The sequence below is a fragment of the Ranitomeya variabilis genome, chromosome 5 (assembly GCF_051348905.1).
Source record: "Ranitomeya variabilis isolate aRanVar5 chromosome 5, aRanVar5.hap1, whole genome shotgun sequence".
NCBI lineage: Eukaryota > Metazoa > Chordata > Amphibia > Anura > Dendrobatidae > Ranitomeya > Ranitomeya variabilis.
The window spans coordinates 677,648,314-677,720,402 of record NC_135236.1 but is presented as its reverse complement, the minus strand read 5'-3'; the positions used below and the strand labels follow the sequence as shown (position 1 = coordinate 677,720,402).

At 46.0% G+C, this 72,089-nt stretch overlaps 2 protein-coding genes across 4 annotated transcripts; both read right to left on the bottom strand.

Moving 5' to 3' along the window:
• Positions 1-11,667: 11,667 nt before the first annotated feature.
• LOC143777042 (E3 ubiquitin-protein ligase TRIM21-like) lies at positions 11,668-18,824 on the bottom strand. Its single transcript, XM_077266958.1, has 2 exons — positions 17,653-18,824; positions 11,668-12,403 (listed from the first exon to the last, which is right to left on the bottom strand). The coding sequence occupies exons 1-2, from the start codon at positions 18,586-18,588 to the stop codon at positions 12,305-12,307; spliced, it is 1,035 nt and encodes a 344-aa protein (XP_077123073.1). The 5' UTR covers positions 18,589-18,824; the 3' UTR covers positions 11,668-12,304.
• An 18,750-nt stretch (positions 18,825-37,574) lies between these two features.
• On the bottom strand, positions 37,575-65,117 carry OVCH1 (ovochymase 1). Of its 3 annotated transcripts, none has more exons than XM_077266947.1 (34): positions 64,915-65,117; positions 64,645-64,713; positions 63,352-63,458; positions 63,087-63,184; positions 62,330-62,502; positions 62,049-62,144; positions 61,627-61,778; positions 61,147-61,339; positions 59,335-59,425; positions 59,000-59,124; positions 58,501-58,641; positions 58,297-58,427; positions 57,948-58,041; positions 54,458-54,586; positions 53,929-54,018; positions 53,606-53,783; positions 52,384-52,456; positions 52,100-52,295; positions 50,628-50,773; positions 50,387-50,543; positions 50,230-50,310; positions 49,833-50,060; positions 49,481-49,621; positions 49,255-49,387; positions 48,735-48,874; positions 48,388-48,522; positions 48,055-48,090; positions 46,986-47,210; positions 46,410-46,586; positions 46,073-46,301; positions 44,368-44,531; positions 43,786-43,881; positions 39,336-39,469; positions 37,575-37,780 (listed from the first exon to the last, which is right to left on the bottom strand). In XM_077266947.1, exons 1-34 carry the CDS (start codon positions 64,958-64,960, stop codon positions 37,622-37,624), a joined length of 4,563 nt encoding a protein of 1,520 aa, XP_077123062.1. In that variant the 5' UTR covers positions 64,961-65,117; the 3' UTR covers positions 37,575-37,621. The 3 variants fall into 3 exon arrangements, with proteins under 3 accessions (XP_077123062.1, XP_077123063.1, XP_077123064.1); XM_077266948.1 differs by having other exon boundaries at positions 47,007-47,210; XM_077266949.1 differs by lacking the exons at positions 57,948-58,041; positions 58,297-58,427; positions 58,501-58,641; positions 59,000-59,124; positions 59,335-59,425 and having other exon boundaries at positions 64,915-65,110.
• Between the last annotated feature and the right edge of the window lie 6,972 nt (positions 65,118-72,089).

The window sequence follows — 72,089 nt, the reverse complement described above, 5'->3', positions numbered from 1 at the left end:
GTACATACTCACCCTCTGATGTCTGTCACGTCCCCCGGCGTCTGCGCTGCTGCTCAGAGCTTCCTGCACTGAATGTGTCAGTGCCGGCCGTAAAGCAAAGCACAGCGGTGACGTCACCGCTCTGCTTTAGGGTCGGCGCTTACACAATGCAGGGAAGCGGACGCCGGGGGACGCGACAGACACCGGAATGTAAGTATGTAGTGTTTGGTTTTTTTTACATTTACACTGGTAACCAGGGTAAACATCGGGTTACTAAGCGCGGCCCTGCGCTTAGTAACCCGATGTTTACCCTGGTTACCCGGGGACTTCGTCATCGTTGGTCGCTGAAGAGCTGTCTGTGTGACAGCTCTCCAGCGACCACACAACGATGAAACAGTGACGCTGCAGCGATCGGCAGCGTTGTCTATATCGCTGCAGCGTCGCTTAATGTTACGGTACCTTTAGACACGTAAATCTTGAGCTGTTTCCTTTGACGACTCGTGTCATGTGAGAAATGTATTTATTTTACGCTCTTACATACTGTATGCTGATTCAGCAGACAGGGTAAGGAACTGGGTGGCATGATGTCCCACAGAGCTATTCCCTTGTCCAGATTGCAGTATGGAATTGTCAAGGTGAAAATGTATTTTCTTATATACCTTTTATACTTTTATATATCTTTATACTCTTTTTGTACTGTTATACTCTTATACTGTGAAACAATAAGTTTTCCCCTGCTAATGCAAATGTAATTGTATTTAAAGATGGCCGCCAGAGCTTAGTTTCGTTTTAGGTTTTAGTGTCCGAAGCCTAAGATTCATTTCCTCAGAAACGAAACTAAAGGAATGAGCAGAAGAGGAGGAATTCACCAGGAGACGTTCGACGAATCAGAGAGACTAAGCACTAGATGTATGCTGCTTAAACCCCACCCATTGCATTCCCTTTTTAGTACTATGTATTGGAAAATAAAGCACAGTTGCTGCTCGGCTACCCACTGAGCTGAACGCCAGAGCATCAGCAAAGATTGAATCAGCTACGTGTCTGAATCATTTCTTTTTCGGTACCAGATGTTCTGCGCTCACATTACAATTTGGAATGACTGGTGAATGAGGATTAATTGTCGTTACGACCCCGACAATTGGCGCCCAACGTGGGGCCGTGGCCAGCGATCCGAGACTCTCTGGACCCATGCCTGGATGTCTGTGGATGATACCCGTAGTGGCTGACCTCGAGGACTGATCACCCTCTTCACACGGTAAGTGGTGATCATATACACTGTATATGTCACACTTGCTAGTGTCTCAGCCGTTATTGGTTTGTCTGTGGTCTCTTTTTGGGTCTGGAGAGTGACCGGTCGAGTGGTGAGATCGAATGTGATCCTGTGCCACGCTCTGAACCAGCAACTGAGAGACTCGCATCCTGTGCGACCTCTGTACACCACACCTCCTTTACCGGTCATTGTACTCCATTCAATCATCCTACCCGTGACTATTGTCTAGTAGTGAAGTGGAGTGAAAAATTGTGCAAGTTGTAGATTGTGGGGCAGCTTAGAGGAAGGGATAGGAGACGCAGCCTCTGTGATATTGTACCAGCTAGGTAATTAAGACGTCCCGAGCAGGGACCACCTGTATTTCTGTGGAGGGCTCTCACTAGGAGACCGCCTCCCGACTGTTTAGAATATCGTAGCAGGATAGTCTGTTAATCGTTGGTGTTCAAGTTAGGGACAGAAAATCTTTTTCTAATACGTTGAGCGAGTTTCTGTATTGTGGGACACCACCGTTGATATCGCTGCTAGTGGTTTTACTGCAGGAAATCACAGTATTCTGTGAGTCATGTTGCGTCTCTTAAAGCAGAAGAAGTCAGTGCCCCACAAGTTAGATGAGGATGCTGTGGAAGTCAGGGCAATAGTTCAGTCACGGGAGGGCAAGAAGGCAGTCAAGAATGTTGAGAGATTGTATAAGCATGTAGGATTGCCCTCGTCAGGGAGACTACAGCCGGCTATGTGGAATAATCTCATAGAGAACAAACGAGGCATGTTGAAAGATAAAGGATTGTTAGAACAAGCACAAGCTCATCTGCGAGTTGCGCGAGGCTTGAAGAATGAAGGATGGAAAGAAGTCGATGGGGAGGGTGGATCAGATAATGTAGAGCCCGTGTTTGGTTATAAAATGCCTGTGAACTGTGATCTTACAGATTGTAAAATGGCCGCCGTGCCACTGATGATGAAAATGTAGTCTCAGCCAGCGCCCTGTAATGGCGGCAGAAAGAGATCTCCAGAAGTGTAGGTGTGTCCTGTTTCTGTTGTGCAGAATCCAACCTGGGTGGAGACCTGCCTTGTGTGTGTGTACGGACCGTCTTTGGGGCTCCGCCCAGACCACGGAGGATTATAGGAAAGTTTTGTAGAAATTAGGTCTGAAAACTGCTGTAATTTGTGACTGTAGAAGATACGGACCTTTGTATCAGTGCTGTGTACTGTAGGGGAGGGGCTGAGCAGATCGCTGCGAGCTTCTATTTTCTCCTTATCTGCGCTACGTGCTGGAGTAAGGGGGGCTAAGGGCTGGGTTTTTGTGCTCTCCCTTCAGCGCTGTGGAATGCAGTGATTTTTTCTTATCTCCGCGTTACTAGATGGGAGGGGCTGTGTGTGCCCCTGCGCGCCCTGTTTGCAATTTTTCCCCTCGGCGCTGTGGGCTACGGGGGAGGGGGGGGGCCATGTATTGCATTCTAAGTTTTCTCTGTCCTTGGTTTAATACACACTGAGAGATTTGTATTTAAAGCAATAAGTAATGTATGAAATTGGAAGTGAAATAGACCTGTGTCTAGTCTTCGATGAAAACTTGTAAGTAATTGAAAGATTGGTAAAAGGCACCAATATATCCTGGACTGCCGAGAAGTTCTATGGGCGTCTTATGGTAGTGTTTAAAGATCTGGGATTCCCATTGTAATAAAAAGCCCATTCATACCTTTTTGTAGTAGACCCGATATTGGGATTTCCACTCCGGATGATGCATTGCAAATAGTAAAAGGTTTTCAAAAGAATTTAGTCCAACAGGAAAGGAAGGGTTAAATCAGCAGCGCTTCTTACTGTCTATGTAACGGACTCTAGTTTCTGCCTCCTCCCTTCGTACACGTGAGTCCAGCTTCACATTCCAATACGCCTTTAACCCCGTATGGGAATTTCATTATCTCCCCAGCCCCGTCATGCAAATTCTCAGATCAAGAGCTTGTTTTAATTAGAGTAGATGACAGACCCAATAAATATACTCTTATAAAACCTATCCCTGTGGGACCCTTCCCTGAAGTTACTGCTCAGTTCGTAATCTCTCCCTCATGTCCGGTAAATTTACTGGGGGCAGATTTATTATCACAGTTCCGCTCCAGAATACAATTCCAAGATGATGGTCCTGATAGACCCAGATTCTCCCCCAATAATGCCTGTAGAACCAGTAAAAGTGTTTCTCAAACCTGGTGCCCCTTTTTCTAAAGTCTATCAATACCCTTTGAAATATGATCAGGAGCAGTGTCTCAAGGGGCAAATACAAATGTTATTCGATAATGGTGCCCTGATACCCTGTGTTTCCCCATGTAACACACCCTTGTTTCCCGTTAAGAAAAAGACCCCACCCAGCCAATCCCCTGTGTACTGGCTGGTACAAGATCTACAGGCATTTAATGCAGTTACTGTTCCAGAAACTCCGGTGGTGCCTAAGCCACATACTCTTTTGTCCCAGATATCTCAGGATGCTGCTTGGTTCATGGTTATCGATCTTGCCAATGTCTTTTTCAGCATTCCATTACACCCAGATTGCCAGTTCTGTTTGCATTCATTTATCAGGGATGACAATTGACGTGGACAGTTATGCCAAAGGGGGGCCAGTTATAGCCCAAGAGTGTCAGGCCTACCTTGCCGCTCATGGCCCCTTGCATCCAGGAGACGCTATGTCTACCCAGGGAGGGAATTTGCCCTGTGATATGGTGCTACACACTGCAGGCCCTAGATACTGATTACAAGACACCCGAGCACTGCCGTACAGTATTGCAGACAGAGCTCACCTGCAGGACATGCTACAGGTGTGCTGATTCAGCTTCATGGAGACAAACAGAGACCTGTTGCTTATTATAGTGGCCGCCTGGATACGGTGGCAAGAGGAAGCCCCTTCTGTGTTCGGGCCGTGTTGTCTGTCCAGCTGTTGCTACACAAGTTTTCAGAGATTGTTTTGGATCACCCACTGATGGTCCACACTCCACACGATGTATATAGTATCCTTAACCAAGTATAATCTAGCCACATGTCCATGACCAGACAGCTGCGACTTCGGTGTGCTATTCTCATGCCTACTAATGTGACTTCGAAAAGGTGCACTGTCCTGAACCCCGCTACTCTTCTCCTAGTTCCCCTGGATCCAAAGGGGGGAGGAGGTGACATGAGCAAGGACACACTCTTTTTCTTTTTCTTTCTAGAATGGATCCAGAGGAACAAGATTAGGTTTCCAAACCCCATGATTGTCTAGAATTGATGTCTCAGGAAACGGCTGGTCTCTAGTGTGCCTATTCTAATGCTGATTTTGAGCTTTTTGTAGATGGATCCCGTCACCAAGATGACCGAGGATGCTACTGTACCAGATATGCTGTGGTCTCAGAACATGAGATAATCAAGGCAGAGTCAATGCCAGCTCATATGTCTGCACAAGAAGCAGAAGCTCAAGGCGCTTACAGAAGCGTGCAAACTAGCAGAAGGTAAGACTGTAAACATCTACACTGATTCCAGGTATGCTTTTGGCATTATACACGGTTATGGGCCTATCTGGAGAGCCAGGGCTTTCCTGACAGCAAATGGCCACCCCTTTAAACATGCTGAGGCAGTCCAGCAACTTATGAATGCACTACAGTTTCCCACCCAAACAGGCATCATAAAGGTAAAGGCACATACTAAAGGCACTGATGGACGGACAAAAGGGTAACGCACTGGCAGACCAGGCTGCGAAGAAAGCAGCAAGCACTCCTGTGGCCTCTCAAGTACATCACCTAGACACCCCACCATCTCCACTTGTGTTGAAAGACATCTTAGCCCGGTTACAAGAACAGGCAAGTAAGGAGGAGAAAAATAGGTGGCAAAAGATAGGGGCTTGCTCTGATACCGTTACCGGACTATGGGGGAGGGGTGAAAAGGTCTGCCTACCACAGGTACTGTACCCAATGATGGCACAGGTTCTGCACGGGAATGTGCACTACTCGAAGACGGCCATGTGTGACACCCTACAGAAACAATGGATTGCCCCCGGGTTTTCCACCTGCGCAGAAAGGCAGGTACAGAGCTGCATGATATGTGCCACACATAATCAGAGTAGGACAGTGAAAACCCCATCCAAACACACTCCCCGGCCCTTTAACCAATTCCAGAGACTGCAGATTGATTAAATTCAGTTACCCAGGGTAGGGACGTATGAGTATGTGTTGGTCTGCATTGATTTATTTTCAGGTTGGCCAGAAGCCTACCCAGTTGCCAAAGCTACGGCTAAGACAACGGTGAAGAAACTGATGGCTGAGATCATATGCAGGTATGGAATTCCTGAAGTCATTGAAAGCGATCAGGGTTCCCATTTTACTGGAGAGATCATGTCAGAGGTAATGGCAGCACTGGGGGTAAGTCAAGCATTGCATAGTCCATACCATCCGCAGAGCAGTGGAAGAGTGGAGAGACTAAATGGAAGTCTTAAGCTTAAAATCCAAAAGGCAATGGTAGAGACTGGTAAACCATGGACAGAATGCCTTCCTCTAGCTTTGTTTCCAGTAAGATATACCCCAAACAGGAAGACAGGACTGTCACCGTATGAGATTCTGTTTGGCAGGAGCCCCAATCTTGAATGTTTCTTTCCACAACAGTTGTAGCCCAAGTACCAGGACTTGACTAGCTATGTGCAGGCCTTACATGGACACCTTGCCAAAGTGCATTTAACCGTCTTCAGTTCTCTTCCAGACCCAGACAAGGTTCCTGGACACCATCCCTTTGTGCCAGGAGACCTGGTGTATGTGAAAAAGTTTGTGCGTAGAGATTGTCTCCAGCCGAGATTTGAAGGACTTCACACGGTGATCCTGGTTACCCCCACTGCAGTAAAACTTGAAGGAAAGAGCACCTGGATCCATGCCTCACACTGTAAAAGAGACTGTTGTTTTTGATCCTGGAACTGAGGGCCATCCTCGCCCCTACCTCTTCGGCCCCTATTCTAGATAAGAATTCTGGTCCCACTATTCTCTGGGTAAACCGGACAGCCCCGGCAAATATCTGGCGATTTGATTTCTGTGATGTAGTCAAGTGCCTTGAGACTGAACGGGTGGTAAAGGGGATCATCCAGTTTTATATGTGTGTTACCAGAAATGACAACAATAACTGTTATTATTGGTCAGATGCTGCTTGGAATACGGGAGATGATTGGGGATATAAACCTAGCGAAGCCATGTTCCCTAAGGATAGAACGGGTAGGAGTCTTCGTGAGAAAATGCATCTAACAGCCCTTCTGCAACCACTTAGGGGCTGTAAATGGGGTAAAAGTTGTCACCCCCTCCTCCTGAATCTTGAAAACGCCCAATCTGCTGATCTGCAGACATTTGTATTGGGAAGAAATTATAATTATGTATTTAGTGCCGGACCCCATGCGTATTTAGGCCATATACAGCTCCAGGATATTAGCTCTAGACCAACCAAGGCCCCTGTTACCAGTATACCTAAAACAGGCCCAAGTGAGCGTTTGCAAAGTGTAGTTAATGAAGTGATACCCATTCCAGGTCTCAGGTGGCAAGAGGTTTTCTCCATAGAAACACAAACAGCCCCAAGGAAAAACCTATGGTTAGAGTGGGTAAGATACAATGTAAAAGTCCAGAACATCTCTGTAGGATGTATTGCTTGTGCTGCTGCGAATACGCACCTCTACACACATGCATTGCTTTTCCCTGATGACAACATCACTGCCTGTGTTATGAATCTGTTGAAAGGTTTGAAGCCTACTGATTGCCCAGACTATGTCCCACTAATTCATGAGAAACCCAAACTAAAGGTTCCAGGAGAAGTAACCGTATTAGCTGACAATTACACCTGCTACAATTCCTATAACACTACAGGTACACCAGTAGGGATCTTCGAGACAGGTTTCTGCAGGGAGAACAGTTCTTTAGCTACTGACTTGCTAATCAAACATACACATTATATGTACGACATTTATTGGTTATGTGGGGATGGTAAGCTCCGTCCTAGGTTGCCTAATGCCTGGATAGGCCAATGCACCCTTGTTAAACTAGCCATGCAGTTCAAGATTTTACCCTGGGATCCAAAGATACCTGATGAACCTACCAGAAAGAGGAGAAGTCTCAATCAGCTCCACATGAGTTATGAAGAAGATCCAATAGTATATATCGATGCCATTGGAGTGCCAAGGGGGGTGCCTGACCAGTTTAAAGCCCAGAACCAGATTTATGCCGGCATTGCTTCTATAATCCCACAGATGCAGATTAATAAAAATGTTGAATGGATCAAATATATATATTACAATTAACAAAGATTTGTTAATTATAGCTGTGATGCCTTTCAGGATATAGTTGAGGACTTGGGCCCTAACACTTGTATGACCCGTGCTGCAACCCGACCTAAGAGAATTACACTGAATCCTGTCCAGACAAGATCACATGCAGTGACATAAGAAGCTGACACAGGATTGTGGTTGGTGGATAGTGGGGATATTAACTTTTAGGAGTAGGCTGACAGTAATCCTTTTGGGAAGGAGCTGTAGACCAGCATGTCATGTCGCCCCCACCACCAGAGAACCAACCACATCAGGTAGGGTAAGACAGATACAGGAGTATTATCCCTGGAGGCCCTCTGACTAGCTAGCTACGCAAAAACAATTGGCTGACCCTGAGAACCAACCTTTCTCATTCTACAAACAAATAATGACAATATGATGGACGTATAAATCCACCTAGGCAGGCCTAGGGAGTTGGTGAGCACAAAAATAGGTGACGTGCTAAGACGTAAATTAAGATTTTCTACAGATGTGACAAAAGGAGAGAGTGTAGAGCTATACTTTGGACGGTTACAGCTGAAATAGGAAGACATGGAGTACAGTCCCATAAACCAACTTGATGTTAGAGTATTGGTAAATACATTCATTGACGGTATGACCAAAGACATACGAGACGAATTATAGACAGCCAGACCTGAATGGCGAAATGTAGATCCAAAAGATCTCCTGAAGGTTGCCAAAAGAAGTTGAACAAATTAGGACAATAAGACGATGTGTCATGTATGCTGGAGTAGACACATCTTTCTTCTCCAGTTGGTTAGGTGGGATCAAGGGATTCCTTCAATAAGTTTGTTTAGTACTGATTGCCCTCCTCATAATTGGATCGATAATTCTCTGTTGTGTTATTCCCTTGTACAAAAAGGTTATTGCCAAAGCAACTCCGATTGGCACCTTCCTTAATCAAGAAGTAGACCCACCAGAGTACAATGGTACTGATCCAGGGGAAATCCCTAAGTATATTCCTCTCAAGAGAGTAGACAAAATCCCCCATTCTCAGATGATGCTAAGAGATTTAGTCTAGGGACAGTGGGAGAACTCCATGTGAGGTTAGTGAAGGGTTCAGCTGCCTGGAGGCCTCTCGCAAGGGGAGAGTTTCTGAGGTGTCTGGATGAAGAAATCCACCTCCCCTTTTCCCATCACATGGACAGTCTCGAAGGATCCTTCTTTAAGGGAAAAACTTAGTGTTTAGGGGGGATTGTCAAGGTGAAAATGTATTTTCTTATATACCTTTTATACTTTTATATATCTTTATACTCTTTTTGTACTGTTATACTCTTATACTGTGAAACAATAAGTTTTCCCCTGCTAATGCAAATGTAATTGTATTTAAAGATGGCCGCCAGAGCTTAGTTTCGTTTTAGGTTTTAGTGTCCGAAGCCTAAGATTCATTTCCTCAGAAACGAAACTAAAGGAATGAGCAGAAGAGGAGGAATTCACCAGGAGACGTTCAACGAATCAGAGAGACTAAGCACTAGATGTATGCTGCTTAAACCCCACCCATTGCATTCCCTTTTTAGTACTATGTATTGGAAAATAAAGCACAGTTGCTGCTCGGCTACCCACTGAGCTGAACGCCAGAGCATCAGCAAAGATTGAATCAGCTACGTGTCTGAATCATTTCTTTTTCGGTACCAGATGTTCTGCGCTCACATTACAATTTGGAATGACTGGTGAATGAGGATTAATTGTCGTTACGACCCCGACAGAATCAGCTGTTGAGTGGTCATAACCTGGTTTTTCCATCACTCTACAGAAGGCAGACTGAACAATGGTAGAGAATGCATACTAAGATCATCCCATTTCCATACTGGTGCAGCCCATGTCCAATCATCTCCAGATAAAGAAAAATATATGCCACCTTGAACTGGACAAGAAAAAAATTGTTGGAGGCTGCTAAAAGTGTACAATGCATTGGCTCACAAAGCCCCGGCAGGCCTTAGGATCTCCATGAAAGTTGTCAGGAGTTGGAATTAGGCTGTGGCAGTTGTCAAGGAGCAGAAGATTGAGGTGGAGTGTTCATGAGGACTAAAATGTCACACATGGCCTGAAAAACCTCCAATTTGCTCATAGCGAATTACATAACCAGTTCAGATAAATAATTTCTATCCAATGGCAATGGTTTTAATGCAAATGAACACATGCAATCCATGGCCTGAGTAGTGGTTAGGACTAGACAACGGGCTATGTTGAACGACAAGCAAGCAGGAAACATCGAAAGCCAAAGGACCAGGAGTGTAGATAAACACAGGAGAGCAGATAAAAGGTTAAACAGCAAGTCTGAACCATGATGTACTGTAGGTTCAAGTTGAAGAATCCACACAAGTTTGCAGAGATGATTGCAATGTAATGTGAACTGTCTCTCAATAACAGTTCATAACGACTACAGCAGATGGGCTAATCAGCAGATCCCAGAACAAGGGATTCAGGTTGTCAAAACTACAGTATTTTGCAGAAAGCGCAGCTGAAGGAACTGAATGGTGACAAACTCCAAGACAAGTGTCAGTGGGCACAGCAGGCAATTTATGAATGCTGACTTGGAACATGGTAAAGGGTGGCAGCCACAGGGAAAGGCAGCAGAGCCTGGTCGGTCATGGAGGCGAGGTGGATAGAGACAGGATGCATAGTAGGTTATTCTCAGAATATTAAGTTATCTCCTGTCCATAGCATAACAAATAACCTACCGTTCGTTTCAGGTACAACCTCATGACCAGGAGGTCAGGGCTCTGGAACCCAGGAATTGGGTTCTGTGGAGCCCGCTCTTTAATAGAGCAGAGGTGACCATGTTTGACCTTCATTACATTCATTATCTATGGGATTGCTGCAAATTGTTGAGCAGCTATGAATAGATGATAACATAATATTTTGGACCAGGAATGATGCTACAGGTTTTTTTTGTATCATCTTTTATTTTATGTTATCACATACATTAACAATAATTTAAATTAATCATCGGCAGTCATAAAATTTCATGTATTCATTGATCACAGCAAACTATAATAAAAGCACCAACAATATATCATGACCTGGTGCAGCACAGAATGTAAAAGTAAGTGTCCCGGGTGAGTCAGAGGCTGCAGACAGTCGCGCTGCATCTGGCTGCAGAAGGTCTCAGCTGTTGGCCTTACAGACTGGTGGTCACCTCACCCGGCCTTAAGGCCATGTGCACACGTTGCGGATTTCTTGCAGAAATTTCCTGAAGAAAACCGGAAATTTTCTGCAAGAAATCCGCAATTTTTTTTTTGCGTTTTTTTTCCGTTTTTTTCGCGTTTTTTTAGCATTCTGCAAGCGTAATTAGCTTGCAGAATGCTAAAGTTTTCCAAGCGATCTGTAGCATCGCTTGGAAAACTGACTGACAAGTTGGTCACACTTGTCAAACATACTGTTTGACAAGTGTGACCAACTTTTTACTATAGATGCAGCTTATGCAGCATCTATAGTAAAAGATAGAATGTTTAAAAATAATAAAAAAAATAAAAAAATGCTTATACTCACCCAGACATCTCATAAGCGGCGTCCGTTCGTCTTCCTATAGCTGGTCTGTGCGCACAGGGCCTTCCGTGACGTCACGGTCACGTGAGCGGTCACATGACCGCTCACGACCAATCACAGGACAGTGACGTCATCGGCAAGGTCCTTCGCCGCACACCAGCTACAGGAACCGAACGGCAGCGTGCAGCGGTGAGGCGGGAACACTGCGCGGGACATCGAGGGTGAGTATAGGACTATTTTTTATTTTATTTCTTATTTTTTGACCACTTATATGGTGCCCAGTGCGTGGAGGAGAGTCTCCTCTCCTCCACCCTGGGTACCAACCGCACATAATCTGCTTACTTCCCGCATGGTGTGCACAGCCCCGTGCGGGAAGTAAGCAGATCAATGGACTCCTAGGTGTGCGGAATCCCTGCAATTCCGCATTTTTAATGAACATGTTGCTTTTTTTTCCGCTATGCGATTTTTTCGCGGAAAAAATCGCAACATTTGCACAAAAAATGCGGAATACCTTGTAAATAATAGGAGGCATATGTTAGCGTTTTTTTCGCGTTTTTATCACGTTTTTATAGCGAAAAAACGCGAAAAAAACGCTAAAAATCCTGAACGTGTGCACATGGCCTAATGGTGTCACCTGGATCTGGGTGTTTATAACTCCCAACTTCCTGTTATTGTTATTTTCTATTTGCACTTCCCTGTTGAGGCTTGGAGCTGTAGCAGTTGGCTAGCATCCTCTTTGGAGTTTGAAGGATGACGGTGTTTCTCTCTGAGTCTATTCAAGCTAAGTTTCCCCTTGTTTTGTGTATCCTAGCTGTGTTTATTGTTAGCGGGGTTCAACCAGCGTTAACCCCTTCCTTTCCTAAGCAGGGCTTACTGATATGGTCTGACAGGGACTAGTTATTCTGCTCGGCGATACGTGAGGAACCTATTTAGGGTCTCTTAGGGCAGACAGGGTGATGTTAGATCTGCCTAGGGGTCTGCACTCCCTGCTTCCCTAGTGTTGGGCCCCCTTTCCCTTATCCCTTTGCGTTGGATTTAGTCTGTATTACACTGTGCATGACTGTAAGGGTTTGTACAGAGTTTTGATGATGTGGTCACATATGATCAGCTATCTAGTGGAAACCCCTTCAGGAAACGCTCTGTAGTTTATTTGGGAAGGTTGTAGCAGTCTTTTCTTTTTTTCTTCTATTTTTACTTTAGGTGTTGTCTGAAGCGGTTTTAAAAAGTTTCTTCAGCATTTCTGCAGAATTTGCTTCATGAAGTCTTTATTTTTTCCAACATTTTACATAGTTACAGAGGTTGAATGGGCATTCAAAATCTTGAAGGTCGAGAATACAGAAATAGCATTTCAGGATTATAACGATCTAAGTAAGGGTACCGTCACACAGTGCAATTTTGATCGCTACGACGGCACGATTTGTGACGTTCTAGCGATATCGTTACGATCTCGCAGTGTCTGACTCGCAGCAGCGATCAGGGACCCTGCTGAGAATCGTACGTCGTAGCAGATCGTTTGAAACTTTCTTTCATCGCTGGATCTCCCGCTGTCATCGCTGGATCGTTGTGTGTGACAGCGATCCAGCGATGCGTTTGCTGGTAACCAGGGTAAACATCGGGTTACTAAGCGCAGGACCGCGCTTAGTGACCCGATGTTTACCGTGGTTACCAGCGTAAAAGTAAAAAAAAACAAACCGTACATACTCACCATCTGATGTCCGTCAGGTCCCTTGCCGTCTGCTTCCTGCTCTGACTGAGCGCCGCCGTACAGTGAGAGCAGAGCGCAGCAGTGACGTCACCGCTGTGATCTGCTCTCACTTTCCGGCCGGCAGACAGTCAGAGTGGGAAGCAGACGGCAAGGGACCTGACGGACATCAGATGGTGAGTATGTACGGTTTGTTTTTTTTTACTTTTACGCTGGTAACCACAGTAAACATCGGGTTACTAAGCGCGGCCCTGCGCTTAGTAACCCGATGTTTACCCTGGTTACCCGGGGACTTCGGCATCGCTCCAGCGCCGTGATTGCAAAGTGTGACCGCAGTCTACGACGCTGGAGCGATAATCATACGACGCTGCGACGTCACGAATCGTGCTGTCGTAGCGATCAAAATTGCACTGTGTGACGGTACCCTAACAAATAAGTAACTATCTAAGTAAAAAAATAAATCAAGCTGGAAGGTTATCTAGAGAAAAACAAATCACCAATGACATTAAAATGATTCCCCAAAATGTTTAAAAAATACACCAATGCCAAAAAGAAAAAAAAATGCTATTGGCCCTTTAAAAGATGATAATAAAATAATTATAGAGGACAAAGAAAAGGCTGAGATATTATACAGGCACTTTCATCCATGTTCACCAATGAACTATCTGTTCCAGGGATCATTCAACAAGGCAAAAATCAAAAGCTTACAACCTGATATAATTTGTTTACCACAAGAAGAAGTACATCTATGTCTGAGCAAATTAAACATTGATAAATCCCTCAGACCAGATGGTATTCATCCACAGATACTGAGGGAGCTGAGCTCAGTAATTGACAGGCCGCTGTATCTTATATTCTTAGACTGTCTTGTAACAGGGGTGGTGCCACGGGATTGGAGGAGGCTCACGTGGTACCAATATTTAAGAAAGGTAAGATGGTGGATACAGACAACTACTGTCCGATAAGCCTGACATCAGGAGTGTGACATATATGAGGGCGTTATAAGAGATGACCGCAGAGATATATTGCAGATAATAATATAATAACTGACAACCAGCATGGATTTCTGAAGGATAAGTTGTGTCTGACAACATGTTGGGTTTCTATGAGGAGGTGAGTTATAAGTCTGGATGTTGGTAATGCGGCTGATGTGATTTATCTGGACTTTATAAAGGCATCTCATCCTGAACCACATAACAGCCTTATACTGAAGCTACAGAAGCCGAGACTGGGGGAAACTATGTGCAGATGGGTAAGGAATTGGCTAAATGACAAGAAGCAAAGAACTGTCATAAATGGTACATTCTCCAAATGGGATATAGTCAGCAATGGGAACCGCAGGGATTTGTACTGGGAGTAGTGGGGACCGCAGGGATTTGTACTGGGAGCAGTGGGCACCACAGGGATTTGTACTGGGAGCAGTGGGGACTGCAGGGATCTGTACTGGGAGCAGTGGGGACTAGTGATGAGCGAGTATACTCGTTACATCAGATTTCCCAAGCACGCTCGGGTGGTCGAGTATTTTGGCGTGCTCGGAGATTTAGTTTTTGTCGACGCAGCTGAATGATTTGCGGCTGCTAGACAGCTTAAATACATATGGGGATTACCTGTTTGTTAAGCAACCCCCACATGTATTCAAGCTGTCTAACAGCTGCAAATCATGCAGCTGCGTCGACAAAAACTAAATCTCCGAGCACATCCAAAATACTCGGAGACCACCCGAGCATGCTTGGGAAATCTCGAGTAACGAGTATACTCGCTCATCACTAGTGGAGACCGCAGGGATCTGTACTGGGAGCAGTAGGGACTACAGGAATCTGTACTGGGAGCAGTGGGCATTGCAGGAATATGTCCTGGGAGCAGTGGGGACCGCAGGGATCTGTGCTAGGACCGATTCTTTTTAACCTCTTTATTAATGACTTTGTGGATGGGATTTAGAGTAAAGTGTCAGTCTTTGCCGATGACACCAAACTATTCAGGATACTAAAATCTGACCTTGACATTACAATATTGCAAAACGATCTGGATAAGACGTCTGATGGGCAAACACTTGGCAAATGAGATTTAATGTAGATAAATGTAGAGTAATCACTGAGGACAGAGTAATCCTATCGCTGCATATACATTAGATGGGAGAATGCCTGGGACTACAGAACAGGAGAAGGACGGGGAATTCTGCGAGCAGCAGCACTCAATGTAATCAGCAGCCGCAAAAGCAAGCAAGATTTTAGGGTGCATAAAAAGAGAGAGAAAATCCTGTGATCCCAACGTATTATTACCCCTCTATAAATCACTTGTGAGGCCACATCTGAAAAAAAGGCACAAGTCCATCAAGCTCTCCCTTTCTCTACCACTTCTACATTTTCTATCGCTAGATTAATAATAACCTACAATGGTCCTTATAGAAATTCTGTTACAGTGTCGGCCATTACAACCTCTTGTGGTCGGCATTCCACAGTCTGACTGCTCTAACTGTAAAGATCCCTTTCTTATTAAGCTGCCGGAATCGCCTTTATTCCACCCGTAGTGAATGTGTCCTAGCCCTTTGGAAGGAATAAATCTTCTGCCTGTCCTTTGTATTAACCACACATGTATACATGTATATGAGGTCTCCTCTGAGACGCCTTTTTTCTAAGCCCAACTTTTCCAACCTCTCATCATGCGAGAGGCCTCATCCCATGTCTAGTTTAGTTGCCACCTCTGAACTAATTTTTCAATACTCTTTCTATAATGTGGAGCCCATTACTGGGTGCCATGTTCTAGGCGTGGCCTTACGAATGATTTATAGAGCAATAATAATACATTGGGATCACAAGATTTTCTCTCTCTCTTTTTTTTTCTTTTTATACGTCTTTGGATTTGACTGTGCCTAGTTCGCAATGTTTTTCATGAGGAGACTCTTGATATGCACTTTCTTTTCTACCACCAAACTTCGAGAGAAAGAAAATCCATAAAAAACTGAACAAATAAACAGCAAGTAGTTTTACAATGGAAATGAAATGGAAGATTTTTTTCAAGCATTTCTGACTGATTTTTCAGGCATCTCCGAGAGCGATCTCACTCCAGAAGACTCTTGAAAAATTCCACCGATTGTGAACGAGACCTTAACTACTACTTGGTAACTGTAAATCTACAACTTTGTTATGATTGCCTAGGCCTTCTGAGCCACGAGTATGAAGATTAATCATTGTATAAGGAACATTCCGCAACTTTCTACTAGGTTTTGAGTTCTATTAATGATCACAGAAAAGGAGAAGTCCATCAAAAAAATAGAAAATGAGCACAACCTTCCTAATAGCCGAATTTGTACCGTGTTAGCCAGTAGATAGAAAAATATTTAGAATTGAGAGTCCTCAGTGGTTGATACCTTTTAATGGCTAACTGAAAAGATGGTCACAAATTGCAAGCTTTTGAGACTACTCAGGTCTCTTCTTCAGGCAAAAACTAATGCAAAATCTGAATAATCACATACTTATACACAACACAGCACAGAGAGAAAGAAGGCAATAGATAAGACAAGTGACGTGAAGCAGAATTATCATCATGTGAGAGGGCTAGACATAGATATTGGAACAGTTCATAGATAAGGAATTCCTTTTTCTTATTCTTCAGGTTTTGCATTAAGGTACCTTCACACGAAACGACTTTGTAACGATATCGCTAGCGATCCGTGACGTTGCAGCGTCCTCGCTAGCGATATCGTTTCGTTTGACACGCAGCAGCGATCAGGATCCTGCTGTGATGTCGCTGGTCGCTGAATAAAGTCCAGAACTTTATTTGGTCGTCCGATCGCCGTGTATCGTTGTGTTTGAAAGCAAAAGCAACGATACCAGCGATGTTTTACACTGGTAACCAGGGTAAACATCGGGTTACCAAGCGCAGGGCCGCGCTTAGTAACCCGATGTTTACCCTGGTTACCAGCGTAAAAGTAAAAAAAACAAACACTACATACTCACCTGCGCGTCCCCCAGCGTCTGCTTCCTGACACTTACTGAGCGCCGGCCCTAAAGTGAAAGTGAAAGCACAGCGGTGACGTCACCGCTGTGCTGTTAGGGCCGGAGCTCAGTCAGTGTCAGGAAGCAGACGCTGGGGGACGCGCAGGTGAGTATGTAGTGTTTGTTTTTTTTACTTTTACGCTGGTAACCAGGGTAAACATCGGGTTACTAAGCGCGGCCCTGCGCTTAGCAACCCGATGTTTACCCTGGTTACCCGGGGACCTCGGCATCGTTGGTCGCTGGAGAGCGGTCTGTGTGACAGCTCCCCAGCGATCAAACAGCGACGCTGCAGCGATCGGCATCGTTGTCGCCATCGCTGCAGCGTCGCTTCGTGTGAAGGTACCTTTAGTCTTTGCCTGATGAAGAGACCTGTGTAATCTCGAAAGCTTGCAATTTGTTACCATCTTCAGTTAGCCATTAAAAGGTATCAACCACTGAGGACTCTCACGTCTAAATACTCTGCTCCCTATAAAGTCTCCGGTCCCTGAGCAGCTTTGTTTCATAATAATGGTTCCTCGTAAGTCCCACTCTCAAATAACTTAATATAACCTCCCCACATACATAATACAGCATGAAGGGGCTCGGTGAAGGCGGCAGTGAAGGTGTGTAAGTGTCTGATGGGGTCACACAGCTCATAAAAGGACAACTGCCCGGCCTCATAATCCAGATATATCCGGAATCTTTCATTGGAGATCTGGTGAGGTAATCTGATCTCTTCACTGTCATGTATCACTAAACATTGATTATTATAAACCTGCCCGCCATATAAACCCCAGGACTTATCATACCCAATGTATGACTGAGGCCCCCTCCTGTCTATACTGGGGTAACACATCCCCAACCTCCACCTCGGTGATGCACCGATCTCCACATCCCAGTAATGTCGTCCTGAGGTAAATCTCCTCCCGCCCATCACCTGAGGATGGTCCTGGAATCTCTCTGCTGTTTCTGGACGATTCTGGTTCATTTCTGTCCAGGTCGCAGTTTTCAGGTCGTCTGATATAAGAAGATTATTATCAGCCGTGTTTACATCCAGTAATATGTCTGCAGGATCCTGAACATAGAAGGTCACATTTATATCTCTTATCATAGCAGATAAAGTGTGTGATAAGTATGAGATTGGCTCCACAATTTGATCATCACCATCCCTTTTGTCTTCATCACCTCCATCATGTCCTCTTGTGTCCTCATCACCTTCCTCCTCCTCAGGATCACACAAGTCTCCGGTGTCTGGTTCCTGTAAGACAGTCAGTGGCTCCGTCATGTTACACAGCTCCTCAATGTGCCTCATCTTCCTGGACAGCTCGTCCTTCTTTATTTCCAGCTTTTGGATCATATGTGACATTAACACTTCTTCTTTCTGCCAGGTAATATCATTCAGGATCCTCTTCTCCAGGTCGTCCACCCGTCTCCTAATGTCTATGAACAGGGCAGTGACTCTCTCAACTTTTCCAGATGCTTTTTCATTAGCTTTTCTCCTGCTCTCCTCTAGTCTCCAAACTCTATCCTCAGTCTCTTCCTTCTTTGTGATCAACTTCATGAAAAAATGTCTCAATTTTTCCTTCTTCTTTTTAGAGGCTTCTTCTAGAGACTCCAACTTATGTCCTCGGTGTTTTCCAATCAGATAGCAGGACACACAGATACAAGCAGCGTCCTCAGTGCAGAAATATTCCAGGATCTTCTTATGGACAGAACATTTACTATTCTTCAGAGAAGTCTTGGGCTCAGTGAGGACGTGTTCTGCTGCTTTGCTGTGAACTCTCAGGTGATTATCACACAGAGAAGCCTCACACAGGAGACAGGATTTAACAGCAGACACAGGAGCGTGAATACAGTAAGTGCAGCGGATCATCTTGACCTCCTCGTGATGTAGTGGAGGATTTCCTGTCTACTCAACAACGTTAGTCAGTGCAGGTCGCTCCTGAAACTTTGCTCTACATTTAGAACAGGAAGAAACTACAGAATAATCCTGCATATTCAGGATCTGATCCATACCGACCCGGCGGAGGTTGTGTCCACATCTCAGGTTTACAGGATCCGTATACAGGGTCAGACAGATGGAACATTTTAGCTCCTCTCCTAGACCAGCAGGCGCCTTCAATGACGGCAGAAGGAAGAAAGAAACGAAAGTAGAAGTTGTAAGGCTAAACTTGTCACTGACGTCTGTTTGCTCTTAGCCTTTAAATACAATAGACTGAGCAAAAAATCTACTATCAGGACAAATAAAAGGCAGAATATTACAGGGATATCATGAGAGACTTCACTCTCACAGTTCTAAGATGAAAAGCAAACATTTATGTATCAACAAGAAAACAGTTTTTGACAATATTATTATTTATTATTATTGCGCCATTTATTGCATGGTGCTTTACATGTGAAAGAGGTAAACATAATAAAAAAACAAGCACAATAATCATGGACAACACAAGTCAGTGACTGGTACAGGAGAAGAGAGGACCCTGCCGACGAGGGGTCATAATCTACAAGGGTTGGGTGAGGATACAGTAGGTGAGGGTAGAGCTGGTCGTGCAGTGGTATGGTGGAACACAGGTTACTGCGAGTCGAAGGCTTGTTGGAATAGGTAGGTCTTCAGGTTCCTTTTGAAGGTTTCCACGGTGGACAAGAGTCTGATATGTTGGGGTAGAGAGTTCCAGAGGAAGGGGGAAGAAATCGTGTATGCGATTGTGGAAATTGAAGGTAAGAGGAGAGTAGAGAAGGGGATCTTGTGAGGATCGGAGGTTGTGTGCAGGTAACTACCGGGAGACGATGTCACAGATGTATGGAGGACACAGGTTGTGGATGGCTTTGTATGTCATGGTTAGGGTTTTGTACTGCAGTCTCTGGGCAATCGGGGGCCAGTGCAGGGATTGACAGAGGGGAGAGGCTGGGGAACAGTGGGGGACAGGTGGATTAGTCAAACTGCAGAGTTCAGGATAGATTGGAGTGGTGCAAGAGTGTTAGAGGGGAGGCCACAGAGCAGTGCAGAGAAGAATTTACCCTTATATCCCGTTTTTTTTTTACTTTGGTTGGTCACAAGGAGACCGGTGGATCTGCAGCAGCTTACATTTCTATGAGCCTGTGTTAGGGCCCCTTCACACTGGTCGATTCTGCTACGATTACGACGCATTTGCGTCATATTCGACATCGCAGTACGAGCTCGTAGCCAGCGGTCACACTCTACGATGTTAACGCTTTTTCTGACGTAGTTGCGATGTGAACGTCACGCGTCGCAATCGTACGCTACCCTTCACACCACCATAGTCCTACGACTCCGAGCGTGACGTATTACCAGCATGGGCGTGCTAAAACGTCACGCCCAATCAGGAGACAGGTATGCGGAAGCCCAACCCACGTAGTCGCATTACGAGCTCGTATGACCGCCGTCACATACTACGATTTCGACCGCCACAGCGAGACATTTACGACGAAAGAAAGTTCTGCTCTTTCTTTCACATCGTACGATGCTGGGCTGCGTCGCAAATCGTAACGCCATGTCACACTTTGCAACCTCGGAACGAGGACGGATAAACGTCACAAATCGAACGCTCGTTCAGACTTTGATTGCACAGTGTGAAGGGGCCCTAAGGGCTGGATCTGGTGAGTAAATTTGAATAGACTTTATCTCCTTATACCCAGATAAGACCCTATTGAGCTTTTATTTTCTTCCAGCCAATTACTAATATGTAAATGTGACACCCCAGGAGTCCGGTTGACACAATGGCATTGTCTTCCTAATGGGGGAGGTGATGTCATGCCTGGAGGTAAGGAGGGATTCACTTGGCAGGAAATGCAAACATGCAACACCTTCCTAAATCCAGACCAGCAGGGGATCTCTAAACCCGGTTTCAGGGTAGCTTCCCTATACGATCTGGTCTGGAGATGGGGTTAGAGAGTTGAGTGTAAGACACTAAAGGGAAATGAAGGACGTGAGGAGAGAGTCTAAGGTCTGGAGCTGCGATTGGGCTCACCCCAAGATAAAGCGCAAAGAGACTGGACACCGGAGTCCGTGGTGGTCTCTTACAGACAGCTCTCCTGCCGTGCCTTACTCTCTCCTGCAGACAGCTCTCCTGTCGTGCCTTACTCTCTCCTGCCTGAGAGGATTGCATACCCAGCCACCGAATACGGAGGGCATGAGATTCCAAGTCTCCTGACCCCAACTGACACCCGGAGGCTACAACACAACAGGTCAGGAGCCTGGAGCTGCCAGTGAGAAGGCAGTGCCCATGAAAGGCTCAGGCCGTTAGCCATATGGGTTGGGAGTACAAATGGAGCGCCCCCACACCGCCGCAGGGCCGAGGGGTACCCGGAGCCGGGCCTCTAGGTCTCAGTCCTGGGGTTGTCACGGTGGCTAGACCCGGTCCGTGGCCCTGTCTGTCAGTGGGGGACGTCCGGTGCAATAAGTGATGTTGTAGCGGTGCAGTTGTGGGGTGCAGGTCGCGGTAAATAACGAGGACACCAGGTTGCAGTCTCTTTACCTCTTTACTGAAGCTCTCTGGGTCCTCAGTCCGGAATACGGCTCACCAGGCTGCGCAAGTCCGGCCGGTCCAATGGCACTTCCAGAGCTCTCCTTGCAGGTGGAAATCGGTGCCTTCCTTCTAGCGCTATGTGTTGCAGTCCTTCCCTGCTGTGCTTACGGAAAGTACCCCACAACTGTTGTGTCTGTTTCTCGTGTTCCCTCACAACAACTTAATTCGCAATGATCTTCCTCGTCCCTCCAGATACTATGGTAGGAACGCACCCGTATGACGGGGAGGCTCGGAGATCTTCCGGGACTCTATCTGCGCCCCTCTCCTGTTGGTACCCCCCTTTGCCTTCCTAGGTGATGCGTGAGACAGTCCGCCTCAAGCTAACTGCCCTGCCGTAGGTCGGAGGTATGGCTTGAAACTCTTTACCTCCTCGGCGTTCCGGCCACCGGTAGTGCGCCTCAGTAAGGTGCTGCCTCTTTCAGCACAACCCTCACTGGTATCTCCTTTCGCTTGATTTCGTTTTTCACTCAGCACAATCTATCTCGCTTCTTAGTCCTTCCTTGGGCACCGCCGCTATGCTGAGCAGGCACGGTCCCTTTACGTTCTTTCCATGCCAAGCCTCTGCCAGGATCCCACCCCTGGCAGAGACCCTACAGTCTCTCCCTTCACAACACCCTCTGCCACCAGGTGTTGCTCCGTTCAATCCCGTCAGCGTTCTCTCTAACTTCCTGCCTGACCCCCAGTTTACCCACTATGGTGGGGAGTGGCCTAATGAATAGCACCCTTAGCTCCCCCCGGAGGCCCAGCTGTGAAATGTATTGGTGACTGTGATACCTGCTCAGAGAACTCCTTCCGTGCCATCGAACGCAGCATGGCCCCCCTTAGTGGCTGAACCGTGCTACTGCAACGACCAGGACTCTGGGGCGCTGCACTCCCCCCTGGTTAAACACAGTACTCCGGGACTGGGAAGAAAAAACAACAATACAGGTTAGCAAAAAGACATACAATTTTGTTGAGTGCAATAACAATAAGTATACTTAAGTAGGCTTCCCTTTATGGGAGGTGAGGACACTTGTAACGTTACAAACATAATTAACCTTATAATTTACAGAGTATAAATAACTTCTGTTACCCAACCGGGTATTCTATTTAGTGCAATTTTTGAAATAATAACTTAACATTGCCTTTAAGAAACTCACACTCTTAGTCTATCAAAGGCCTTCCTATAATCACATTATAAGGCATTTCAACTTTACATTCTCCTTCTTGTGAACCTGCAGGACCGCCTGTCCCTACGGCACCAGACCTACTGCCTCTCCTTTCTTCTACAGGACCGCCCTGTTCAGCCAGGGCCTACTGCCTTTCGCTACTATACACAGTATAGACATAACATTCCTTTCGGTTGAAGAACTCTGAGCCAGCTCTACTCGGCCCCTTTAAGGACTCACTCTCTAACCCCTACGGGTTCACTCTCTGTCCTTAGCAATAAAGTAACTTTTCAATGGGGACGCAGGGTTTACCTTCTATCCTCACCCTCATTATTACTTCTCTTACTTTCAACTATGCAGACCTCTACTTCTACCCCTACGGGCTCTCTGCATCTTTCCTGTCTTCAAAACATTATTCAAATTTCACATTTTAACAAATTCAACACATATAACTCGGCATGTAAAACAGTTACATTTTCTTTTCAAGGCATCATTACCACATTACTGTTCTGTAACAGTATCGCTTTCAAGTACAATTCTTCACATCCCCTTTAAGAGGGGACCAGGTCTCTCTGAGGTAGCTCGTCTTCTCAGCCTACCAGTCTCATGCAAAGTTCCGGTCCGGTATCTTCACAAAGTGTCTTTAACTAGGACCAGTAGGAACGGTTTCTTCGCAAAGTGTCTTTTGACTAAAACCAGCAGGGAGCACCTTTAAGAAAGTGCAAACTATTTACAAGGGAAAGTTTGAATCATGCGCAGTTCATGATTTCTGCAGTTCTCTTTTTTTAAAACTGTATAAACTTCAGGAAAACAACAGTGACCCCGGATCAACAAAGGGGTCACCTTTAACCCTAGACGGGTTTAGCAGCAAACAGGAACAGTTAAAGGAATGAACAGTTAACTATTTACATTTTTCATTAGTAACATCACTTTTACCGTCGGGATGCAGCAGGGGGTCTTCTTTCTGGCCTCACCAATCCCACAGATCGTTCTGATGAGCCAGGGCGTCGCTCCGGTCCTAGCAGGGCCGGAATCCCTCGCTGGGAGATCCTGGCTGTCGGCAACTGTATGCGTTCCCCCGGGGCACGATGATGTCGATCCTCTGGTGGTTCCGCGGGACCGGGCTCTGCAGTTTTCTTCGCCGGGGTATCGTCTTCCGGTACCCCTGCAGCAGCCTGGAAAGCAACACACCGCTGCACGCCGCGGGCTATCCACCCTGTTTCACCCGCGGCCCTCCTCCACCGTGTGTAGGTGACAGCATCACCTGGCTCCAAGTTACAGTCGAATCTCCCGCTGCTCGGCTCCACCTCTGTCCTTTCCACGCGAACTTGTAGTGGCTCCCCGATCTCTTGGATTATCCCCTGTCCATGCTGGGAGTTAAAGGCCACCACCACACCCCAGTGTGACGGTGGGATCTCGGGGGGGCTTATCAGGTCCATCGGCTCGGCGGGCTGGGACCGGCTCCGCCAGGCTGCCGTCAGACGCCGGTAATGTTCCGCATCCGGAATTATTTTTAAGCCCGGCGTCGGTGGTGCATCCTCGGACGCGGCCAGGTGAGCAGAAGCAGGGGACACTGGGGACAGGCGGATTTCTGTGGGTTGCCCCATCCGCGCCAGCACACGGGCGTCATGCTTCAGGCGGCGTGCCAGCTGCCGGGTCTCGGCTGCAGCCGCACACTCCGCGGACATCGGCGGGGGGGGTCGTCCCATCGGTGGCCTCGTTGAAGTCGAGCCCCGCAGTGTGGGCGCCCCTGAGGTTACCTCAGGCTGTATATCTTCAGGCCGCGCCGGATCAGTTCCGCCTGGTGCTCTGGATGCCGCCATCTTTTTTCCTTCTTCTAGGTCGTTTTCCCGCGGTCTCTTTCGCGGGCGGCCCCGTCCCCATGGTCTCCACCCTCCGGCCAGAATCAAGAGGCGGACCTCGGCGGTTGACGGGCACGTCCTCAAGACACAAAAATACTTAGACTGGGCGGCCATTATTCTTCGCGCTCTCCAGCTTGTCTACGCCCACTCCACGCCCTTCTTCTCTTCCTGCGCTCTCCTCAGCGCCGCAATGGCGGCGGATTTTGGCGGCAACTGGCACAGCACACAGTCTTGCAATAAAGTTCAGTCCACACACAATAAATCACAGCCTCTAGGCACACATGACCTGATTCTTCAGGCTTAAGTAGATCCTGTTCGTGACGCCAAGTTGGAGCGCCCCCACACCGCCGCAGGGCCGAGGGGTACCCGGAGCTGGGCCTCTAGGTCTCAGTCCTGGGGTTGTCACGGTGGCTAGACCCGGTCCGTGGCCCTGTCTGTCAGTGGGGGACGTCCGGTGCAATAAGTGATGTTGTAGCGGTGCAGTTGTGGGGTGCAGGTCGCGGTAAATAACGAGGACACCAGGTTGCAGTCTCTTTACCTCTTTACTGAAGCTCTCTGGGTCCTCAGTCCGGAATACGGCTCACCAGGCTGCGCAAGTCCGGCCGGTCCAATGGCACTACCAGAGCTCTCCTTGCAGGTGGAAATCGGTGCCTTCCTTCTAGCGCTATGTGTTGCAGTCCTTCCCTGCTGTGCTTACGGAAAGTACCCCACAACTGTTGTGTCTGTTTCTCGTGTTCCCTCACAACAACTTAATTCGCAATGATCTTCCTCGTCCCTCCAGATACTATGGTAGGAACGCACCCGTATGACGGGGAGGCTCGGAGATCTTCCGGGACTCTATCTGCGCCCCTCTCCTGTTGATACCCCCCTTTGCCTTCCTAGGTGATGCGTGAGACAGTCCGCCTCAAGCTAACTGCCCTGCCGTAGGTCTGAGGTATGGCTTGAAACTCTTTACCTCCTCGGCGTTCCGGCCACCGGTAGTGCGCCTCAGTAAGGTGCTGCCTCTTTCAGCACAACCCTCACTGGTATCTCCTTTCGCTTGATTTCGTTTCTCACTCAGCACAATCTATCTCGCTTCTTAGTCCTTCCTTGGGCACCGCCGCTATGCTGAGCAGGCACGGTCCCTTTACGTTCTTTCCATGCCAAGCCTCTGCCAGGATCCCACCCCTGGCAGAGACCCTACAGTCTCTCCCTTCACAACACCCTCTGCCACCAGGTGTTGCTCCGTTCAATCCCGTCAGCGTTCTCTCTAACTTCCTGCCTGACCCCCAGTTTACCCACTATGGTGGGGAGTGGCCTAATGAATAGCACCCTTAGCTCCCCCCGGAGGCCCAGCTGTGAAATGTATTGGTGACTGTGATACCTGCTCAGAGAACTCCTTCCGTGCCATCGAACGCAGCATGGCCCCCCTTAGTGGCTGAACCGTGCTACTGCAACGACCAGGACTCTGGGGCGCTGCACAAACACTGAGCGGACTTGTGCAGAGCTTCTGGCAGCAAGGGTCAGAGTACAAAACACAGAAGAAGGCCTCCAAATCCCACCTGGTTAGGCGGATCTCAAGTTGCTTTCAGGCTGCCTGGACCCCATCATCACTGGTTACGTGCACCCTGGACTGTACCTGTATTTCATCAGTAAAAGGTAAAGGAAACTGCTACTCGTGTTCCTCAATCATTACCTGCGCCCTCAGTCCTGCACCCCATCGTTTACCATCCCTTACCAACCAATCCAGGTAGCCCTGGGGCCACGCTCCACCTATGGGGAGCAGAACCATCCAAGCTGCATTACCATCAGCCCCAGCGGTCCCTTTAAGCAGCGTCAGCCAACCTGGCCGACCACCAGAGGTGGCATCACAAATTATCCGTTAAAATACTTTATTTTCCACCTTCATTCACATTGCCTTTAAACTGGTCACTCAGGGCCACGGACCGGGTCACTGCCGTCGTGACTTCCCCTTTAAGAACTGTGCCGACCTGGTACCAAGTACCCCACAGTCCTAGCGGGCGCTCCATATACCTGTACTATGTAATTATAGAATCGTAAAGTATCAAAAGTGGCTGCCCCCCATGGGTGTTACACTTAAGGAAAGTGAAAGACTCTAATAAGTGGTCTGAAGCACGAAGGAAGGGTGGGAGATTGATTTTACGTTTCCAAGTGTTTGGAAAAAGAATTTTACCTTCTTAAATGAAACATTCTGTGTAAGAGTCACACAGTCAGCTCCCCGTGCCTTCCTCTCTCGCATAGACAGCTCTCCCTCATGCCTTAGGTTACTTTCACACTAGCGTTATCAGGTGTACGTCGCAATGCGTCGTTTTGGAGAAAAAACGCATCCTGCAAAGTTGCCTGCAGGATGCGTTTTTTTCTCCATACACTTGCATTAGCAACGCATTGCGACGGATTGCATCGTGTTTTGGCGGACCGTCGGCACAAAAAACATTACATGTAGCGTTTTTTTGTGCGTCGCGTCCGCCATTTTCGACCACGCATGCGAAACTCCGCCCCCTCCTCCCCGGACATTACAATGGGGCAGCGGATGCGTTGAAAAACTGCATCCGCTGCCCCCGTTGTGCATTTATTTCATAGCATGTGTCGGTACGTCGGGCCGACGCATGGCGACGGCCCCATACCTACACTAGTGTGAAAGTAGCCTTAGTGTCCCGCTGACCTCTTCCCTCCATTCCTTACTCTCCCCCGCAGACAGCTTTCCTGCTGTCCCTTACTCTCTCCTGCAGACCGCTCCCATCCATGCCTTACTCTCCCCTACAGACAGCTCACCCACCGTGCCTTACTCTCCCCTGCAGACAGCTCACCCACCGTGCCTTACCCTGTCCTGCAGACAGCTCTCCTGCCATTCCTTACTCTCTCCTGCAGACAGCTCTCCCGCCATGCCTTACTCTCCTGCCGTGCTTTGCTCTCTCCTGCAGACAGTTCTCCTGCCGTGCTTTGCTCTCTCCTGCAGACAGCTCTCCTGCCGTGCCTTACTCTCTCCTGCTGTTGTGAATTTGGATTCTGGGCTCCCCCGGTGGCTACTGGGGGAATTGAACTGGTGTCTTCATCTTCTCTGTTCACCTGTTCCCATCAAGTTGTGGGAGTCGCTATATAACCTTGCTTCTCTGTTAGTTGCTTGCCGGTCAACAATGTTATCAGAAGCCTCTCTGTGCTTGTTCCTGCTCCTAGACAACTACTAGATAAGTTGGACTCTTGTCCATGTTTGTTTTTGCATTTTTGTTCCAGTTCACAGCTGTAGTTTCGTTACTGTGTCTGGAAAGCTCTTGTGAACAGGAATTGCCACTCTGGTGTTATGAGTTAATGCCAGAGTTTTAAAGTAATTTCTGGATGGTGTTTTGATAGGGTTTTCAGCTGACCATGAAAGTGTCCTTTCTGTCTTCTGCTATGTAGTAAGTGGACCTCAAATTTGCTAAACCTATTTTCATACTACGTTTGTTATTTCATCTTAACTCACCGCCAATACATGTGGGGGGCCTCTGTCTCCTTTCGGGGTATTTCTCTAGAGGTGAGCTAGGACTAATATTTTCCTCTGCTAGCTTTATTTAGTCCTCCGGCTGGTGCTGGGCATCTAGAATCAACGTAGGCATGCTACCCGGCCACTGCTAGTTGTGCGTTAGGTTTAGTTCATGGTCAGCTCAGTTTCCATCTTCCAAGAGCTAGTTCCTATATATGCTGATGCTATGTTCTCTTGCCATTGAGATCATGACAGTTTGACCGGCCCACAAAGTGTTAATTGTTTGGGCTGAAGCAGGAGATAGAGAAGTGTTTAAGGGAAATTTTTTTTTTTTTATTTTTTTTTCCCTTCAGAGTTTTGCTGCCTAGCCCTTAATTGCTGTCTAGCTGCTTCTTACCTCCTCTTAACCCTTGAATGGCTCTGTGTCCACCTGTTTGTAATGGATTTTCAGAGTGTAACTGCAGGTTTGAATAATCTCGCCACGAAAGTACAAAAATTGCAAGATTTTGTTTGTCATGCACCTGTATCTGAGCCGAGAATTCCTTTGCCGGAATTTTTCTCGGGGAATAGATCCGGGTTTCAGAATTTTCGAAATAATTGCAAATTATTTTTGTCCCTGAAATCTCGCTCTGCTGGAGACCCTGCACAGCAGGTCAGGATTGTGATTTCCTTGCTCCGGGGCGACCCTCAAGACTGGGCTTTTTCATTGACACCAGGGGATCCTGCGTTGCTCAATGTGGATGCGTTTTTTCTGGCCTTGGGGTTGCTTTATGACGAACCTCATTTGGAGCTTCAGGCAGAAAAAACTTTGATGTCCCTATCTCAGGGGCAAGATGAAGCGGAAATTTACTGCCAAAGATTCCGTAAATGGTCTGTGCTTACTCAGTGGAATGAGTGCGCCCTGGCGGCGACTTTCAGAGAGGGTCTCTCTGATGCCATTAAGGATGTTATGGTGGGGTTCCCTGTGCCTGCGGGTCTGAATGAGTCCATGACAATGGCTATTCAGATCGATAGGCGTCTGCGGGAGCGCAAACCAGTGCACCATCTGGCGGTTTCCACTGAGAGGTCGCCAGAGAGTATGCAGTGTGATAGAATTCTGTCCCGAAGCGAGCGGCAGAATTTTAGACGGAAAAATGGGTTGTGTTTCTATTGTGGTGATTCTACTCATGTTATATCAGCATGCTCTAAGCGCACTAAAAAGCTTGATAAATCTGTTTACATTTGCACCTTACCGTCTAAGTTTATTCTATCTGTGACCCTGATTTGCTCTTTGTCATCTATTACCACGGACGCCTATGTCGACTCTGGCGCCGCTTTGAGTCTTATGGATTGGTCCTTTGCCAAACGCTGTGGGTATGATTTAGAGCCTTTGGAGACTCCTATTCCTCTGAAGGGGATTGACTCCACCCCATTGGCTAATAATAAACCACAATACTGGACACAAGTAACTATGCGTATTAATCCGGATCACCAGGAGATTATTCGCTTTCTGGTGCTGTATAATCTACATGATGATTTGGTGCTAGGATTGCCTTGGCTGCAATCTCACAACCCAGTCCTCGACTGGAGAGCTATGTCTGTGTTGAGCTGGGGATGTAAGGGGGCTCATGGGGATGTACCTGTGGTTTCCATTTCATCATCTATTCCCTCTGAAATTCCTGAGTTCCTGTCTGACTATCGTGACGTCTTTGAAGAATCCAAGCTTGGTTCGTTACCTCCGCACCGAGAGTGCGATTGTGCCATAGATTTAATCCCGGGTAGTAAATACCCAAAGGGTCGTTTATTTAATCTGTCTGTGCCTGAACATGCTGCTATGCGAGAATATATAAAGGAGTCCTTGGAAAAGGGACATATTCGTCCATCGTCATCTCCCTTAGGAGCCGGTTTTTTCTTTGTGTCAAAAAAAGACGGCTCTTTGAGACCATGTATTGATTATCGGCTTTTGAATAAAATCACTGTTAAATATCAATACCCATTGCCGTTGCTGACGGATTTGTTTGCTCGCATAAAGGGGGCCAAGTGGTTCTCTAAGATTGACCTTCGGGGGGCGTATAATTTGGTGCGAATCAGGCAGGGGGATGAGTGGAAAACCGCATTTAATACGCCCGAGGGCCACTTTGAGTATTTAGTGATGCCTTTTGGTCTTTCAAATGCTCCGTCAGTTTTCCAGTCCTTTATGCATGATATTTTTCGCGATTATTTGGATAAATTTATGATTGTGTATCTGGATGATATTCTGATTTTTTCGGATGACTGGGACTCTCATGTCCAGCAAGTCAGGAGGGTTTTTCAGGTTTTGCGGTCTAATTCTTTGTGTGTGAAGGGTTCTAAGTGTGTTTTTGGGGTACAGAGGATTTCCTTTTTGGGATATATTTTTTCCCCCTCTTCCATTGAAATGGATCCTGTCAAGGTTCAAGCCATTTGTGATTGGACGCAGCCCTCTTCTCTTAAGAGTCTTCAGAAATTTTTGGGCTTTGCTAACTTTTATCGTCGATTTATTGCTGGTTTTTCGGATATTGCTAAGCCATTGACCGATTTGACTAAGAAGGGTGCTGATGTTGCTGATTGGTCCCCTGATGCTGTGGAGGCCTTTCGGGAGCTTAAGCGCCGTTTTTCCTCTGCCCCTGTGTTGCGTCAGCCTGATGTTGCTCTACCTTTTCAGGTTGAGGTCGACGCTTCTGAGATCGGAGCTGGGGCAGTGTTGTCGCAGAAAAGTTCTGACTGCTCCGTGATGAGGCCTTGTGCCTTCTTTTCCCGTAAATTTTCGCCCGCTGAGCGGAATTATGATGTTGGGAATCGGGAGCTTTTGGCCATGAAGTGGGCTTTTGAGGAGTGGCGCCATTGGCTTGAGGGGGCCAGACATCAGGTGGTGGTATTGACTGACCACAAAAATTTGATTTATCTTGAGACCGCCAGGCGCCTGAATCCTAGACAGGCGCGCTGGTCATTATTTTTCTCTCGGTTTAATTTTGTGGTGTCATACCTACCGGGTTCTAAGAATGTTAAGGCGGATGCCCTTTCTAGGAGTTTTGAGCCTGACTCACCTGGTAACTCTGAGCCCACAGGTATCCTTAAGGATGGAGTGGTATTGTCAGCCGTTTCTCCAGACCTGCGGCGGGCCTTGCAGGAGTTTCAGGCGGATAGACCTGATCGTTGCCCACCTGATAAACTGTTTGTTCCTGATGATTGGACCAGTAGAGTCATCTCTGAGGTTCATTCTTCTGCGTTGGCAGGTCATCCTGGCATTTTTGGTACCAGGGATTTGGTGGCAAGGTCCTTCTGGTGGCCTTCCCTGTCACGAGATGTGCGAGGCTTTGTGCAGTCTTGTGACGTTTGTGCTCGGGCCAAGCCTTGTTGTTCTCGGGCTAGTGGATTATTGTTGCCCTTGCCTATTCCTAAGAGGCCTTGGACGCACATCTCGATGGATTTTATTTCAGATCTGCCGGTTTCTCAGAAGATGTCTGTCATCTGGGTGGTGTGTGACCGTTTTTCTAAGATGGTCCATTTGGTTCCTCTGCCCAAGTTGCCTTCTTCTTCCGAGTTGGTTCCTCTGTTTTTTCAAAATGTTGTTCGTTTGCATGGTATTCCTGAGAATATCATTTCTGACAGAGGGACCCAATTCGTGTCTAGATTTTGGCGGGCATTCTGTGCTAGGATGGGCATAGATTTATCTTTTTCGTCCGCTTTCCATCCTCAGACGAATGGCCAGACCGAGCGGACTAATCAGACCCTGGAGACATATCTGAGGTGTTTTGTGTCTGCTGACCAGGATGATTGGGTTGCTTTTTTGCCATTGGCGGAGTTCGCTCTCAATAATCGGGCCAGCTCTGCCACTTTGGTGTCCCCGTTTTTCTGTAATTCGGGGTTTCATCCTCGATTTTCCTCTGGTCAGGTGGAATCTTCGGATTGTCCTGGAGTGGATGCTGTGGTGGAGAGATTGCATCAGATCTGGGGGCAGGTGGTGGACAATTTGAGGTTGTCCCAGGAGAAGACTCAGCTTTTTGCCAACCGCCACCGTCGTGTTGGTCCTCGGCTTTGTGTTGGGGATTTGGTGTGGTTGTCTTCTCGTTTTGTCCCTATGAGGGTCTCTTCTCCTAAGTTTAAGCCTCGGTTCATCGGCCCGTATAAGATATTGGAGATCCTTAACCCTGTTTCCTTCCGTTTGGACCTCCCTGCATCCTTTTCTATTCATAACGTTTTTCATCGGTCATTATTGCGCAGGTATGAGGTACCGGTTGTGCCTTCCGTTGAGCCTCCTGCTCCGGTGTTGGTTGAGGGTGAGTTGGAGTACGTTGTGGAGAAAATCTTAGACTCCCGTGTTTCCAGACGGAGACTCCAGTATCTGGTCAAGTGGAAGGGATACGGCCAGGAGGATAATTCTTGGGTGAATGCATCTGATGTTCATGCCTCTGATCTGGTTCGTGCCTTTCATAGGGCCCATCCTGATCGCCCTGGTGGTTCTGGTGAGGGTTCGGTGCCCCCTCCTTGAGGGGGGGGTACTGTTGTGAATTTGGATTCTGGGCTCCCCCGGTGGCTACTGGGGGAATTGAACTGGTGTCTTCATCTTCTCTGTTCACCTGTTCCCATCAAGTTGTGGGAGTCGCTATATAACCTTGCTTCTCTGTTAGTTGCTTGCCGGTCAACAATGTTATCAGAAGCCTCTCTGTGCTTGTTCCTGCTCCTAGACAACTACTAGATAAGTTGGACTCTTGTCCATGTTTGTTTTTGCATTTTTGTTCCAGTTCACAGCTGTAGTTTCGTTACTGTGTCTGGAAAGCTCTTGTGAACAGGAATTGCCACTCTGGTGTTATGAGTTAATGCCAGAGTTTTAAAGTAATTTCTGGATGGTGTTTTGATAGGGTTTTCAGCTGACCATGAAAGTGTCCTTTCTGTCTTCTGCTATGTAGTAAGTGGACCTCAAATTTGCTAAACCTATTTTCATACTACGTTTGTTATTTCATCTTAACTCACCGCCAATACATGTGGGGGGCCTCTGTCTCCTTTCGGGGTATTTCTCTAGAGGTGAGCTAGGACTAATATTTTCCTCTGCTAGCTTTATTTAGTCCTCCGGCTGGTGCTGGGCATCTAGAATCAACGTAGGCATGCTACCCGGCCACTGCTAGTTGTGCGTTAGGTTTAGTTCATGGTCAGCTCAGTTTCCATCTTCCAAGAGCTAGTTCCTATATATGCTGATGCTATGTTCTCTTGCCATTGAGATCATGACACCTGCAGACTGCTCTGCCGCCGTGCCTTACTCTCTCCTGCAGACAGCTCTCATGCCGTGCCTTACTCTCTCCTGCAGACAGCTCTCCCGCCATGCCTTACTCTCTGCTCTCCCGCTGTGCCTTACTCTCTCCTGCAAACAGCTCTCCTGCCGAGCCTTACTCTCGCCGTGCCTTACTCTCTCCTGCAGACAGCTCTCATGCCGTGCCTTACTCTCTCCTGCAGACAGCTCTCCTGTCGTGCCTTACTCTCTCCTGCAGACAGCTCATGCTCTGCCTTACTCTCTCCTGCAGACAGCTCTCCCGCCATGCCTTACTCTCTGCTCTCCCGCCGTGCTTAACTCTCTCCTGCAAACAGCTCTCCTGCCGAGCCTTACTCTCTCGCCGTGCCTTACTCTCTCCTGCAGACAGCTCTCATGCCGTGCCTTACTCTCTCCTGCAGACAGCTCTCCCGTCGTGCCTTACTCTCTCCTGCAAACAGTTCTCCTGCCGAGCCTTACTCTCTTGCCGTGCCTTACTCTCTCCTGCAGACAGCTCTCCCGCCGTGCTTTGCTCTCTCCTGCAGACAGCTCTCCCGCCGTGCCTTGCTCTCTCCTGCAGACAACTCTCCCGCCGTGCCTTACTCTCTCCTGCAGACAGCTCTCCCACAGACCACTCCTCATGCTCCCTTCTCTTACACAGCGTTGTCTGCATGCCCACTACAAATTCACATACTGTTACACACAGTTCCCTCGTCTCATAGACTGCTTCTTTGTACTCCTCTATCTCACACCAACTGGTCATATTATTCCTCGGCCCACATAGAGGAAATAAACCTTGTGAAGGACTATCACACAAACTGCTCCCTCTCTTCCCCTCATTACCGTCCACTAGTGTTATATTGTAACATAATGACATAGTTACATAGTTATTAAGGTTTAAGGAAGACTTTACGTCCATCTAGTCCAACCCATAGCCTAACCTAACATGCCCTAACATGTTGATCCAGGGGAAGGCAAAAAACCCCATGTGGTAAGAGTAACTCCACCATGGGGAAAAAAATTCCTTCCCGACTCCACATACGGCAATCAGACTAGTTCCCTGGATCAACGCCCTATCAAGGAATCTAGTGTATATACCCTGTAACATTATACTTTTCCAGAAAGGTATCCAGTCCCCTCTTAAATTTAAGTAATGACTCACTCATTACAACATCATACGGCAGAGAGTTCCATAGTCTCACTGCTCTTACAGTAAAGAATCCGCGTCTGTTATTATGCTTAAACCTTTTTTCCTCCAGACGTAGAGGATGCCCCCTTGTCCCTGTCTCAGGTCTATGATTAAAAAGATCAGCAGAAAGGTCTTTGTACTGTCCCCTCATATATTTATACATTAACATAAGATCACCCCTTAGTCTTCGTTTTTCCAAACTAAATAGCCCCAAGTGTAATAACCTATCTTGGTATTGCAGACCCCCCAGTCCTCTAATAACCTTGGTCGCTCTTCTCTGCACCCGCTCCAGTTCAGCTATGTCTTTCTTATACACCGGAGACCAGAACTGTGCACAGTATTCTAAGTGTGGTCGCACTAGTGACTTGTATAGAGGTAAAATTATGTTCTCCTCATGAGCATCTATGCCTCTTTTAATACATCCCATTATTTTATTTGCCTTTGTAGCAGCTGCCTGACACTGGCCACTGAATATGAGTTTGTCATCCACCCATATACCCAGGTCTTTTTCATTGACAGTTTTACCCAGAGTTTTAGAATTAAGCACATAGTTATACATCTTATTACTTCTACCCAAGTGCATGACCTTACATTTATCCCCATTAAAGCTCATTTGCCATTTATCAGCCCAAGCTTCTAGTTTACATAAATCATCCTGTAATATAAAATTGTCCTCCTCTGTATTGATTACCCTGCAGAGTTTAGTGTCATCTGCAAATATTGAAATTCTACTCTGAATGCCCCCTACAAGGTCATTAATAAATATGTTACAAAGAAGAGGGCCCAATACTGACCCCTGTGGTACCCCACTGCTAACCGCGACCCAGTCCGAGTGTGCTCCATTAATAACCACCCTTTGTTTCCTATCCCTGAGCCAGCTCTCAACCCACTTACACATATTTTCCCCTATCCCCATTATTCTCATTTTATGTATCAACCTATTGTGTGGCACCGTATCAAAAGCTTTTGAAAAGTCCATATGCACTACATCCACTGGGTTCCCTTGGTCCAGTCCGGAACTTACCTCTTCATAGAAGCTGATCAGATTAGTCTGACAGGACCGGTCCCTAGTAAACCCGTGCTGATACTGGGTCATGAGGTTATTCCTCTTCAGATACTCCAGCATAGCATCCCTTAGAATGCCCTCCAGGATTTTACCCACAGTAGAGGTTAAGCTTACTGGCCTATAATTTCCGAGTTCAGTTTTTGTCCCCTTTTTGAATATTGGCACCACATTAGCTATACGCCAGTCCTGTGGTACAGACCCTGTTATTATGGACTCTTTAAAGATTAAAAATAATGGTCTATCAATGACTGTACTTAGTTCCTGCAGTACTCGGGGGTGGATCCCATCCGGGCCCGGAGATTTGTCAATTTTAGTGATTTTTAGACGCCGCCGTACTTCCTGCTGGGTTAAGCAGGTGACACTTAATGGGGGATTTTTGTTATCACGGATCATTTTGTCTGCCATGGGATTTTCTTTTGTAAATACTGATGAAAAAAAGTCATTTAGCATATTGGCTTTTTCCTCATCCTCATCCACCATTTCACCCAGACTATTTTTAAGGGGGCCAACACTGTCATTTTTTAGTTTCTTACTATTTATATAGTTAAAGAATATTTTGGGATTATTTTTACTCTCTCTGGCAATGAGTCTCTCTGTCTCAATCTTTGCTGCCTTGATTTGCTTTTTACAGAATTTATTTAATTTTCTGTATTTATTTAATGCCTCATCACTACCTACTTCCTTTAATTCTCTAAATGCTTTCTTTTTGTCCCTTATTGCGCCCCTTACAGCTCTATTTAGCCATATTGGTTTCCTCCTATTTCTAGTATGTTTATTCCCACACGGTATATACTGTGCACAGGTCCTATCCAGGAGGCTAATAAATGTCTCCCATTTTCTTTGTGTATTTTTATGTCTCAGGATATCGTCCCAGTTAATTGCACCAAGATTCTCTCTCATCAGTTGGAAATTTGCCCTCCTGAAGTTTAGTGTCCTTGTCACCCCTCTACTACACATCTTATTAAAGGAGACATGAAAACTTATTATTTTGTGATCACTATTCCCCAGTGACCCCCAACCCTTATATTTGATATGCGGTAGCTGCCTCTTCTTCCTGCAGTTCGTAGTCCTACACGTTACACGTTGGTCTCCTCCTTTCTGATCACATGCGTCCATGCTGCTCTAGATTTTATGTTACCATGCAGAGTTGGGCACAGTGTGGCCCACGTGTCACACCTGGCCCTCTGGCTGGCCCACGGACCAAGACAACTGATGGGCTAAAAACATTAACCCACAGGTTGCAACGTGCCTTCTGACACCTGTCCACATCCCAAAGTGACAGTTGTCCATAGTCTCAGGATGCAGACAGCTGTAAATACATTGGTGGAGGAGTGGGCCGCTGGTGCCTTCCTCCACCAATCAGCAAGTGAGACAGAAGACGCGGTAAAATTACATCATCATGTCCGCTGTTTCACACACTGATTGTGTAGAGTCAGTGCAGCGGAGACCAGAGCAGAGCGCCGGGGGAATGGGAGCCGGATGGAGTATGATTTTTTTTTTCTTCACATGTATATGGCATATTTGCATGTGTATAGCAGGCTATATGGGGGATCAAACTGCATAGGGGGGCTATGTGGGGGCTCAAACTGTATAAAGCAGGCTATGTGAGGGCTTATGCTGTATATATGGAGGCTATGTGAGGGCTCAAACTATGTGCAGGAGGGTATGTGGGGGTTCACACTGTGTACAGGAAGCTATGTGGGGGTTCACGCTAGATATAGGGGCAATGAGGGGGCTCATACTGTATAAAGGGGGCTGCATCTTCTTAATATTAAATGATATAATTATTAATATAAAACATTAGGTATAATAAATATGTTAATATTAATATTAAGTAGAACTAATTTAAGTCTATTGGTTCAGCCTCCACAACCAGTCATGGTCTCATGAACCCCCTCAGGAAAACTAGTTGCCCACCCCTGCCATAATGCATACAGCAGACTGGTGGCTAATAGAAGCTAGGAACATACACAGTAGTTGTCGGGGTAAACTAGTGAAATATTTTTTGTATCCTGCTGCACTGTCCCTCTCTATACAGCAGAGATTGTATCGTCTGCACCTCGCTTTTTCGGGGTTGAGTCCATCTGCACCATATTTGCCAGGCTCACAGTCCAGGAGGGCGCTGCTTCACAGTCTCATCAGATGCTCGTTGGTCACCATGTTTAGTCTGCTATGGACCGAAAACAAAACTAACTGCAGTGACCAGTGCCAGGCAGCTGCGGCAAAAGCAAGTAAGGTCATGGGAGATGTACATGCTCAGAACAGAGATTTTACCAGTAGATTAATCACTAAATGAAACTACCACGTGGCTGTTAAGAGTCGTTCGGTATAAAAAAATAAATGCATGACCGAGAAATTATAGTTCTGTTTATTACATCTTGTTTTTCCTTCATTAATCTCCGATGTGTTTCTCTATCCAGGCTCTGTACTTAGATACTGAGGAATATACAGCAGGAGCGTTGGGGTCACAAGTGTCGCTTCCCCAGCTGACTACTCCAACCAACTTGTACTTGTTTTCTGACCGGCAGATCAGTGGACCCCCGGAATCCCCCTGCAAAAAGAAGAAGTGTCAGTCCCAGCCAACTGCTGCAAAGAAGCAAAACTACTCTATGCAAGTCTAAGGTACACATGGGGCTGTCCTATCTTGGACCTTTATAGCATATCCACCGTATAGGCCATAAAGATCCACGTCCCACTGTTGTGATCTGCATTTGTCTCAAGAATAAAGCCCTATTACACATGGCCAGGAATGGGAAACCGGACGCACGTGCCCGTCTTGCTCTATTCTCTTGCTTGGGAATTGCACTTTTCATAACTTCGATAAAAATGTAGTGAGAGAGCTGCAGGATGGGGGACATTATAAATGGATGGAGCCCAGGATGGGGGACATTATTACAGGAAAGTGCTGGATCAGGGACATTATTACATGATGGGGGACATTGTTACATGAAAGGGCAAGCACTTATGTCTTCACAGGATCAGGAACGCTACAAGGGTCCATACATCTGACGAAGATGTAGGTAGGGGCCCAGGTCCAAATTTTGCATTGGGGCCCATTGGACTCTAGTTATACCACTTGAGAGCTGCATATATGAGGCCACGTATCCATTCCTGACAGTGCATCCTGTTATGACCCCAGTGGACAGGGTCTCAGAGGAACGTGTAAGTCTGCGAGATTCAAAAATCCAGCTCATAGGGCTGTGGTAACTGGGTTGACCAAATAGCTACTCCTAACGCCAACACTAGAAGTAGCCGGGGATCATGCCTACGGTGATCGCTAGATGACTCGCGCCAGCCGGAGAATCTAACTACCCCTAGGAGAAGAAAACAAAGACCTCTCTTGCCTCCAGAGAAAGGGACCCCAAAGCAAAATACAAGCCCCCCACAAATAATAACGGTGAGGTAAGAGGAAATGACAAACACAGAAATGAACCAGGTTCAGCAAAGAGAGGCCAGCTTACTAATAGCAGAATATAGCAAGATAACTTATCTGGTCAACAAAAACCCTATAAAAATCCACGCTGGAGATTCAAGAACCCCCGAACCGTCTAACGGTCTGGGGGGAGAACACCAGCCCCCTAGAGCTTCCAGCAAAGGTCAGGATACAGATTGGAACAAGCTGGACAAAAATACCAAACAAAACAAAAGCAAAAAGCAAGGAAGAAGACTTAGCTTGAAATACAGGAACCAGGATCATAGGACAAGAGCACAACAGATTAGCTCTGATTTCAACGATGCCAGGCATTGAACTGAAGGTCCAGGGAGCTTATATAGCAACGCCCCTGAACTAACGGCCCAGGTGAGGATATAGGAAAAGACAAGCTCCAGAGTCAAATCACTAATGACCACTAGAGGGAGCAAAAAGCAAAATCACAACAGCATCCCCGGTGGTCTAGTGCAGCTGAGGGATTTATATCTCTACGTCTGGTGGCCAAAGGTAGTGATTTCATTAATGCTAGCATCCCTGGTGGGTGATCAAGGTGCAACCCTCCAACCTTCACAATCGAATGTTCACCTAAGGGCGGCATATTTGGGAGTCAGCAAGTAATTACCATGCTTTTTTATTATATCTAAAATCTAGGAGTTAGATAAGAAAGCTTACACACCACACACGCAGAAGCCCCCGCTGCCCCCGCACACAGGTTTCTTTCCGTTACATCTGGGCCCCAGTAGCTCTTACAGTCTTCTGTGGACATGAGCTTGACATTTGCTTGTCGAAGTAATTTAGGATAAAAGATACCTAAAAGAGAAAAAGTTTTTAATATCTCAATGCGGTGTCCTCGGAGTTGAAAATAATCTAGTGACACACTGATTTACACACAGAGGTATGATCTTTAAAAAGTTTCCAGTGGATCACTTATGGAGGAAATTAGGATCAGACGTGTTGCATCAGAAGTGTCTGATATAGGCTTGACCTTATCTCCCTATTAAAAGATATGCGCACACTCAGCTCAGTCGAGCATGCCTACAAGGTCAAGATCTGAAGTTCGGACCCAATTCCCAACAACCCATCTTTGGTGCACTTTAGTCTCAAGCTACTGCAAACTGACAAGACCACCAGCTAATATGAACAGCTCACAGTCTGCTCACATGGTAAAACACAATATAATCAATACAGCTATTATAATCCAGAATTTGACAATATGTTATATTTAGTGATGAGTGAATATACTCTTTGCTCGGGGGGTCTCTGAGTATTTATGACTGCTCGGAGATTTAGTTTTTGTTGACTCAGCTGCTTGATTTACATGTGGGGGTTGCCTGTTTGCTAGGGAATCCCCACATGTACTCAGGCTGGCTAATAGCCGTAAATCATGCACTTGCAGTGATGAAAAACTAAATCTCTGAGCAGTTATAAATACTCGGAGACCACCAGAGCGTGCTCGGGAAAACTCGAGCAACGAGTATATTCGCTCATCACTAGTTATATTCCTTATCTGCCCGCATTATCCACCACTTGTGGAATATCCAGCATAGATCCAATCTTCATAGGTGATTTGAATTTAAAAATGTACTTGTAACAAAATTTGCAAACATTTTTTTTTACATTAAATTCACTTGTGAATACCGGATCTTTGCTGAATTTTCCATATCATAGGCAAACTTGTGAGGTATGCCTCTTGACTCTGAGCTTCCAAAAGTAATGTGGACATCAAGCACTGCAGCCTGTATGCAGACTTAGCGTTTCTCTCTACCATTATGCCATCAGGCTTTTTACAATAAGAAGCTGTTCCTTTCCCACAAATACTGACAAGTTGAAGCTTACACAACAGGAACCACATGCGTACAACACTACGTACACTCAATTTCACCAAGAACATAACCTTATATCCACTTCTCAAATCTTCCTCTTGTTGGTGTGACGGGGAGTAGCAGCATCACAAAAAGTGCATCTCTACTGACAATCCCACACATTTTGGGACTTCCCGATCCACAGCAGTCTCATCCAACCAGTTGACGAACCCCCAACTCTTAGCCAGTCAATGTACTGAAGAATTGCGGTGCCTCAGACCACTGTAGCCCATCAGAAAGGGTCCATATATGAGGGTTTAACCCAGAGATGTACTTACTTGAACTGCTATTAGCATAGTATGTAAAATTGTGACAGATTAGCAATTAATATAGGAATACGATCAGTTATTTATGTAACGGCCTTTAGCTCAATTTATGGCGATTTGATTGATGAATTGTAGGAAGATCAATCTCATGCAAGCCTAGATAGGTCCACCAGGGTCTTCTCCGCCGTTGTCTTGATTGTATCAAGCCATTAGGTTGCTGGTCTTCCTCTTTGCCTTGTTCCTTCTATTCTTCCGATCATGAGGTCCTTCTCCAGTGATTGCTCTCTTCATATAATGTGTCCAAAGTAAGCAAGTTGTAGTTTAGTGATAATCGCTTTGAGTGACATGTTTGGCTTGATTTGTTTTTTCTTCTTGCCATCCATGGTATTGATAACATCCTTCTCCAGAACCACATTTGGAAGACGTCGATTTCTCTTCTTCTGTCTTGTTTCTTTGTCCTCCAGGTTTCACATCCATATGTTGCTACAGAAAACACCACACTATGCATGAGCCAAAAATGGCCTAAGAAGGTCCTATAAGTATATGGGAGCTTACATAAATCAAAAGCCAACAGAAAAAGAGCCTGCGCTCAATTAAGAATAGTCTTTGTTAGAACAAATGTATCACAAACACCAATATATAAAAACTATAAAAAAAAAAGAAGTTGAACTGTAGAGATAGATGACCGGCGAGTATAGATTGATTGTGTTAGTCTTAAAAGTGTTAATCATTCACGAGTTACATAATTAATTCCAAAACGGAATACGGAGAAAAAAGTACAACATTGAAATATATAGTCATAATAGTTTTCCAACCATGAGTGGTAAGCCATCTCCACCCGGTGGTAGAAAATGTATGCATAAATGCTGGTACGAAAAACATTTACATTTATCTAGTGCCTTAGAAAGGAAATATATATAGCCTTAATGTAATGGGCATCCATTAGGAAGTGTTAGCTCCAAATGCAATACAATAGAATAGATAATGTGCAAATACTTATTAACTAATCTTACACTAAATGGATCTAACACATATCCAACCACATGGTTCCAGAGGTAGGTTAATCATTCATCTGAATTTGGGTTCTCTAGTGCCACACAAGACAAGTAATTATAGATATCCATAGGTCAGGAAATGTTGAGTTCCAAGTACAATAGAGTGAAGACAATAAAGTGCAAGTGCTTAGAATCAATCATATGTTTAAAAGGAATTTTACCCAGATCCAGACATATGGGTATCAAAAGTTCACAGATAAAGTGTATAAAATAGAATAACACTTCAATAGGACAAGTAATCACTATATATATATACCAGATTAGATGCTCTGATGCACATGTCGCTTAGTGCTTCCTCAGAAAGGGTACAGAGAGTAGATAAATGCGGGATATATGTATGCTAGTGCAGCTGTATAGTGACTCACATGTGGCACTTGCACTTTACTGTCCTCACTCCATTGTACTTGAAATTCAACATTTCCTGACCATTGGATATCTATGTTGTCTTGTGTAGAACTAGAGAACCCCATTCAGTTAAACCTACCTCTGCAACCATGTGGCTGGATATGTGTTTGATCCGTTTAATACAAGATTGGTTAATAAGCACTTGCACTTTATCATTCGATTTTATTGCATTTGAAACATAACACTTCCTAACCCATGGATGCCTATTACATTAAGGCTATTTAAGATATATATTTCCTTTTAAAGGCACTAGAAAACTCCCTTGTAAACGTTTTTTGTACATTTCTACCACCGGGTGGAGATAGTATACCACTCATGGTTGCAAAATGATTATGAATGTTTATTTTCATGTTGTACTTTTTTTCTCCATTTAGGTCTCTAACCGTTTTGTAACGAATGATGTAACTCGTAAATGATTAACACTCCTTAAGACTTAACACGATCAACCTATATTTGCCGGTCATCTATCTCTGCAGTTCGACTTCTTTTTTAAATAGTTTTATATATTGGTGTTTGTGATATGATATTTGCTCTAATAAAGACTATTCTTAATTGAACATAGGAGTTTTTTCTCTTGGCTTTTGTTTTATGTACGAGCTGTGTCTTTGTCGCTGATGAAAGGTTTCTCAATTTGAAGACCTTGTCCAGTGACTTCATTGTCGATTTGCCCATAACTATTCTCCTATTGACTTCCGGTGTCGTCGCTGCATCTTGAGTGATTATTAATCAATTAGTACTATATTGCAAATAGATGTCAAACCCCTGGGACCCCCCCCCCCCCTACATGCCCCTGGAGCTTAACCAGTGTTGGTTTTGGAAGCCATCATCAGTGGCTATAGAAGCTTTGAAGTGGCCAGCGACACCACCTCTCCTCACCAGCTTTATTCAAGATGCTCTCTACATCCTCATTACTGAATGGAGACCTCTATATCTAGACCACATATTGTGTTATTGAGGTCTACTCTCCTCGGACCACAAAGTCCAATTCGAGCTGTTCTCTGAACCATCAGTAGGATATAATATGGCAGTTAACAGGAACGACCATCTTACCATGATCTACTAACTACGTCCTGGGGACGGGGAGAGGCTAAAAACCAGTCGGCACAATCCTACCATAACATTTTAGAGTTTTCAAGGTCATTATATTTCTTTGGGTATAACTTCAAGCATAGTAATTGATGCAGGACACCAAAACTAGGAGAAGGTCAGCTGGAAGAAGTAAGCATACAGCCTCAGAACCAGGTACAACCATTCAGCTGATCGGAAAGTATGGCTTGAAGAAACCCCCAAAAAACTGTTTTAATGGTTCGGATTAATTGACTTAAACAGTACTGAACTGCGGTATCATATAGGGCCACGACTTTAAGTATGGCAATGCACCAGGGTAAACAGAGGGGACACAGCTGGCACTGTACTGTTGTAGTCCCTGAATTCAGCTGATTGGTGGCAATGCCGGAGCCGGGACTGCTTCTCGAATAAAAGTACGGTAGTTATGTTACAGTTGGCTGTACGGTCACTGGCATTGTTAGGCATCTTACTTCGTCCTTTGGTAGCCCCCCATCCTGCCGTCAGACAGCTGTCAGGTCCAAACTTTTCAGCTTCTTGTGGCAAACATATTACAGTCACGGAATCACCTAAAATAAGAAAGAGAGAAGTCTACAGAATGTCCAGCCTCATATAGACAATGTAATAAAATGTCTGCAGTTATATGGCTATGGATGTTGTTCCCCCAGCTTGAATGGTAAAACTGCTTACTAATGCACCAACGCATTTCAAGGTCCCTGTGAAAGATGACTGACAACTCTACTGAATTTATGATGGTAGCCACATTGGTTGTCAATATACAGCCATCCATTAAGGGTTTAATGTGTAAGGCAGACTCCCGCCATTCAGATACTTGGCAACAGTCCCGATTTAGCCCATAAAAATGTCCCAAATTTGGCATTTAAAGTAATGAAACCAATGTGGCTCAGTTCAGTTTACCAGGCACAGCTACAATTTAACGTATGGCGCTGTACCTGGTTGTTCAGTGCAGGGAATTATGGGACTTGAACCTACTTTGTTCAGGTACTGATGGTCTACCATTAAGATAAGATTTTCCTAGAAAAATAGCTTCTTACCTAAGAGAACAGGAAACTCAAGCTCTAGTAGGCAGAGGTCGTAATCTGAAGGAACCAGGTCATTGTCGTACAGTTCATGAACATAGGATTTTCTTACTACGGCTTCTGTCCTGTCAGCAGAAGACCGGTCTACGTGTCCTAGGATCACTCTGTCTGACCCAACACTGCGAAAAACAGGACAGCATTTATCATAACATTTATAGAACTTTGCATGGACCCTTCAAAATGTACAGTTTAGTAAAATTTGCCCCAAATACAACAGAGGCCGTTTCCTTGCACACGTGCCAATGATTTTGGGTGGTCCTGAGAATACCCATCATCCATGGGCATTCCACTAAGATTTGGTCACGCCACCCAGTGTCTCCTCCCTTCATAAAACTTTTCAATCAGAAGCATTTTTCTATTGAATGATCTAGAGGGAGGGGGCTTTGTGGCGCCCCAGGGTCCTGGTCGTCACAGTAGCATTGCTTTCCTCACGGGGAGAGTGATGTTACGTTTGGAAGCGATGAAGGATAACTCTCATCAGGTAACCACCATACACACAACATGTTCACACTCCAGGCACAAGGGGGAGCTTTTAATCCTATTTGATAGGTGACTCCCCTGCATATATATTGTGGTTTGGAGGGAAAGAGAGAGATCAGATTGTCAGAGACAGAATAGAGCAGACCGACCTAGAGGGTCAGAAGGTCTGAAGGGGCCGTGTTGTCTGAAGTACCACACCTCCTGGACAGAGACATGCAGAAAGCCGAACATCGTTGAGTGAGCATGAAGGAGAGTGAAGCACAGGGGAAAGATATCAGGGGAGACCAGCTAAGAGCAGGCTGCCTCCCTCTGAGGCGCAGATAACCGGTAGCCGGACCACCGAGGTTGTAAGGACTCTACGACTTACATCAGAGACCGCAGGACAGCTGAACTGCAAGTTACCTGTCCGCCTTAATACCCAGGAGGCACAGTGACACCTATAGAGCCCGGGGCGTGGCTAGAGTCCCTGTAAAAAGGCTCATGTCACCAGTCATACGGCTTTATGTCCTATCCTATATGGGGGACAGAGAGAAGAACTCTGAGGACATTATCTGAAGCCAAAGGCAGTAAGGGACTACAACACCACCGCACTTTGAGGAAGGCTTTTAACTCCCACCTAGTAAAGGGGGACTCTGGATTCGCTCCCAAGCCGGCCGGACCCTGCCTGCCCTGTGATCTGGTGCCCTGGACTGTGGCTGCCTGAAGTCTTCAGTAAACCAGGTAAAGAGACTGCAAACCTGTGTCCTCGTTCTTTACTGTGCCACTCACTATCTTCCATCTACACACCGGGAGCCCTGGGGATATACTTCACCTGTGGGAAGGTATACCATCTAGCTGCCATAACATCACCCCAGAGGACCCCATAAAGCAGCGTCGGTCCACACTGACCGAATACCACAGGTGGTGTCACGAACATAAACTCTATTCACCAAATCCCTTTCAAAGAGTTTCCCCTTTTACATGGGAGCCCAGGGCCATAGACCGGGTCGCAGCCACCGTGACATCCCCTTGTGACCCCCGGTGCCGGGTACCCCACGGCCCTGGCGGGCGACTCAGCTTCATGGATAATTTCTCCCAAAATTCCACTTTTGGTAAAGTTATTGACCCGATGGCACAGGCGTAGGATATTTTTCATTCCTTTTAAATTATCTTTACGATTAGTAATAACGAGAACATTTACACAAAGTTGCAGTGGGCCGCAGTCAGCAACCACTTCTCATGAATGATTGTCGCTCCACAGAAAGAACCTCCCCATTGGTCCTCGAGGTTGGCGATCCACGGCCAGGACCTGGGCAGAGCGTTCTGACCTCCCACCACTCGGGGCGTCCCTTTTTCATCTGTAACAACTTCTGTCATTGAAGCAGACTTGGTTTTTGGCATGGGATCTACAGAAGAGATCCCACAAAGGTCTACAAAAAGAAATCAAAAACGCAGTTTTGAGGTCAGGTCTCCCTGACTTCGGTGCTCACTCGTTGATATATTTCTGAAATATTGGATATTATACGATAGACAATTACCATAGTCAACCGCAACCTCCACAGATCTCCATGTCTCCATGACGGAAGATCTATTTCTCTCGCCGTAACGAATATGGAAACCGCGACTACTCACAGAGTTGTCAGTGTGGAAGTGAAGAGTTAGGAAGCCACTTCTGGAGATGAAGACACGATTGGACTTATTTCCGCAAAGTGATACTAGGAGAAGAAAAGTAAACTAGATGGCATCCCACAAGAGACCATGACATATTCATTAGAATTTACAAACATTTTTCATTTTTATATTAAGTAGATTCAAAATTGCTCAAAGGATAATTTCCGAGAATAAAGATGTAGACAAAATTGCTCTATTTTTCTGACACCACATACAAATTCGTTGTAGAATTCTGTCTACCTGCAGCCTCCACTAGGGGGAGCTAAATGCATACGGACAATCAATAGAACTCAAGAGTAACCCAGTATGCAGTAAGCTCTTCAGCTCCCCTAGTGGTAGAACTTTATAATTTAGTTATACAGAAGATATGAAGCTGCATATCATGAGAAAGGAAAAATAATCTCTTCCCCCATCCCCACGTTTTCAAAAACAACAAAACTTACCCAACAACGTGGTATCATTACCCTCTCCATCATAAATACTTAAAAAGTCCCATGTGCAATTTGGAGAGTCCTCCAGTCCTAGGTCTACAATGTATAACGCAAGGTCGTTCCCAGATTCAGAAGAAATGATCCAACGACAATCAAGTCCATTAAGGTAAGTCACCGGATACCCGGGTGATTTTAACTTGGATGTTCCAGCTCTTAAAATGTTCAGTACGGGGCAACCTGAAAAGGTAAAAATGATTAAAACAAAGAAAATATACCTAAAAACCCTTCAAAATTATATCAGAACACATGACAAATAGTCAAAATCTTGAATTGGCTGGCCAAGGTACACAGATCTTGAAGAGAGGAGATGTGATGGTGTGATATGTTATGTGGGTATCATTTTGTGTATATTTATATTTTACTGATTATCATGGTGTTCTCTTGTAGGATGAGTTATTTGCCAATAGATGAATGGCTGTTATATGCCATCTGATATCAGCCCCCACATTCCTGTATTCTTATCTCTCCACAGGGTCAGTGAATAAACCTGTTTGCTAATATGCTAATGACATATTGAACTAGCTTGTTGAAACAATGACCCCCTGTAGTGCCTTAATCCACCAGGCACCTTTGTCAGGTGTGGGAGGGCTGAAAACCACCCCAACCTGTCTGACTACTCCTGGACATAAGGAGAGGACAGGAGCTGGGGGGAAATCAGATCCTGTGTGGAACCCATGATGTGAAGACAGCACGTCAGAGAGAGAAGGAAGAGTATATGGACTGTTATCCTCTGTGCTGGATTGTTGGACTTTTATCTTGTTACTGAACTGCATTCATGTTCTGGACTATTTTATCCTTTGTGTGGTGGATTATATGGACCTTTCGTGTTTCTGCCTAAATAAAGGTTCTGGAATTGTTCACTATTCTCTTGCTCTGTTGATTGTGCGGTATCGGAGAAGGACCCTGTGACAGGAGAGTACCAAACATTGTGAAGTAGTATATTAAGAAGCCTAGCATGAAGGATTGAGTGAACTCTGAAATTCGAAAACGTTCTTTTTTTATTGAGAAAATTTAGACTTACTGAGATTAGACAAGTCCTCATTGTGATTTATAGAATCTAAAAAAGCAAAAAAAAAAAAATATATATATTATTGAGAAACGGGTTAATGAAGTTCCATCTCGGTTGACCTGCTACCCTCTTTGGTGTCTGCTTTATAGGTCTGTTAACTTTTTTTTACATTGTGTAGCGTACGGCCAGATGGAAAAGGCCTTCAAGCAGGTTTGTCAATTACGAATCTTTTTTTTATTCCTATTTTTGTACACTATGAATTTTGAGCAACCAACCATAAAAGGTAATAGATACTACATGTTCTTAATTTATTGGAATAATTGACCAATGGAACAGCCTTCATACCGGTCTGCAGCTTCCAAAAGGAATATCTGGAAGTAAACCCGTTCATGGACACCTTGGAGTCTGAAGTAAACACCAAGGTCATCTCTGGACTACTAGTCTTCATGGAATAGCCAGACATGTTCCCACAAAAATAGCCTGAGAAGAAAAAAATATAAATCTTAACTATGAGCATCAAATTTGTCCAATAAAAGGAAACTTTCATTTCTGGATGTGGTCCATCACCGGACTTCTTCATGTTCATAGAAGTCTGTGAGACACCTCAATGGCCAGCCTTAACCCAATCACGTACTCCATCCTCACCAATAGACAGTGTGCTTTGTCAAAGTTTCACCTAATTAATTTCTCACCTCGAAGGACTTTTTGTTCACCAAGCCCTTGATAAACGCGGAGGACATCCCGACAGCCGGTCTCGTCTTCTTCTGTAATTAATGAGTCGATGTCCAATCGGATGATGCTCCCAAGTGGTGCGATAATCCTCCATTCACATCTAGAATTAAAAGCTGAACTTTGAGTTGAACCTTTGTGTTCAAATTCACCCTGGGTATAACTTCAAATCAGAAATAGGGTTACGCCTAGGAAACAGCTCTCTAGGTACTTGAAATTCAGACTTGAGGGGGCCACCAACTAGCTTGGCCCCATAGAATAGGTGTCCACCTCCTCAGAGTGGGCAAGTTATTGCCTACTTGATAAATTATGTCCCTGGCACCAGGAACTTTTAAGGAATGTCTTGTTCTCGACTCGTTTGATCAACAATAGGATTAGTTGGAGTTAGGAGTTATGAGGCCACAAATTTTAGGAATGGTACTCTAATAGACCATAATGACCAACTATTATTCCAAAATCCATGGAAACATTCAGAACCATTACCTTAGATCACTGGGATATTCATCGGTCGGATATCCCGGAGATGTGATCACCCCGTTCTCTGAAGTTTCAATGACATCCTTACAATTCTCCTGAGTTGATGATTTCTTCCAACTTGTCTCCATAAAATCCCTCACTGCAGAGAACTGTAAATTAGTTCAAAATATTTTCACCCCTTAGAAGAACATGTGGTCATATGGTGGGATCTCATGGCGACATATAATATTACCTCGTCCTCCATAAATCTTGTACTGGAGACTAAAGCCTTTTCTGCAATAAGTGCCTTGACTGGCAGAGATGAAGACCACTCTGATGATGGGTCCGCCACTTTTATAGGTAACAGGGGTGGAATGGAAGCCACACATCTTATCTGCAGAGATGATACCATTACGTATAAAATAACTCGTCAAACCTTAGCCCTATGGCCAAGAAAGAGGTTTTAGGGTCTTGTTCCTCTAACTCTTGGGTGGATTCTCCCCCATCTATCACTTGATCAGTTCGATTAACATGAATATACCTGCAATTTTCCCTTCTCTGGATCTGGTCTGTGAGTCCATAAGCATCACCCACGTTTTTCTTACCTATCAATTGACTGACATTGTTCTTCTCCTGGTAGATGGACAGAGATTCCGTCATACAGTTTACAGATTCCACTATAGACACTTGTTCCACAACAATTTTTATTAAGCTGTGAGACAATGAGGTAGAGATGACCCAAGAGCAGATCAGGCCCTCGGAATATCCATATGGAAATCCTGGTGAACCAATCGAGCCAACCGCATTCTCCAAAAGAAGGTCTTTGGGACAAGCTGCAAGACATTTTTGTGTTAGAAGGTAATTATCTGCATGTATTTTCTGTCTTACACCCATGAGTACTCAGAGAGCCAAGTGCAGTTTTTGCTCTTTGTTTCTAAATCTCAGAGATACATTTGAGACTCGCATAGAGATAGTATACCTTATAATTTTTGTCCAACTTACCAGCAAGTAGAGATCTCTGCCCCTCAGGTGACATCGGTTTCTTTACGGGATTATTTGGATGATGTAAAGTTTTGTTTACTTCTGTATAAACAGAGAAATTAATATTCAGTGTTGGTCTTCTTCTGAACAGAAGCCATTGTCCACTCTATCCAGTTACCTTTTTGGGTATTTTCGATCCAGCTTAGGAAAGAACGGACTCTTGTATATACACCAGGCCGTTTTGGTCGTGCACAGCCCACGCCCCAGCTGACTATGCCATAAAGTACATAGGTTTTATTTGATCTGGGACAGACCAATGGCCCCCCAGAATCCCCCTGTAGAAAATAACCATAAGTGATATGCTGTTGTATAACCCCTCGCTTTAGAGATCGGAGACTTAAGAGATATTTGTTGCAGACCTGGCAGGCATCTTTTCCTTCACTACCAGGAAACCCGGCACAGAACATATTATCTGAGATGGCTCCTGGGTAATAGTTGCTGTTGCAGATGGTGTTGTTCAGAATGGGGACTGGTAATTGCTGCAAACGATTGGAGTATTGCCCATCTGAAGTGCACAAAAGAAAAATGGTCATTTTATTTTACCAAATAAATGGAACAAGTACTGGATCATTAAAGGTAAAACCTGAAACCATGTCATCTCTGTCACCTGCTCTGTGTCCAGACTGCATGACAATGGTCCCTCTTACCCTCTCCTAGCAGAAAGTGCCATCTCAATCGAAACAGCAACCAGCAGCTATAATCAGGGCCTCATTGGCTCTTTACATCAAGGATGAGACCACAGGCGGTGGCTGGTGACATGTAGAAACTGCCCACCACTCTGGCCAATTGCTGCACCATGTCGTTTCATAATCACTCATCAATTGGCCAACCATGAGTGGAAAATGCTTTGACCGTGTAGCCAGCCACAAAGGGTGGACACACTTGAACATCATTTAACCTACTTGCCAACTTTTGAGACATCTATGAAGATTCAAAGTAATACCGTGACGCAAGGCACTACTCATGGACAACCCGTCAGCCAGGGTAGTCAAACATTTCAGGGTTAGATACCAAGAGAGCATGTCGTAAACTAAGGGGGAAAGACAAAGGCGTAGTCAAGTCACGGTCCGAGATCAGAATACCAGGAAGATATTGGATCACAGCAAAAGGGGCTAGAGCAAACGGATGGTCAGAGTAATGTCCAAGGTCAGGGGGTGATAGATCAACAAGCAGAGCACTGAAATACAAGGCAAACATGCCCCATCAAGCAAATGCTACAACTGCAAGTGATCTGGGACTGACAGTTTAGCTAAGTAGCTGGTTAATTACTTAGAACAGGGAACACCTGAAGGAAACTCAGAACCTCACTGTCACAGATTGGATGGCTGAGCTGTCAATCAAAATGCTGACAACTCAACACGCCCCTGCACTAGATTGGATGACTGAGCTGTCATTCACCAGACTGACAGCTCAGCATAACCCCGATTCCATAGGGCAGCAAAAATGTCACTCACTGAATCCACGAAACTCTGAGCGGAAGAATCGTGACAAATACTCAATGTTTTACATATATCTATCTGTCCTCCTTATATAGGGCACAACCCAAATCTACGGCATTGAATCACAAAATGTGCATATGGCTCCCTTCATCGCACCCCAAATAAACAAGTAGAGACCAAACACCTTCCCAATAAGACCCCCTTTAAATCCAGACCTCAGATCAAACCAGACCCCACATATAAATATAGACCAACTACAATAATGAAGACCTGCAACCCTAAAGAAATACAAATCCCAGACTCCATAATAAAATATAGACCCTCGACTACAAAAACAAATTCAGCAATGGGCAGCGAGTTCCCATGGTAGGATTTATGCCAAGAACCGTCACCTTCTCTTGTGCTGCCCCAGCCCGTGACCACACACAGGGATGACGGCTGCAGGGGCTCCTCCATACTGGGCAGGCAGACCGGACGTACAAAGTCGTTAAAGGTCAGTTCCTCTGCCAAGCGGATCAGAGCAAGGTCGTAATCTCTGGTGATGGGACTGTACATTTCATGAGCGGCAAAGACGTGAACCATCCGAACCTGGAAGTCACAAAATTAACCGCTTGTCTCAAATATACAGAAGATCCTTTATAGCAGGCGGCCACATATCTCCATCCGACACACTGACCTGCCTACTGGATTCATTTAAGAGGCGGTCATGGATTCCAGCGATGAGACGGTATTGGGAGACATCGGAGGATCTGTAATCCCAAAGTCAAAGTGAGGTGACAAACATGGCCGCCCTACACTCCCCACAGGGGAGCCCCCGATGTGCTCCCTTACTATGTGTAATAACAAACATGGCCGCCCTACACTCCCCACAGGGAAGCCCCCGATGTGCTCCCTTACTATGTGTAATAACAAACATGGCCGCCCTACACTCCCCACAGGGAAGCCCCCGATGTGCTCCCTTACTATGTGTAATAACAAACATGGCCGCCCTACACTCCCCACAGGGGAGCCCCCGATGTGCTCCCTTACTATGTGTAATAACAAACATGGCCGCCCTACACTCACCACAGGGGAGCCCCCGATGTGCTCCCTTACTATGTGTAATAACAAACATGGGCGCCCTACACTCACCACAGGGGAGCCCCCGATGTGCTCCCTTACTATGTGTAATAACAAACATGGCCGCCCTACACTCCCCACAGGGGAGCCCCCGATGCGCTCCCTTACTATGTGTAATAAAAATCATGGCCGCCCTACACTCCCCACAGGGGAGTCCCCGATGCGCTCCCTTACTATGTGTAATAACAAACATGGCCGCCCTACACTCCCCACAGGGGAGCCCCCGATGTGCTCCCTTACTATGTGTAATAACAAACATGGCCGCCCTACACTCCCCACAGGGGAGCCTCCGATGTGCTCCATTACTATGTGTAATAACAAGCATGGCCGCCCTACACCCCCACAGAAGAGCCCCCGATGTGCTCCCTTACTATGTGTAATAACAAACATGGCCGCCCTACACCCCCACAGGGGAGCCCTCGATGTGCTCCCTTACTATGTGTAATAACAAGCATGGCTGCCCTACACTTCCCACAGGGAAGCCCCCGATGTGCTCCCTTACTATGCGTAAAAACAAACATGGCCGCCCTACACCTCCCCCCCCCCACAAGGGAGCCCCCAATCTGCTCCATTACTATGTATAGTGACAAACATGGTGGTCCTAAACCCCCCCCCCACAGAGAAGCCCCCGATCTGCTCCATTACTATGTGTAATAACAAACATGGCCGCCCTACACTCCCCACAGGGAAGCCCCTGATATGCTCCCTTACTATGTATAGTAAACATGGCTGCCCTACACCCCCACAGGGAAGCCCACCTGCAATTTTTGGGGACTTACACTTTGCAGTGAGCAGCCGTCAGGGCCCATTGGGGCGATACCATGGCTCCTCCACACAGGAACATGTCCTCGTACATGATGGCTACCTGCCACGGCCAACAGTTAGGGCAAGATTCCTCCCCTCCAACTATACGACTCAGAAGCCACTGGGGAGGCGGGGGCGCCACTCCGCAGACCCCTAAACACCAGCCGGACACATAGGGGAGGGAAACATCAAATCACGGCATTATATTAGAAACACCCATTACAAGGGGAAAGAACAGTAACACAATGGGTGGTGGGAAAAGGACCTGGACCAAGAATCAATGGGGTCAGTTTCTCACCAATGTGAAGACCCTTTGACTCCTGATTTGGTGCTGGAGGCGTCTGAATGGATTTTACATCTGTCTGTCCGTCTGCAAAATGTAACCGATCTGGAGGGAAATCCAAAAAGAAAAAAATCATGAATCTCCTGTTCCCCCAAGGTTGGTGCAGAAGCAAAATGATTTTCTTGGGTTACAAAAATCATTGGTAATTTCTTCCTCAAATAGCGCCACCCCATCGAAAGGTTGTGTCTGGCACTGCAGATTGGCTCAACTAAAGTAAACAGGTCTCCTGCAGTACCTGACACAACCTCCGGACAAGGGTGGTGCTGTGTTCTGGAAAGAAGCAGAAAAGTTTCATAACTACCAGATCTGACTACACACAGGGGTTTTATTTGTAGTCTGTTACCATGGCAACACATAGGATTGTGAGCACATAAAACAGTCAGATTATTTATAAACTTAAATAAATTAGCTCAATTATTTTTATTGTAGATGGATGAGAAAAAAAAAAAAAAACTTCAAAAGTCTACACACCATGCACACATACCTGAATGTACAAAGCTGAACCTTGCCTTAAAACCAGCATAATTTCCCTCGTGATCACTTTGGAATTTGATGACCATAATGTAACTAGGACTGAAGACGACATGATCCACGAGAAACCCACATAAAGTGACTAGAAAGAGGGAGAAAGGAAGAGTCAGAAAGACTAAAACCAACAGCAGTGCGTGGGCGGAGCGATGGCAGGAGGACCTCACTTCTGTCAGCAAGCAGCTCCCCCTAGTGGTGGCTGCAGACAGGATCTTATCATGTATCTCTGTATACAGGGGGCTCCCCCTAGTGGGGGCTGCAGACAGGATCTTATCATGTATCTCTGTATACAGGGGGCTCCCCCTAGTGGGGGCTGCAGACAGGATCTTATCATGTATCTCTGTATACAGGGAGCTCCCTCTAGTGGTGACTGCAGACAGGATCTTATCATGCATCTCTGTATACAGAGAGCTCCCCCTAGTGGTGGCTGCAGACAGGATCTTATCATGTATCTCTGTATACAGGGAGCTCCCTCTAGTGGTGGCTGCAGACATGATCTTATCATGCATCTCTGTATACAGGGAGCTCCCTCTAGTGGTGGCTGCAGACAGGATCTTATCATGTATCTCTGTATACAGGGAGCTCCCTCTAGTGGTGGCTGCAGACAGGATCTTATCATGTATCTCTGTATACAGGGAGCTCCCCCTAGTGGTGGCTGAAGACAGGATCTTATCATGTATCTCTGCTTACAGGGAGCTCCCCCTAGTGGTGACTGCAGACAGGATCTTATCATGTATCTCTGTATACAGGGAGCTCCCCCTAGTGGTGGCTGCAGACAGGATCTTATCATGTATCTCTGTATACAGGGAGCTCCCCCTAGTGGTGGCTGCAGACAGGATCTTATCATGTATCTCTGCTTACAGGGAGCTCCCCCTAGTGGTGACTGCAGACAGGATCTTATCATGTATCTCTGTATACAGGGAGCTCCCCCTAGTGGTGGCTGCAGGCAGGATCTTATCATGTATCTCTGTATACAGGGAGCTCCCTCTAGTGGTGGCTGCAGACATGATCTTATCATGTATCTCTGTATACAGGGAGCTCCCTCTAGTGGTGGCTGCAGACAGGATCTTATCATGTATCTCTGTATACAGGGAGCTCCCCCTAGTGGTGGCTGCAGACAGGATCTTATCATGTATCTCTGTATACAGGGAGCTCCCCCTAGTGGTGACTGCAGACGGGATCTTATCATGTGTCTCTGTATACAGGGAGCTCCCCCTAGTGGTGACAGCAGACAGGATCTTATCATGTATCTGTGTACACAGGGATCTCCCCCTAGTGGTGGCTACAGACAGGATCTTATCATGTATCTCTGTATACAGGGAGCTCCCCCTAGTGGTGACTGCAGACGGGATCTTATCATGTATCTCTGTATACAGGGAGCTCCCCCTAGTGGTGACTGCAGACGGGATCTTATCATGTATCTCTGTATACAGGGAGCTCCTCCTAGTGGTGACTGCAGAGAGGATCTTATCATGTATCTCTATATACAGTGAGCCCCCCTAGTGGTGACTGCAGACAGGATCTTATCATGTATCTCTGTATACAGGGAGCTCCCCCTAGTGGTGGCTGCAGACAGGATCTTATCATGTATCTCTGTATATAGGGAGCTCCCCCTAGTGGTGGCTGCAGACAGGATCTTATGTATCTCTGTATACAGGGAGCTCCCCCTAGTGGTGGCTGCAGACAGGATCTTATGTATCTCTGTATACAGGGAGCTCCCCCTAGTGGTGGCTGCAGACAGGATCTTATGTATCTCTGTATACAGGGAGCTCCCCCTAGTGGTGGCTGCAGACAGGATCTTATGTATCTCTGTATACAGGGAGCTCCCCCTAGTGGTGGCTGCAGACAGGATCTTATGTATCTCTGTATACAGGGAGCTCCACCTAGTGGTGGCTTCAGACAGGGTCTTATGTATCTCTGTATACAGGGAGCTCCCCCTAGTGGTGGCTGCAGACAGGATCTCATCATGTATCTCTGTATACAGGGAGCTCCCCCTAGTGGTGACTGCAGACAGGATCTTATCATATATCTCTGTATACAGGGAGCTCCCCCTAGTGGTGGCTGCAGACAGAATCTTATAGTGTATCTCTGTATACAGGGAGCTCCCCCTAGTGGTGGCTGCAGACAGGATCTCATCATGTATCTCTGTATACAGGGAGCTCCCCCTAGTGGTGGCTGCAGACATGATCTCATCATGTATCTCTGTATACAGTTAGCTCCCCCTAGTGGTGGCTGCAGACAGGATCTCATCATGTATCTCTGTATACAGGGAGCACCCCTTAGTGGTGGCTGCAGACAGGATCTTATGTATCTCTGTATACAGGGAGCTCCCCCTAGTGGTGGCTGCAGACAGGATCTTATCATGTATCTCTGTATACAGGGAGCTCCCCCTAGTGGCGGCTGCAGACAGGATCTTATCATGTATCTCTGTATACAGGGAGCTCCCCCTAGTGGTGACTGCAGACGGGATCTTATCATGTGTCTCTGTATACAGGGAGCTCCCCCTAGTGGTGGCTGCAGACAGGATCTTATCATGTATCTCTATATACAGTGAGCCCCCTTAGTGGTGACTGCAGACAGGATCTTATCATGTATCTCTGTATACAGGGAGCTCCCCCTAGTGGTGGCTGCAGACAGGATCTTATGTATCTCTGTATACAGGGAGCTCCCCCTAGTGGTGGCTGCAGACAGGATCTTATGTATCTCTGTATACAGGGAGCTCCCCCTAGTGGTGGCTTCAGACAGGGTCTTATGTATCTCTGTATACAGGTAGCTCCCCCTAGTGGTGGCTGCAGACAGGATATTATCATGTATCTCTGTATACAGGGAGCTCCCCCTAGTGGTGGCTGCAGACAGAATCTTATCATGTATCTCTGTATACAGGGAGCTCCCCCTAGTGGTGGCTGCAGACAGGAACTCATCATGTATCTCTGTATACAGGTAGCTCCCCCTAGTGGTGGCTGCAGACAGGATATTATCATGTATCTCTGTATACAGGGAGCTCCCCCTAGTGGTGGCTGCAGACAGAATCTTATCATGTATCTCTGTATACAGGGAGCTCCCCCTAGTGGTGACTGCAGACAGGATCTTATCATGTATCTCTGTATACAGGGAGCTCCCCCTAGTGGTGGCTGCAGACAGGAACTCATCATGTATCTCTATACAAAGAGCTCCCCCTAGTGGTGGCTGCAGACATGATCTCATCATGTATCTCTGTATACAGGGAGCTCCCCCTAGTGGTGGCTGCAGACATGATCTCATCATGTATCTCTGTATACAGGGAGCTCCCCCTAGTGGTGACTGCAGACAGAATCTTATAGTGTATCTCTGTATACAGGGAGCTCCCCCTAGTGGTGACTGCAGACAGGATCTTATCATGTATCTCTGTATACAGGGAGCTCCCCCTAGTGGTGGCTCCAAACAGAATGTTATGTATCTGCTAATACCGATTAGGCGAGATTCCTCTCTGTCGCTGTAAATTGAGACATGATCGTAATCACATTGTTTCTGATACTCCAGAGAAAAGTCTTCAAATACAATCTGCAAAGTGAACACAACAAGGTTATTACATCAGAGTACGGTCTGCAGATGTGGACACTGGGGTTGAGCTGCATTACCAGACACAGCCAGATAGACCTAAGTGGCGCTGTTTCTTGAAAATAAGCTCACTGAACTCTAGATAACTATTCTTATTGAATCCTTGGTATTGGACCCAAAAGGGGTAGTAGACATTAATAGTATTAAATCTCTATAAGAGATTGTATACAATCACCATGGACCCAAGAAGCCATTTACCTGTATCACGTTCCCTTCTGGCGCTTCTATGACCCAGCGACAGGAAGTGTTACTTGGGTACAACCCGGGATAATGAAGGGTGAAGATTTTTCCTTCCTCTCGTAGCTCCGCAGCACTACCGCACCCGGAGCCTATACAACGAGACAGAAGAACTGAGTTCCCGAGGCGGAGACCCCGCAGAACGGCCGTCCAATCAGCACCCACCTTTCTTCGACGTCGGAGATAACGTAGAAAACTCGAACTCAAACCCGCGGCCACTGACGGAGCCGTCCGAGATGAAAGACACCGTGACATTACCGGAGCGGATTATTAGAGGGGACGGCAGGACGGATCCACACAACTTCCCTGAGAAAGGGCAGCAAATGTTTCACCCCATCATTTCCATAGATTATACATCAGAAAAGATTGTCGTACGCGACCATTCTATATATTCTCTATGTAAATCTATTACAGTCACTACCTGCATCCACCACTAGGGGGAGCTCACTGCACATAGTGAATCCTGTATTCATGGAGCTCCCCCTAGTGGTGACTGCAAGCAGCCAGATATTTATCATGTAAAGCTATGGCTATGCTGGGGATTTGGAGCTCTGTATCAGAAAATGGAGCTGTAATCCCCTACATAAACATAATTCATTTAAATGTGACTCTTAATATAATGGGCAACAAAATAATTTTCATGCATAAATTTAAATATACTCACGGACTTCCTTCTGTTTGACAGTAAAAGTCAGCGAGTCGTGAGCGCAGGTCACATGATCCTCCAAGTCCAGTTTTATAAATCGGATCTTGATATTCGCAGATGAAACTATTGTCCATCGACATTGACTGCAATGATGACAGATTTAAAGGGGTGATGCAGTGCTAACATGCATATAGCTTATACATGATCTTTAAGGATAGGCAGAGCTCAAGTTATAGCAGGGAACCATTTACAGAAAATTATCTATGACATAAGCAAAATGTTGACTCTTTTCCATGTAAGAAACAATTCTACCACTAGGAGGCGGAGGGTTTGTAGAATTACAAAAATGTTACCTGTTGTTGGAATAATTGCTGTTAGCATCTAAGGGGTACTTGATGTAACCATTTTTGGCGACAATAGTCAGTGGTCTCGAACTGCAGATGCCTGCAAAATGCAAAATGTACAAGATTTATTCTAAGGAGAGAAGAAAGCACCAAATAACGGACAAAATGAGAAGCAGTACTGGTTATAACCCCAGGTGTTCTGGCAGTCACCACTAGGGGGAGCTCCCTGTATACAGAGATACATGATAAGATCCTGTCTGCAGCCACCACTAGGGGGAGCTCCGTGTATACAGAGATACATGATAAGATCCTGTCTGCAGCCACCACTAGGGGGAGCTCCCTGTATACAGAGATACATGATAAGATTCTGTCTGCAGCCACCACTAGGGGGAGCTCCCTGTATACAGAGATACATGATAAGATTCTGTCTGCAGCCACCACTAGGAGGAGCTCCCTGTATACAGAGATACATGATAAGATCCTGTCTGCAGCCACCACTAGGGGGAGCTCCCTGTATACAGATACATGATAAGATCCTGTCTGCAGCCACCACTAGGGGGAGCTCCCTGTATACAGAGATACATGATAAGATCCTGTCTGCAGTCACCACTAGGGGGAGCTCCCTGTATACAGAGATACATGATAGGATCCTGTCTGCAGCCACCACTAGGGGGAGCTCCCTGTATACAGAGATACATGATAAGATCCTGTCTGCAGTCACCACTAGGGGGAGCTCCCTGTATACAGAGATACATGATAAGATTCTGTCTGCAGCCACCACTAGGGGGAGCTCCCTGTATACAGAAATACATGATAAGATCCTGTCTGCAATCACCACTAGGGGGAGCTCCCTGTATACAGAGATACATGATAAGATCCTGTCTGCAGTCACCACTAGGGGGAGCTCCCTGTATACAGAGATACAAGATAAGATCCTGTCTGCAGCCACCACTAGGGGGAGCTCCCTGTATAGAGATACATGATAAGATCCTGTCTGCAGCCACCACTAGGGGGAGCTCCCTGTATACAGAGATACATGATAAGATTCTGTCTGCAGCCACCACTAGGGGGAGCTCCCTGTATACAGAGATACACGATAAGATTCTGTCTGCAGCCACCACTAGGGGGAGCTCCCTGTATACAGAGATACATGATAAGATTCTGTCTGCAGCCACCACTAGGGGGAGCTCCCTGTATACAGAGATACATGATAAGATCCTGTCTGCAGTAACCACTAGGGGGAGCTCCCTGTATACAGAGATACACGATAAGATCCTGTCTGCAGCCACCACTAGGGGGAGCTCCCTGTATACAGAGATACACGATAAGATTCTGTCTGCAGCCACCACTAGGGGGAGCTCCCTGTATACAGAGATACATGATAAGATCCTGTCTGCAGCCACCACTAGGGGGAGCTCCCTGTATACAGAGATACATGATAAGATCCTGTCTGCAGCCACCACTAGGGGGAGCTCCCTGTATACAGAGATACATGATAAGATCCTGTCTGCAGTCACCACTAGGGGGAGCTCCCTGTATACAGAGATACATGATAAGATCCTGTCTGCAGCCACCACTAGGGGGAGCTCCCTGTATACAGAGATACACGATAAGATCCTGTCTGCAGCCACCACTAGGGGGAGCTCTGCATCAGGAAATGCTCCAACTTTTATAACGACATTACAGCAGTAATCAGCACAGAGTTTTGGGATTATTCGGACCGATACGATCATGTCAGATGAGAGGTGGTCACGGCTTCGCTCCCCATACCGATACACGTGTCAGTCCCGCGTAGTCCTGGCTTATTTTAGGGCGACTTACTGTCAGATGAGGAATTTCTTATGAAGTCCACGAGTGCAGACGCTCTGGAGTAAACGGCCGGAGACCCGAGAGCGGCATCATTAGTCATTAACGCTCCCCACGGTCTTCCACAACCAGCGCCCCAGGACGTACTGCCGGCCAAGACCCAAGTACCGGACCGCTGCCTGCACACTAGGGGTCCTCCAGAGTCTCCCTGAGATAAATCACACGACCAAATTATAGCACAAGTCAATGTCTAAGAAGAAACATAAATTTTTCTCCATTTCTGACAGAAGGATTTCCCCTTTTCTTACTTGGTTTCCCTCATGTGACTTCCTGTTAATGTCTCCCTACTTCCTGTTTATGAGTGGGAGGGGCTAAAACAAGTCTGTGCAGCATGGAGAGGCAGTGTATTGTATAATATGAACCAGAAGAAGAGAAATGAACAGACAGGTGTCATATTAGAGCTCACCCCCCCGCTGTGCCATCTAGAAAGCCCACCTGACAAGCGTCTCTGCCCCCGTCTGGGAAGCCGGCACACAGCATTGATTCGTGGAGGGCTGGGAGCCCCATGGTGTCGAGCACAGATCTGCAGGTTTCGTCGTCCAGTATGGGCAGGCTCAGCTCCTGCAGGATGTTTGCCAGCTCCCCACCTGAAAATAATAAGCTCATGACAAAGATATCTGGAAAAGATGTGGGAGGGGCATAGTCAAGTCTTGCCCTTAAAGGGGTTGTCCATACACTTTAACAGAGCCAAGCTCCAATACCAAACACCTCCATGGACAAGTGTGGCGTCATTTCATAACGAAAGCAGTCATGTTTTTGTGATCCTGGACAGCCCCTTTAAGCTACCAACAACCAATATGGCAGCCATATTGGTTGTGGCGGGACTGGATTTTATATATGTAAGCTGGTAAACTTACTCTCGTTAACCCTTCCCCATCCGCTGGTCACACACAAAGTCCCGGGCTCAGTCTTCTCCCCCACTTGTGGTAAGCACACTCGCTGGACCCGAGACCCTGAGACAAGGAGCAGAAGGAATTTAAAGGTACAGTGCACTTTCAGGCCTCAGCTGAGAGTTATACTATTTGCTATAAAGCTGACAACTGACAACCCTTTGCCTATGTTTTGACTGTTAACACCAAGGGCTGAGAAGAGGAGCAGCACCCAAGATATCTACAATAGGAGCCTCCATGACACTTACCCAGGATGACCGGCCGCCGCAGATAGACCAGTGCGATGTCGTAACGCATACTCCCATCGTGCTTGTACTCTGGATGCAGCCTCACCTCAGACACGGGGATTTCTTGCTGCTCAGGGTCCGCGCTGCTCTGGTCGTACTCTCCAGCGACCACCAACAAGTGTTGGATTTTGTTACTGGAAATAAGAAATGATGGGAGTTGGAGGTGGACATGATCTACAGGACAGCGGCACAGCCCAGCTATGCTATCATTCTATAATGGAGGCATTGGGGCCAAGGAGGATCGCCGCGTGTGGGCACTGGTTATGATGAGGATGACTAAAGGTGCTGATGGCCACCTAAAGGGACTGGGGTCCATGACTACGAAAGCTGCATATATCAACTAGGGTCCTGGAGGATGATGGCCGCCTATAGAGGTAAAAATTAATTATGATGATGACCTCCTACATATCCTGATGCAAATGATGGTCGTTTATGGGCCCAGAGGACCTCGACGGTCCCCTTTCGGGCCCAGAGGACCTCGACGGTCCCCTTTCGGGCCCAGAGGACCTCGACGGTCCCCTTTCGGGCCCAGAGGACCTCGACGGTCCCCTTTCGGGCGCAGAGGACCTCGACGGTCCCCTTTCGGGCGCAGAGGACCTCGACGGTCCCCTTTCGGGCGCAGAGGACCTCGACGGTCCCCTTTCGGGCGCAGAGGACCTCGACGGTCCCCTTTCGGTCACTGTGTCACCTTTGATCTCGGCGTTTGGCTGATACTCACTTATCTGCAGGATACACACAGTGAGCGGCGGTCACCACCAGGTTCCTCTCTACAATAGCTCCCCCGCAGATGTGTCTTTCATAAAACTTTATCGACACCTGGATAAGAAAACAACCCAAATATCTGATTTTCCAGTTTCTTTTTTGCAGCTCAAATGCTTATTGCATATTTCTTTAAACATAATTGTGATGCAGATTTGGCTGTGACTGGAGTATAACGTATTCATTTCCTACATAACATGCGAACGCCCGTGTGTTACTCTTACAGTCCAAGGCTGGCCACCAATCGGTGCGTCCGCTCCCCCGACGACACGCGAGTTTGCTTGTATCAGGTTTGCCGTTTTCCTCAAGGGTGGAATACCGCACTTCACCCCTGGGAAGAATAATCAGGAAAAATAAAACCTTAAGCGGGTGTGAGAACTTGTGCAACATTATAATTGCTCTAAAGTAATTAAAATCTTTAAAAAAAAACAAACATGTCTTAATGTTTTCTGTATGTAGCACCTGTACAGACCAATGTTTCCATCAGTCTTCACAACTCACAGGGTTTGTTTTCTGTCCACAGACAACTATAATCTGCACAGGAGCTGCATACACAAAACGGTCCAATGTCTGAAATTCTAAGGGTAGGTGCACACGTTGCAGATTTGCCTGTGGAATTTCCTGTGCAGATTCTTCCCACTGTTTTGGGAACATTTCTGCGTATTGCGCCCGTAAAAAACGGACCGTATTTTCCTACGCCAAGTGTGACGCTGGGCTGAGATAGATAGATAGATAGATAGAAAGAGATTTTTGTCCATTGATTTACATTGTACTGTAAATCACTTGTGGATCTGCAGAGCGGAACAAAACGCTGCGGATCCGCAGGAAATCCGCAATGTGTGCACATGGCCTAAAACTAGGTAACCTAGGTAAATTACTGTTTTTTTATTTTTAGGTTCTCAAGCGTTTCCCAAAACATTGAACAAAAAGTGATATAAACTACGTAGGTAAACATGCTCGACACACACACAAAAAATCTGTGGTCTTAAAAATATATATATATATATATACTATTTTCTAAGAAAGTTCTGGTTTTTTTCTTTTTTAAATACCAAAATATAAAAAACCCCCACAAATCTACAAGTTTGGTTTCGCCGCTTCCTGCTTCTGCAGGGGCCACAGAGAGTCCTGGTAGGTGAACATGATTGACTGTTACTTTTAACATATCCCGTCCCGTTGGAAAGGATTTATTTTACCCCCAAAAATCTCTTTATAGGGGTTAATGCTATGAGCAACATCACTAGTCCTTAACAAACAGGCAGTCCCTGCGTGTGTGGCGGCTGCCGACCAGCCATGGCGACTCAAACATTTTTTTTTCCAAGCATGCCAAAAATACTCGTTTAGGATATGAGCGACCTTATCCAAGCACGCTCGCTAATCATTAGCGGTAACTCATACCTTCCGCCACCAGGGGGCACCACTTGAAAATACAGCAGAATTTACCATTGCCCCTTAGATGGAGTTTGGCCCCGCTGCCCCTTATCCAACTAGTATACAAAAATTAGAAATGACCTGACCTGCGGTTATTGGCGAAGCGGACCATCTCCTCGCTACGACTGGAGAGGATGGAGACACATCTGTGATACCTGCACATAACACCAGGATACATGAGACCAGGGGGTATATATATATATATATATATATACGGACCCTATCGCCACTCATGGAGGAGGCCTGAGGGTCCCACCACAAGGTGAAGGAGGGTTACCTCAAAGTGTAAACTTCCAACCCACAAACTACTAATCCTGGCAGATAAATACCAAAAAAGGAAGACTCCGAGGACTCACCCGAGGGCAGACGTAGGATCAGTAATAACAAGACCCACAAAGCCATGGACTCCACAGCCAGACGTCCTCCAGGAACCAGCGGAGCCTCCAGGATAATCAGCCGCTTGGTCCATGGAGATTGCAGACAGGTGGAGACATCCAAACCGAGGAGCGGAACCTGGGATGAAACAAGGTCCAGTCCGGAAAATGTGTAATATTCAACTTCTGCCAGTAGGGGGCGTCCTGGAGGACGATATATATACAGGATATAGATGTGTAATAAGGGGGTCGCTAATGTATAATAACTATAGAAATGTAGGAAAGTATCGGAACAACTAGCGGTGAGCGAGTGCTAACATTTTCCAGAGCGAGGTACTGGAATTGAGGAGGTCGGACGCTCAGAAAGGCTCAACTCGAGTACTGAGCATAATGGAAGTCAATGGGAAACTCGAAACCTAACAGGAGGGCAGGAAAATGGCTGAAATGGATGGAAAATGGCCTGGAGGAGACCCCTGGACGCAAGTCTGACTCACAGGTCGCTGCTGGGGACAATGTCAGAGTGTTACGCCACTTTTACAGACTGACAATAAAACATACAAAACCAAAGAAAAAAGAGATTTTACAGGAAAAAATATTATTAAATTATAAAAAAGAGGAAAAAAAACCCTCCTTCTCCACCCCTCACTAGCCGGCTGTGGTGTGTGTGTGACATGGTCAGATACATCCTGTGTAATGTATGGAGGACGGACAATGCGAGAAGTGGGACTCCTAGACTGGTAAAGCCTATGCACTAAGTGTAAGGGTTGAAAACATTCACCCCTGGGGGAGTATACATATATACAGTACATGTAAGAGAATTGTGGAGGCAGGCCTCACACACACCCTGTGAAAATTATGAAGGAGGGCTGCCTGTTTACCTTCTTAAAATTTTGATCGAGGGCCTAATGATAATCCTCGTGTACCAGAAGTGTAGCTACTGGGAGGCAGAGGGGGAAGCCACCCGGGCTCCAAGCTCTGAGGGGCACCCCAATGAGCGACGCTATTTTTAACTGTCTCAGCATGCGCAGCTCGCATTATTCTGTATGGGCTATGGAGTGCATTATGCTGTATGGGCTATGGAGTGCATTATGCTGTATGGGCTATAGAGTGCATTATACTGTATGTTCTATGGGGTGCATTATACTGTATGGACTATGGGGTGCATTATACTGTATGGACTATGGGGTGCATTATGCTGTATGGGCTATGGAGTGCATTATACTGTATGTACTATGGGGTGCATTATACTGTATGGGCTATGGAGTGCATTATGCTGTATGGGCTATGGAGTGCATTATACTGTATGGACTATGGGGTGCATTATACTGTATGGGCTATGGAGTGCATTATACTGTATGTACTATGGGGTGCATTATACTGTATGTACTATGGGGTGCATTATACTGTATGGACTATGGGGTGCATTATACTGTATGGACTATGGGGTGCATTATACTGTATGGACTATGGGGTGCATTATACTGTATGGACTATGGGGTGCATTATGCTGTATGGGCTATGGAGTGCATTATACTGTATGTACTATGGGGTGCATTATACTGTATGGGCTATGGAGTGCATTATGCTGTATGGGCTATGGAGTGCATTATACTGTATGGACTATGGGGTGCATTATACTGTATGGGCTATGGAGTGCATTATACTGTATGTACTATGGGGTGCATTATACTGTATGTACTATGGGGTGCATTATACTGTATGGACTATGGGGTGCATTATACTGTATGGACTATGGGGTGCATTATACTGTATGGACTATGGGGTGCATTATGCTGTATGGGCTATGGAGTGCATTATACTGTATGTACTATGGGGTGCATTATACTGTATGGGCTATGGAGTGCATTATGCTGTATGGGCTATGGAGTGCATTATACTGTATGGACTATGGGGTGCATTATACTGTATGGGCTATGGAGTGCATTATACTGTATGTACTATGGGGTGCATTATACTGTATGTACTATGGGGTGCATTATACTGTATGGACTATGGGGTGCATTATACTGTATGGACTATGGGGTGCATTATACTGTATGGACTATGGGGTGCATTATACTGTATGGACTATGGAGTGCATTATGCTGTATGGGCTATGGAGTGCATTATACTGTATGTACTATGGGGTGCATTATACTGTATGTACTATGGGGTGCATTATACTGTATGGACTATGGAGTGCATTATGCTGTATGGGCTATGGAGTGCATTATACTGTATGTACTATGGGGTGCATTATACTGTATGTACTATGGGGTGCATTATACTGTATGGGATATGGAGTGCATTATGCTGTATGGGCTATGGGGTGCATTATACTGTATGGGATGCATTATTCTGTATGGACTTTGGGGTGCACTATACTGTATGGGCTATGGGGTGCATTATACTGTATGGGCCATGGGATGCATTATACTATATGGGCCATGGGATGCATTATTCTGTATGGACTATGGGGTGCATTATTCTGTATGGACTATGGAGTGCATTATGCTGTATGGGCTATGGGGTGTATTATACTGTATGGGATGCATTATTCTGTATGGACTATGAGGTGCATTATACTTTATGGGGTGCATTACAATGTACGGGCTATGGAGTGCATTATACTCTATGGACTTTGGGGTGCACTATACTGTATGGGCTATGGGGTGCATTATACTATATGGGCCATGGGATGCATTATACTGTACGGGGTGCATTATACTCTATGGACTTTAGGGTGCACTATACTGTATGGACTATGGGGTACATTATACTACATGGGCCATGGGATGCATTATACTGTATGGGCTATGAGGTGCATCATACTGTATGGGGTGCATTATATTGTATGGGCTATGGAGTGCATTATGCTCTATGGACTTTGGGGTGATCTATACTGTATGGGCTATGGGGTGCAATATACTTTATTGGCTATGAGGTGCATTCTAATATATAGACTATGGGGTGCATTATACTGTATGGGCTATGGGGTTCATTATACTGTATGAACTATGGGGTGCATTATACTGTGTGAGCTATGTGGTGCATTATACTGTATGGACTATGGAGTGCATTATACTGTATGGACTATAGGGTGCATTATACTGTATGGGAAATGGGGTGCATTATACTGTATGTGCTATGGGGTGCATTATACTGCATTATACTGCAGCGGCTCAGTATTGGGGTATCAGGTGCAGTCATAGGGACGCATACGGCAGCAGCGGCTCAGTATTGAGGTATCAGGTGCAGTAATAGGGACACATACGGCAGCAGCGGCTCAGTATAGGGGTATCAGGGGCAGTAATAGGGACACATACGGCAGCAGCGGCTCAGTATTGGGGTATCAGGTGCAGTAATAGGGACACATACGGCAGCAGTGGCTCAGTATTGGGTTATCATGTGCAGTAATAGGGACACATACGGCAGCAGAGGCTCAGTATTGGGGTATCAGGTGCAGTAATAGGGACACATACGGCAGCAGTGGCTCAGTATTGGGTTATCATGTGCAGTAATAGGGTCACATACGGCAGCAGAGGCTCAGTATTGGGGTATCAGGTGCAGTAATAGGGACACATACGGCAGCAGAGGCTCAGTATTGGGGTATCAGGGGCAGTAATAGGGACACATACGGCAGCAGCGGCTCAGTATTGGGGTATCAGGTGCAGTAATAGGGACACATACAGCAGCAGCGGCTCAGTATTGGGGTATCAGGGGCAGTAATAGGGACACATATGGCAGCAGCGGCTCAGTATTGGGGTATCAGGGGCAGTAATAGGGACACATACGGCAGCAGCGGCTCAGTATTGGGGTATCAGGTGCAGTAATAAGGACACATACGGCAGCAGTGGCTCAGTATTGGGGCATCAGGGGCAGTAATAGGGACACATACGGCAGCAGCGGCTCAGTATTGGGGTATCAGGGGCAGTAATAGGGGCACATACGGCAGCAGCGGCTCAGTATTGGGGTATCAGGGGCAGTAATAGGGACACATACAGCAGCAGCGGCTCAGTATTGGGGTATCAGGTGCAGTAATAGAGACACATACGGCAGCAGCGGCTCAGTATTGGGGTATCAGGGGCAGTAATAGGGACACATATGGCAGCAGCGGCTCAGTATTGGGGTATCAGGTGCAGTAATAGGGTCACGTACGGCAGCAGCGGCTCAGTATTGGGGTATCAGGGGCAGTAAAAGGGACACATATGTCAGCAGCGGCTCAGTATTGGGGTATCAGGTGCAGTAATAGGGACACATACGGCAGCAGCGGCTCAGTATTGGGGTATCAGGGGCAGTAATAGGGACACATACGGCAGCAGCGGCTCAGTATTGGGGTATCAGGTGCAGTAATAGGGACACATGCGGCAGCAGCGGCTCAGTATTGGGGTATCAGGTGCAATAATAGGGACACATGCGGCAGCAGCGGCTCAGTATTGGGGTATCAGGTGCAATAATAGGGACACATGCGGCAGCAGTGGCTCAGTATTGGGGTATCAGGTGCAGTAATAGGGACACATGCGGCAGCAGCGGCTCAGTATTGGGGTATCAGGTGCAATAATAGGGACACATGCGGCAGCAGCGGCTCAGTATTGGGGTATCAGGTGCAGTAATAGGGACACATACGGCAGCAGCGGCTCAGTATTGGGGTATCAGCAGGATGAGGAGTTTGTGCAGGTTGGGAATAAATATGGACGGTGCTGGAAATGTGAGAAGTCAGATGCGTCTGTGCTGTAATCTCTGGCTGGAGAAGTTGTCATGTCGGTCTGGGCCAGATGAAAAAGATGAGAACAGTGAATTACGCCACCATAAAGAACGTCACCTGTAAGTCACCATCAATAACTGTGCTGTGATCACTTGTATAGTCTGCAGCACTGGTATCCATCACTATATGGTCACTGTGTGGTGATAATATCAGCCTTGGTCTTTATATATTTTTTTTAGTAACAGCGCGGTCATCTGAGGTTCTCTTTCATACACTATTAGGGTGCGCCACCATAGTTGTAATCACAGTTACCTGGTTAGGGGCCCACTCAGAAGTGTCGTCCCCCTGAACAAAACCCCTAGCTATGCCTCTGGCGTGGACCGCATGATGACTCACTAAAAATTACGAGTGAGGGGCCGCAATATGACCCTGTTGAAATGATGGAGGAAGAGGACAAGAAAAAGAAGACACCATGAACCATGTACCCCTTTTTTGGGTGGGAAGAGGTGCATGGCAATACACCAGAAAAAAAAAGTATCCTTTGAATTAGCTTTATGTTCCGCTGCTCTCGTCCGGTGGGGTTAAGTCCGGGGCCTCGGCCTCTGCGTGCACCATCAGCAGCACATCCACTTCCCTGTCCCTTACTGCATGCCTTGCATATTTTAAATTAGGTATATAATGTATGCCTGCAAACTTTCTAGTATTAATAGGGAAAAGAAAATATGTCGCCCTTTAAAGGACATTTGTTTTTAGGCTACAGAATAAGTATACCTATAGAAGGATAGTAAGGCAATAAACCCTGCCTATATACCCCTAACCCAAACTATCCCTCCTCCACCAGCTAGCCCTACACTGGACGCCGGTAACAGAGGTTTTACTAGAAAAAGGACAGTTTGTCGCCCTGAAAAGGACTTATTTTAATGGTGCAGCAGCGGTGTACAAGTAATAACAATGGTGATTAACCCTGCCTATATGCCTCCTCGAATGTAAGCTCTTCCTTCTTGACCAACTCTCCTTGAACTGCTTCCAGAGTGACAGTGTGCAGAGCATCGAGTCACCGAGTGTTACACAAGACCTGATGACGCGGTGCGGCCGGCCAATCACAGGAATACCAGTAGCCAACATGGTCACGGCGTTACCGTGAACGTCAGGGAATCCCCGCATGTTTATTGCCTGTCTTATAACTGCAAAATTATAGTAGTTATATTCTTGTACATAGGGGCAGTATTATAGTAGTTATATTCTTGTATATAGGGGGCAGTATTATAGTAGTTATATTCTTGTACATAGAGGCAGTATTATAGTAGTTATATTCTTGTACATAGGGGGGCAGTATTATGGTAGTTATATTCTTGTACATAGGGGCAGTATTATAGTAGTTATATTCTTGTACATAGGAGCAGTATTATAGTAGTTATATTCTTGTACATAGGGGGGCAGTATTATGGTAGTTATATTCTTGTACATAGGGGCAGTATTATAGTAGTTATATTCTTGTACATAGGAGCAGTATTATAGTAGTTATATTCTTGTACATAGGGGGGCAGTATTATGGTAGTTATATTCTTGTACATAGGGGCAGTATTATAGTAGTTATATTCTTGTACATAGGAGCAGTATTATAGTAGTTATATTCTTGTACATAGGGGGCAGTATTATAGTAGTTATATTCTTGTACATAGGAGCAGTATTATAGTAGTTATATTCTTGTACATAGGGGGCAGTATTATAGTAGTTATATTCTTGTACATAGGAGCAGTATTATAGTAGTTATATTCTTGTACATAGGAGCAGTATTATAGTAGTTATATTCTTGTACATAGGGGCAGTATTATAGTAGTTATATTCTTGTACATAGGAGCAGTATTATAGTAGTTATATTCTTGTACATAGGAGCAGTATTATAGTGGTTATATTCTTGTACATAGGAGCAGTATTATAGTAGTTATATTCTTGTACATAGGAGCAGTATTATAGTAGTTATATTCTTGTACATAGGGGGCAGTATTATAGTAGTTATATTCTTGTACATAGGGGGCAGTATTATAGTAGTTATATTCTTGTACATAGGGGCAGTATTATAGTAGTTATATTCTTGTACATACGAGCAGTATTATAGTAGTTATATTCTTGTACATAGGAGCAGTATTATAGTAGTTATATTCTAGTCCATAGGGGCAGTATTATAGTAGTTATATTCTTGTACATAGGGGCAGTATTATAGTAGTCATATTCTTGTATATAGAGGGCAGTATTATAGTAGCTATATTCTTGTACATAGGGGGCAGTATTTTAGTAGTTATATTCTTGTACATAGGGGGCAGTATTATAGTAGTTATATTCTAGTCCATAGGGGCAGTATTATAGTAGTTATATTCTTGTACATAGGGGCAGTATTATAGTAGTTATATTCTTGTACATAAGGACAGTATTATAGTAGTTATATTCTTGT

Bases quoted from the DNA above. Each gene is read 5' to 3' on its own strand.
- LOC143777042 (XM_077266958.1), bottom strand. From the start codon at position 18,588: ATGATCCGCTGCACTTACTGTATTCACGCTCCTGTGTCTGCTGTTAAA. The intron at 12,404-17,652 runs GTGATGGGCGGG...ACCCTTACTTAG, and splicing joins GATTCCAGGACCATCCTCAG to ATCGTTATAATCCTGAAATG.
- OVCH1 (XM_077266947.1), bottom strand. From the start codon at position 64,960: ATGGCTTTGTGGGTCTTGTTATTACTGATCCTACGTCTGCCCTCGG. The intron at 61,340-61,626 runs GTGGGCTTTCTA...GATTTATCTCAG, and splicing joins GGGGCAGAGACGCTTGTCAG to GGAGACTCTGGAGGACCCCT. The intron at 54,587-57,947 runs GTATTAGCAGAT...CCCTCTTTCTAG, and splicing joins AGAGGAATCTCGCCTAATCG to TCACTTTATGTGGGTTTCTC.